Source organism: Ascaphus truei, chromosome 4, assembly GCF_040206685.1.
Source record: "Ascaphus truei isolate aAscTru1 chromosome 4, aAscTru1.hap1, whole genome shotgun sequence".
NCBI lineage: Eukaryota > Metazoa > Chordata > Amphibia > Anura > Ascaphidae > Ascaphus > Ascaphus truei.
In genome coordinates this window covers 37,231,581-37,303,669 of record NC_134486.1, presented here as the reverse complement: position 1 = coordinate 37,303,669, position 72,089 = coordinate 37,231,581, and the positions used below count along the sequence as shown (strand labels likewise).

The 72,089-nt window shown below is 41.3% G+C and overlaps 1 long non-coding RNA gene across 1 annotated transcript; it reads right to left on the bottom strand.

Moving 5' to 3' along the window:
- Positions 1 to 25,391: 25,391 nt before the first annotated feature.
- Positions 25,392 to 63,180, bottom strand: LOC142491927 (uncharacterized). The gene is made up of 6 exons (XR_012800592.1): positions 63,029 to 63,180; positions 58,882 to 58,999; positions 57,136 to 57,284; positions 32,585 to 32,694; positions 27,965 to 28,150; positions 25,392 to 26,017 (listed from the first exon to the last, which is right to left on the bottom strand). It is a non-coding gene; the product is annotated as an uncharacterized LOC142491927 (long non-coding RNA).
- Positions 63,181 to 72,089: the final 8,909 nt, after the last annotated feature.

Genomic DNA, 72,089 nt, shown 5'->3' with positions numbered 1-72,089 from the left:
AGTAATTCTTTGAAGTATTCCACCTTTTCCCCCCTTGCTTTAGTGCAGTGCCCCTTCCATTAATGGGCAGGGTTGTAATTCAATTTTAGTTCAGACTAAATGAATGCCTTTATTCCCAGTTAAAATATAGGGCTTGACAAAATAGCGTCAGGTAATTTTTTTCTGTAACATTCTGTATACATACTGTATGTGATAAAGTAAGATATGATATGTTGCAAAATAATCTGCAAACATTACTATAGTATATACAGTAGTTCTGTTTTTCATAATTGCATGAAAACAAAAAAACATTCTTAGATATCTAGATTGTAAGCTCTAAGGAAGACTTGCATAGACTGGAAATGTTGGCAGGTAAATGGCAGATGAGGATTAATACAGAAAAATGTAAGGTTATGCATTTGCGAAACAAGAATTAACTGGTGAAATTAAATGTGGGAAAAAATAGGTGAATCCTTGATGGAGAAGGATTTAGGAGTGTTTGCAGACAGCAGGATTAGCAAAGTGCCCAATGTCAGTCAGTCGCTGCAAAGGCAAACAAGATCGTATCTTGTATTAAACGGGGAATAGATGCAAGGGAAGTATGAATAACTATTCCCCTCTATAAAGCATTACCAAGACTACACCTTGAATATGGACTACAGTTTTGGACACCACTTGGCCCCTTGCAGATGCACGGTCCTCGGCCCCTTTCAGATGCACGGTCCTGGCCCCTTGCAGATGCACTTACCAGAACGCCCTCCTACTGTCTCTAAGTTCTCCACACTTACCACTTAGATTGTAAGATTTTCGGGCCACATTTTGCTTCAAAACCATATATGGTTTTGAAGCAAAAGGTGGCACTGTGTGCTCATTTGCATGTCACTTCCCAGAATCCCTTGCTGCAGTGGAAGCACTGTATGCTGGGTGATAATGGCGAAAGGCAGGGATGCAAACATGTCTAAGACATGCAAATGAGCATACAATAACATTTCCATTTGCTATATGCTTTAGTGTTGAGGGTTTTTGTCCCTTTTTTGACCCACCATAACGTACGTGTGTGTGTGTGTTGCTGTGTGTGTAAATATAGGGTTATACATATTGTTTTTTTTATATGTATTGGGTAGGTGTTTTTTTTTGGGGTGTGGGAGAGGTTGGATATATTTCGGGGGTGGGATTTCTTTTGAATGTACAGTATTTGGTGGGGGTGAGAAGATTTTTGCATTGGGGGTGGGAAGTTTTTTGGTATATAGCTTGTGGGGGTAATTGTGTGAGGGGGAGGGAATGACTGAGCGTGGGGTAATTACCAGAAGGAGAGAGGGGTGAGTGAGGAAAAGAGAGAGTAAGGCCTCGTCCAGGGTTATTGCTTGCTGGCGGAGGCGCGCTGAGGCTGAGGGAAAGCGGGTGCTTTCCCTGACCTTAGATAGCGCGCCGTCTGGGGGCATGTCGGCGGCGGGCCAGTGACATCGCGGAGCTGGTTCGCCCTCATTGGGCGAACCGCTCACGTGACCGGCCCTGCGCTCCGGCAAGCGCTTGAATTTAAAATGTACCTAAGAACTACACTTCCGCGCGCTTACGGAAGTGTAGGCGAGCTCTCATTGAGGCTGTAGGGGCTCACTGGTAAGTACCAGCGTGCCTCAGCGTAAGCGCTGACCATGCCTGAGGCCTAAGAGTGAGATGCAGGGGAGAGAAATACATGCGAGGCGGGAGAGTGAGAGGGGTGAGAGAAGGGAGAGAAATACATGGGAAGAGGGGGGGAAGAGGGGGGGGAAGAGGGGGCTCGTGAGATGTGAAATGGGGGGCGGCTCGCAATACCGCCGACACGGGGGGGGGCTGCTTAAAATGTTCATCCTGGGCCCCACGATTTCTGTTGGCGGCCCTGAATATTAGGTTGGGAAATAGCATTACCTGTTTCAATACCATTTCTCCTCCATATTTGTTTGTCACCTTTCCCGAAAGTGTGCTTAATACTTTTTACTATGTGATTGGGCCTTTCCATAATTTAGCCAATCCCTGTTACTCTCATACTTGAAACATGTAAACCAGTGTGTATAACTCTGTTCACGTGTTTCTACTTACCAGCCTCAACAGAACAGATTATTTAATATATCTTAGGAACCTATTCAAATACTGATATTTCTGCTTCGGTCAAAAATCTCAGAACTTTTCCTCTGAAAAAAAAAAGTCCCATAATTACCCGCAGCAGCTATAGCATAACAACACCCCTTTTAGATTTATTTATTTTTTTAATGTGCAAGTGATTTAAAATACATTATACTACATTATGGCGTATATGTCTAATCTTTTACATATTACCTTGAATCTTCATAACCTATCATGCTAAAAATTATTTCAGTTGCCTCTCCAAGCGGTATTTCAAAGGTCTTCTCCAGAAGTGACATCCGAACATGCCACAGAAGGAATAGAGGCATCGGCAGAATCAATCCAGGACAATTGGTCGCGGCTGTTTCAAATGTCCGCCGGTGCTTGGCCGCGACTCACTTCGCTATCGGGACACTCTGGCGCCGGCCATTTCACCACATAAGTAAGTCACTAACCTCAACCCTTACCCTAAAACAACTGATATTAACCCCTAATACGAATGCTACCCCCTAACCTGCAAAAGCAGCAGCAGCCAAATCCCAATGCCCAACAACGTGCAAACTGAGGATGGTGTGGCAAAAGAACCTCAAGACACAATACACAGGCATTTTCATCCCAGACAGGAGTCTTTTAGACGTGTTATACATCAGCTGGTAAATGGATTGTGACAATAAATCTGCTCCTTAGCACAGGAAATGCACACATTACTCTAAGAACAAAATGAACATTTTAAGACATTAATTTCTATACAGAGAGACCAACTATATGTAAAGAGAAAACAAAATTACTCCTTTTGCCAACTGGTAAGAAGCATACACCAGATGGTAATTGGAACATAGAGTTTGATGGCAGATTATGGCCATTTAGCCCAGCTAGTCTACCCATTTTTCTATCTGCAGTAAAATCTCTTATTTCTTTTCTATTTATGATAGCCTTGTATACAACAAAAGACAGTGGTGCCCAATGCTACATCCAATTGACAAAACATATATGGTAATAAGTATTAAGTTTAAATACTTCAATAATAATAATAATTACTTGGTTATTTAGTTAAACCCTTTGGCCAAAGCGTCGTAAGCCTGCATACCACATCAAAGTATAACCAATAATGCAGATCCTACACTACACTGTGAACCCTTCCCTTTACCTCTGTCTGAGGGTAGAGAACCATAGTAGGTCCTGATCTTGCAGCAAAGGGAAAAGACCTCCCAAATTACATAGTTACATAGTAGATGAGGTTGAAAAAAGACTTCCGTCCATCAAGTTCAACGTATGCTAAATTTAGACAACAGATACTTTATGCCATATCTATACTTATTGATCCAGAGGAATGCAAACAAAAAAACCCATTAAGGGGATAAATTAATTCCTTCCTGACTCCAAGAATTGGCAATCGGATTAATCCTTGGATCAACATCCTTCCCATGTATACTTATTTGGTATATCCCTGTATACCTTTCCCATCTAAAAAGATGTCCAACCTTTTTTAGAACAAATCTATTGTATCTGCCATCACAGTCTCCATGGGTAATGAATTCCACATTTTAACTGCCCTTACTGTAAATAACCCTTTCCTTTGTTGCTGGTGAAATTTCCTTTCCTCCAACCTTAAGGGATGGCCCCGAGTCCTTTGTACTGCCCGTGGGATGAATAGTTCTTTTGAAAGCTCCTTGTATTGTCCCTGAATATATTTTATATAGTTATCATATCCCCTCTTAGACGCCTCTTTTCTAATGTAAATAAATCTAATTTAGCTAGCTTCTCCTCATAAGTTAGAATGTCCATCCCCTTATTAATTTGGTGGCTCTTCTCTGCACTCTCTCTAGTTCCATAATGTCTTTTCTTAGGATTGGTGCCCAAAATTGTACTCCATATTCAAGGTGTGGTCTTACTAATGCTTTGTAAAGGGGCATAATTATGTTTACTTCCCTTCCATCCATTGCCCGTTTGATGCAAGATAAGATCTTGTTTGCCTTTGCAGCTACTGCATGACATTGGGCACTATTGCTAAGCCTGCTGTCTACAAACACTCCTAAATCCTTCTCCATCAAGGATTCCCCCAATATATCTCCATTTAATTTGTAAGTCGCCTTTTTATTCTTGTATCCCAAATGCATAACCTTACATTTATCTGTATTAAACCTCATCTGCCATTTACCTGCCCACGTTTCCAGTCTCTCCAAGTCCTTCTGAAGAGAAATTACATCCTGCTCTGATTCTATTACCTTACACAATTTAGTATCATCAGCAAAGATGGAGACTTTGCTCTCGATCCCAACCTCAAGGTCATTAATAAACAAGTTAAAAAGCAGGGGTCCCAGTACCGATCCCTGAGGTACTCCACTCACGACTTTAGCCCAACCTGAAAAAGTTCAATTTATGACAACCCTCTGTTGTCTGTCATTTAACCAGTTTTCAATCCAGGTGCATATATTATTACTGAGTCCAACTTTCTTTATTTTGTACACCAACCTCTTGTGTGAAACCGTATCAAAAGCCTTTGCAAAATCTAAGTAGACCACATCAACGGCATTACCCTGGTCTAGATTCCTACTTACCGCCTCAAAGAAACAAATAAGGTTAGTTTGGCAAGATCTATCCTTCATAAATCGATGCTGACTATTACTAATTATTTTATTTTCCATTAGGTATTCCTGAATATTATCCCGTATTAAACCTTCAAGTAGTTTCCCTACTATTGAAGTCAGGCTTACAGGTCTGTAATTTCCCGGTTGTGATCTAGCTCCCTTTTTAAATATAGGCACCACATCTGCTTTACGCCAATCTTGTGGTACTGAGCCTGTGGAAATGGAGTCCTTGAATATTAAATATAATGGTTTTGCTATTACTAAGCTTAACTCCTTGAGAACTCTTGGATGTATGCCATCGGGGCCAGGTGCCTTATTAACTTTAATTTTTTCAAGTCGCTTATGAACTTCTTCCTCAGTTAACCAATTGTTCATTAATATGGAGGTTGTGGCTTCCTCCTGTGGCACTACTATTGAACTTGATTCTTTCCTAGTAAACACAGAGGCAAAGAATTTGTTTAATACCTCAGCTTTTTCCTTATCTCCAATAATCTGCCTACCCATCTCACACTGAAAGGGTCCTATATTTTCTTTTCTCATTTTTTTGTTATTAAGGTACTTAAAGAATTTTTTAGGGTTGACCTTACTTTCTATTGCAATCCTTTTTTCATTATCCATTTTTGCTAATTTGATTGCCCTTTTGCAATTTTTGTTACATTCCTTATAATTCTGATACGATGTCTCTGTCCCTTCTGACTTAAAGAATCTAAAAGCCTTCCCCTTCTTGTCCATTTCCTCCCCTACCTGTTTATTTAGCCACATTGGTTTTGACTTATTTCTTTTATACTTATTACCCAAGGGTATACACTGATAAGTGTGCTTTTCTAACAATGTTTTAAAGACTGCCCATTTATCTTCTACATTTTTCCCTGCAAAAACATCATCCCATTGTATTACTACTAGATTATTAAAATCTGCCTTTCCAAAGTTGAAGGTCTTTGTTGAACCCAAGTAATCTGTTTTTTGATCATTTATTTCAAATGAGACCATGTTATGATCACTGTTACCCAACTGTTCCAGGACTTGAATATTTGTTATTACTTCAACATTGTTTGATATGACCAAATCCAGAACTGCCACTCTCCTGGTTGGTTCCTCAATAATTTGGGTCATATAATTGTCTTTAAGCACCCCCAAAAACCTGTTCCCTTTTGTTGTAACGCTAATCTCATTGCCCCAGTCTATGTCTGGATAATTAAAATCCCCCATTATGCAAACATGACCCAGTTTTGATGCCTTCTCCATTTGCAAAAGTATTTTAGCTTCCTCTATCTCACAGATATTTGGTGGTTTATAGCATATTCCCACAAACATTTTCTTTATACTTTTACCTCCACTGCTAATTTCTATCCACAAAGTCTCTACATTTTCATCATTCCCTTCATAGACATCATCCCTTAGGTTTTAGATCCGGTTTCACATATAAACATACTCCACCTCCCCTTCTATTTGTTCGATCCTTCCAAAAAAGAGAATAACCCTCTAAATTAACTGTCCAGTCATGAGTTTCATTCCACCATGTTTCAGTAATGCCTATGATATCATACTGCTCCCTTGCAGCTATTAATTCAAGCTCCCCCATTTTATCTGTCAGGCTTCTTGCATTAGCAAGCATGCATTTCAGTTTTTTTTCAGCTTGTACTATTATCTTATCTGCTAACTTCCTTTCTGCGCCCACTTTGTTTAGTCTTTAGAAGTTTTCTAGTATTATCTGTATTTACTATGGGTGTCTCACTGCTTGTCAAACTTGCACTTGCCCCCATTCTACCTCCATACTACCTTGTATCCTCCTCTATTCCATTTAGTTCATCATCTGTTTCATTCCCCTCCCCCCTCCATCCTAGTTTAAAATCTCCTCCAACCTTTTTAGCATTCTCCCCCCTAGCACAGAAGATCCCTCTTCATTGAGGTGCAATTTCTCCCTGTGCTCTAGGAGGCGATCGCTTTAAAATCCTCTGCAGACGGGAAACGTTCTGGATCCACCAGTTGGGTACCTTGACCCCTGGTGGATTGAACGAGTGTCTGGATGTAAGCACGCTGGTCTGAGTTCTTCCTGTGGACATCTCTCCCGGTTCCCTTGGTCTCCTCTGCATTCCTCTGTTATCCATCTATCTGAATCGTTCCCAGATCTTCTCCTGATCTTGGAAGCCGGTATTCTGTTATTGTTCACATTCCGATTATCAATACATCTATATATGTATACATGAGTGTTTATATGTATTTCTTATATCCCTGACTGGGGCCTATACCTCATTTATCACTATATTATATATGTAGTGTGCTATTACTATACTATATATTACTATTTATAAGCACATATCGTCTTGTCCCATGATTTTTGTCAGGCTAGCTATATACCCTATACTACATCTTATATCACATAGTTCCTTATATATATTATTCATAAAGTTTATTACACCATATATGTATCAATTATATTTTATTCTTCATCCACTTCCTTATGCATTTAATTTACTATACATTACTGCAGGGTTTTTAAGTACATATATTTATTTATTATTTATCATTTATTATTTTTTATCTAGATTGCTTATGTTTCTTATATCCTTTGTCATTTAATCATCAATTGGTATCTAGTTGGTGCCTATTTGTGATACTCTGACTGATATATTGTTTTAAGTATTGGATATATTCATTTATTAGACGTCACATACCCATTTTTATATGTTTTATTTATATGACGCGTGTATAGTTATATGTATTTTCATAATATTTTGAGTCTCTTTTCAGTTTTTTATTTAGTCAATTGATTGTAGCCATATTGTATAGTATTAGCCTTGCTGTTGTTTTTCTTATAGCTCTGCTTATTACTAGTGCGGTATCTATCAGTCTATTGAGTCTTTATCTATTCACTTACTTACTATCAGCGGGATTGAGGGTTGCTAAGATACCATTAGGGTATATATACACGTTCCTGCATCCCCTCTTCACTACCCTTTGAAAAAGTCGCCCGTGTGCGACGAAACGCGTCAGGGACCGTCATTACGCAATACGCACGGACATTGCGTCATCACGCATGCGCAGGAACAGGCCGGTTCGAGCGCCAAACAATACAGAGGCCATCCAGCAAGGAGACATTTTCTGGGATTCCTGGGACGTTTTGCTGTGCAATATCTGATGCACCCTGGACAACCTGACGGATTACTGCCCCTTCATCTCTGAGAGATTGATGGACTTCTGATTCGAGTACAGATACCGGATGGTGGTGATATTGTCACGAAATGCTTTTAATCCTTGTACCCTTGTGAGTTTATTTCTTCCCCCTCCCTCCCTTTCGCATCATTAAATATACATTTTTATACTATGGGGCGTGCGCTCTCTCCTCTCTCTTTTCTACAGATTCCATATGGATGTGGTTAATCCCCTTGAGAGCAGCCGGAGACCCCTTCACCAGCATTTCTATTGCACCATTTGTTGGACATTTTTGAAAGGACTGGTTTTTACTTCTTTTCCTTCTTTATTCACAGTTTGATATTAATATTTGGTTTTTATTTAACACCATTTATATAATTGATTCATTAGGCACTTACACTTTTATATTATGTTGGTTTATCCTTGGCATTAATATATTGATTTATTTTATTTATTTAATTGAATACCTATTTCTGGCGCTGCTTTATTGTTTTTTTCTTTTGTGTTTTTTTCTTTTGTCTTTGATATATATATATGTATATATATATTATATATATATACATATATATACATAAAACAAGCAGTCAGCACTCTGATGTAAGGCAAAAGGCAGTTGCTAGTCCCATAGGAATCCACATAACATATGAACCAGCCCAAAGACCAGTAAAGAGACAGCAACTAGCAAGGAGTAATCCAAAATAATCTGTATTAAAGTAAACAGATACACGAAAGCCAACGTTTCGGTCTCACAGGGAGACCTTCCTCAGGGCCGTGCAAACACCAAACTAACAGTGACCATACTTATATACCCACACCCCAAGTGCAAACAATTAAAACATAACCAATCACCAGCAACCTGTCATTAGTTACCTGTTTGGCAGCTGAGCACCACACATAAACAACCAATACCTGGACCGGAAAGGAGCCATCTGGATTCAACGGTGGTTCCTTGGTGCATGTGCCTATCCTCTCATCATTCTGTAAGATCCGCCAATTGCCCCGGATGCATCGCTTGATGTCATTAGAGGCGGTGCTGAAGGTGCTGACTACGTTGAGTCTGTTGGTCTCCGGCTTTTTAGACACTGATGTCAGCAATACACTCCTATCAATCTGTTCCAACATCAAGCGATGCATCCGGGGCAATTGGCGGATCTTACAGAATGATGAGAGGATAGGCACATGCACCAAGGAACCACCGTTGTTCTGCTTTCGTCGTGGTCCCAGTATCGGGGATATGGTGACAGGATCTGATCCCATAGAGAAATATGCCACCTCCAAAACCTGGTTGGCCAAGAAACCAGGTTCATATCGTTGTCATGGCTGCACAAACTGCCAGTTCATGCAATTGGGCCCCAGCTACAATCATCCCCACAGTGGCATTCCTATCAAACTCCAACAGGCACTTAATTGTGAGTCTAAATTCGTGGTATATTACATCAAATGCCCTTGTGGACTCCTGTATATTGTCAAAACTGTGAGGATGCTCAAAGAGCGGATGGCCATGCACCGCACTACGATTAGGAAAGCCCTAGTGAGTGGGGGCGATGACATGGATCTTAAATGTCTCCCCGTCGCGAGACACTTCAAAGAACATAGACATTCTTTGGCAACGCTTAGATGCATGCCTATCTTTCAGGTCCCTGTTCCTACGCGTGGTGGTGACAGGGGCAAGATCTTGCTACAACAGGAAGCCAGACTCATTTATGAACTACGGACCTTGGCACCAGGAGGACTGAACGAAGAATTAAAACTGGGCTGTTTTCTGTAAATTGTTTATGACACCTTGCATATTGATTATTACTTGCTTTGATGTTTGATCATGTTTATAAGTTCATTTTGGTGTGTGGACACTTTCCTTCCATAGCTTCACTTCCCTTGCACATTGTCACTCCCATGGCTTTCTTATTGTCTTTTTATTGTCATTACTCATTTTGTTTGGTGCAGCTGGGACTCCTGGTACCCTCATTACTGCCTCTTGTGGCTTTAACTTTAGCCACAGGCTTCTATATATGCATGTCTGCCTTGTGCTGATGCCGTGGGTGCAGCGTTGCCCTTTCTAACAGTGCTTGCTACTGCGCCTGCGCGGACTGTGTGCTGGCATCCTCGGTTGCCAGGGTTGCTCCATACGGGCACTGTGTGCTTTGTCAGTGCGCAGTGTTGCTTCCCATTGGCTCCCCGGCCCACCCTTTGCCCCATGACGCGCAGGCTAGTCAGGTGACGCGCTGCAGCTCCCGACACCGGGCGCAAGTTGTAGACATCAGAGCAGACAGCCCTGATCACGAGAGGGATCCCCCTGTTTGTGGATCTAGGACATCAGTCGCGGATGACTGAGCTGGCTGCCCTTGATCACAAGATTGATTTCCCCTGCTTGTGAATCCAGATGGCTCCTTTCCGGTCCAGGTATTGGTTGTTTATGTGTGGTGCTCAGCTGCCAAACAGGTAACTAATGACAGGTTGCTGGTGATTGGTTATGTTTTAATTGTTTGCCCTTGGGGTGTGGGTATATAAGTATGGTCACTGTTAGTTTGGTGTTTGCATGGCCCTGAGGAAGGTCTCCCTGTGAGACCGAAACATTGGCTTTCGTGTATCTGTTTACTTTAATACAGATTATTTTGGATTACTCCTTGCTGGTTGCTGTCTCTTTACTGGTCTTTGGGCTGGTTCATATGTTTTATATATATATATATATATATATATATATATATATATATATATATATATTTATATATATATATATATATATATATATATATATATATATATATATACAATTATCATCATAATCATATTCAGCACCTGTCAATACACTGTTGGAGAAGGCCTCACCTATCTTCTTGTCAGGAATCGGCGTCCTCCGCGCTCCCCACACAGAGCACTCTCTCCCCTCAGGGAGTCCCTGGACACACAAAACAATCCTGCCTTACCGACCTCTGCGGCTCCCCGCCCCTGCCGCCGTCGCGGGATCACTCCCCTCGGCAATTCCTCTGCTCAGCGCCAGGCGCGCCCACGCCCTCCAGCGCGCACACCTGCACCATCCACTGGCTTGGCCCACGCGCGTACACGTGTTACGGAGCACGCTCATTCTGCACACTTTTCTTCCCGTCCCCTGGACCTCAGGCTCCGCCCACCACACGAGCATACTCAGGTTACCAACAAGACTCACCTGGCCTGTTATGCCTGCACCAATCTGCAGTGTCTCCGTGTAGCTCTTCCTGTCTCGCCTCCGTTCCTAATTGGACCTTCCTGCTTTATCTAGCTCCTCTCTGCTCTCAGTCTTTGCTCGACATAGTCTCTGTATGGAAGTACTTCTGGATTCTCTCAGTGTTTTCACAGGTTCTGACGTGGCTTGTACGACTAGCCCCTCTGGCTCTCGATCTCGGCACTCCTTGGACAACGCTCACTCTGGCAACCCCTTGAACATGGCTTGGATTTCGACCTATCTCCGCTCTCCACTCCCTGACCTCGGCAAGGCATTCTTCACTCTATCTCTACAACCGGTACCGGCAAGTATTGTCTACCTTACTACACCTGGCCTGGCAACACTTTATACCACACTCCGGACACGCTCCCTTTGCTGCGGGTGCGTGTATTACCACTTCCCCCTTCAGCTCAAGGGACAGGTCTGGTCTGTGGGCAGCACCGGCGTAACACTTCTCCATGTTGGTCCAACACATTTCCTAATTGATATCCTGTAGAATCAATTCGAGAACCATCTTGGTCCAACTGTGGCCCACTACCATGTTAATTTCTTCATCCTTTGAATGAATAAAATTATTTTTCCTGGCTCTGTGTTTAATATATTACCCAGCGTACGTCTTTCCATACTTCTTTGAGTTGTCTGAAGCTACTGAATTTTCTTTGGGTCTAAGTTTCAATCGATATATGAGCACAAGCAGAAAACACTTAACTGTTGAGGCACAATGAAAAGTTCAGTTGTAGGATTGTCTTGTTATTTTTCCAAATGTGTTCCATTTCACCTTCATTCTTCTATTAATTTCATTCAAAATATTTCCACTCATTGATACTTACTGGCCATGGTAAACATACTGTAGTTTTCAACTTCTTCTAGTTTTATTCCATTATATTGTACAGTTGACATATTTGTTGAACTTCACTGTGGTCTTGCTGAGATTCATATTAACATTCGGATTGCACATTGATACCCTGAGAACAAAGACCTATGCCAAACTAGGGGTACGTTACAGGAAAAAATCCTCCCTAAGTCTCCTGGTCAGAAAGCGTATCGCACAGCAGATGCTAATGCCAATTATTGACTATGGAGACATAGTATATGGCACGACACCTCAAACCCACCTTAGCAAACTTGACACCCTCTACAATTCAATTTGTCGTTTTGTTCTCCAATGCAACTACAACACACATCACTGCGAAATGCTCAAAGAACTAGATTGGTCATCACTAGAGTCTAGGCGCAAAGTTCACCTTTCCTGTCTTGCCTTTAAATTCTTTATGGGCAAGCTACCCAGCTACCTGAACAAGCTCCTCACCTCTACCACATGCAGCACCTATAACCTGAGATCTGACTTCAAAAGACCCAAGGTCCCAAGGCTCAACAAAGTATGCGGCCATTCCTCCTTCTCTTACCGTGCACCCCAAAACTGGAACAACCTACCAGAGACTCTCACATCCACCACCAGTTTAAATTCTTTCAAATCTAAGGCTGTCTCACATTTTAATCTGGTCTGTAACTGTTACATACGCCCATAACATATATTTTCTTTAACTGTGCATGCAATGTCTTGTATATAATGTATACCCTGTTCATTTATGTAACTGTATTTGTAACCATGTATTATTTGTCTTAACTCTGTGCCCAGGACATACTTGAAAACGAGAGGTAACTCTCAATGTATTACTTCCTGATAAAATATTTTATAAATAAATAAATAAATATGGAGGCCCACCTTCTTATTTGCTTTGGTGAGTTCTCTCATTCCTTGCACGAGCTTATCTCGACTTGTGGCAATAATAACAATGTCGCCTGCAAATCATAGGTGACTCAAGTATTCACCATTTATTTTTATTCCTTTTTCTTCCCAATTAAATGTCTTAACAATTATTCAGGTGTTGGTGTGAAAAGCTTTGGAAACACATTGTCACTCTTTTGCACATCCTTGCCGATCTACTTGAAATCTAATAGTTGATGTGGCATTATTGTAAACGTTTCTTACAACCGCCCACCTAAAGCCCCACTACAATCCCTGACTTATATCACCCAGTTTCTTGGCTCAATTACAGCTGCGGCCGCCTTTATCCTAATGCGGCCAGATCCGCGGTGCTCTGCAAAACCGCGGCCAAATGCGGTATATTTTCAGTTTTTCCGTAGCGCTTTCCGGTATGTTAGCGCTCGGATTTTTAGTGCTGTCCGCTATACTGCAATACCGTCTAAAAACACAGTGGGCGTTCGCGAGCTGTTGTCTTAAAAGTCTAATAAGTCTAATGCATGTCTAATGCATTATGTCTGTGTGCACGCGCAGTATTTGTAAAATGGAGGATTTACAGTATACAGTATTACAAAAATATAGCGTTGCATCTTCTTCGAATATAAAATTATCACATTTCTATACAGTACTGTATGTACTGCTGCGGCACAGTTTATTCGAGCATTTGCCCGTTCTGTGCCGCAGCAGTAGCCTGGCGCGCGCCCGAGTGTGACGGGCGCGCGCCGAAGCAGCGGAAGAGCGCCCTCCGATCGGGGCGCTCTCCCTACCGCTGCCGGGTCCGCCGGGTCCCCCGGAACCCCCTGCCGCTGTCCCGCGATCGCGGGACACCAGGGCTCCCTCGGGGAGCCCCTGGACACGCGTGCAGGGGGCGCACGCTCCCGATGACGCGTGACCGCGCGTCTATGACGCGCGGCACGCCGAGGGGCGGCCACTAGCAAGCCGGGAAATCTCCCGGCTTGCGGTACCGGCCACACTCGAATAAAGTGTGTCGGTAGTGTACTGTATTACAGTATTTTGTAATCAGTACTTTTACTTGTTTTCATACTCTTTTTCTATTATGTGTGAACCGTACAGTACTGTACAGTATTGTATGTCTCATTTGAACATTGTTGAAACGCATAGGCGTGTTACAGTATCACATTTCGGCGCATACAGTGCTCTCCCTCTCACCCCCGCACACACACGGCTAAAGCACTATTTCAACTTCTTATCTACAGTTCAGTACACCTCTCCCAGCCAGATGGCTTTCTGGCTTCAATCATCCCGAACCTGTCATCACATTCCTGCGTGTATAACGTACAGAGCCTGGTGTCACATTTCAGCACCTGCGTGTAATCCTCTTTGGAAAGGGACCTAGTTGATGATTAATGCGCATGCGTGTATAACTTCACAATCATGTGGAAGTTCAAGTCTGGAAAAAAAAATATTTTTTTTTTTTTTTGTTTTGTTTCCAGACATGTGTGCCTGCATAAAAATTATTGTTATTCTGATATTCTATCGGTATTGTAGCTTTTTAATGTGACACTGGTCATTCACATGTTTTATGTAATTTTTATTTATTTGGGGGTCTGGGGATCAAAACATTATGATGACCTGTTGAAAATATGTCTTTGAACTACAGTACAGTACTTCTAATCCTTCATGCAGCTTTACCCCCCTCCCCCCCCCCCCGCAGACACACACAAGGCTCAAGGATTTCAACTTCTTATCGACACCTCTCGAAAACCATTCATTTTCAAAAGCTTGGCTTTGTGCTTTTAATCGTCCCGAGCCGAGCGTCACATCTCTACGCCTGCGTGTAATCCTCTTTGGGAAGGGACCTAGTTGATGATTAATGCGCATGCGTATATAACTTCACATTCATTTTCAAATGCTTGGCTAATCCCTTATGCTAATCCATTATGATGACCCCGCCCCCCCAACCCTTTGAGGCTTTGTTTACGGTAACGCATGCGCACGTGTGATAAACCCTTCTCGAATTGAATATGTTAATCTGATTATGTAACCAATGTATAAAAATGTAAGACTTCTTGAAGAATCCCTTTCCTCACACATTCACAGTGAATTTAAATTTCAAAGAAAAAAAATGTGAATGTAATGAAATATTTATTTTATTTTATCAGGAATAAAAAATACAAATAATCATTTTCAGTGTTTATCTTCTTTGTACATGTACAGTAGTGTACAGTAGTGTACTGTAGTTCTTCTGTCAGTTGAAATTTGAGGGCCGTGCATAATCATGGAAGAATGAAAAATACAAATAATCATGAATAATGCCCATTTATAATAATAAAAACAGTAATACAAATTTTTAGTCTTTATCTTGTTCGTCATGGCCACATTGCATTCTGTAGTTCATTGAGAGAGGGGGGGTTTGTGTAAATCATGACTGTAGATACACTATACAAACAGTTCACACAATTTACACATGATACACACCTCCCCCACCCGTCCTTTTGTAGTGCAGCCAGCTGTCTCTGAAAAGGAAAGAAAAAATTAGTGCAGTTATGTGCATATAATTGCATTGTGTACAATAAAACTACTCCATATTGGACTATTGTATGCAGTTACTACTGTCAAACTACTGTATACTGGAACTACTATACTGTAAAATACTTTGTAATAAGATTGGTAGTGCTGCTCTCTCTAAATTTTCAAAACTAGTGCAGTTACAGTAAGTGCATATAATTGCATTGTGTACAATACAGTATAACTATTGTACTCCATATTGGACTATGCAGTTACTACTGTCAAACTACTGTATACTGGAACTACTGTACTGTAAAATACTTTGTAACAAGATTGGTAGTGCAGCCAGCTCTCTCTAAAAATTAAAAATGGATGCAGTAAAGTGCATGCTGTATACTGTAAAACAATCTGTCCCATACTTACCTGTATCATGCTGTACTTGGTGTGTCTGTACTTACCATACTACAGTACAGTACTATACTACCTTCCTGATGCTTGCCCATTACGCTATATCACAATGGGCAACACAGTCGCAATATGGTCGATATATTTATTACATCGTTCCACGGTGAGCACATTGTTCCAAAAACTCATTATGCCATTCGCCAACTCATCCTTTTTTGAGGGTTTCACCACTTTTCGGATATGGTCCTTCAGCTGATGCCAGACCATTTCGATAGGATTGAAGTCTGGCAATCTGTCATTGGAGGGGGAAAAAGGAGAATTAGTTAAAGAGATACACAGTAAACATTGTGAAAAAACGAGACACGGTTACCGTACTTGCTCCGCTGGCGTCTTTACCCAGTTGATACCGCAGGCAAGAATATGCGCAGTTGACGCGGTGTGCTTCAGATCGTTGTCCTGGTAGAAATGGTGACCATCTGGGAATTCACGTGTGATGTATTCCACAATCTCAGGCACTATTTGCTCTTGGAAAAAAGCTTTATTCATGATTCCTGTAACAAGAAAAGAAAAGTGCTCAAAATAATGCACACTACAGTAGTACAGTACAGTGCTTAAGGCTACAGCATGTGACTTTGTGCATTATTATACTGTACCATCAAAAATGACGATGCATCCTGGTCCACGCCTAGAGATGGCACCCCACACATGCATCTTCACTGGGTGTTTTGGATGCGGCTTCATAGATATGCGTCCTTTTTTGTGGAATGCAATGGTGGCAAATCTCTCCAGAGATACAGTAGACTTGTCAGTAAAGATGCAATCCTGAAAAGTTTCGCCACTGTCGATCCATGCCTGTGCCTTGACCACTCTCTTTATCTTGTTGACGTCCCTTATCATAGGGTACGCTCTGTAATGACAAGGAATAATTTTATAGGTACAGTACAGTTTATTAAACCACACTTTTCACCTCCTGTAGTGTCCAGTACTAACCTCACACGTCCATATTTGCATCTAATTCTGCGTCTCATCTTCTTAATGCTGGTCTCTGATACGGTTAGATTGTGATTTTTCTGCAGAGTGTCTTTGACCCTTAAGGCACTCTTTTCATCATTCTCTTCCCTTATTCTGTCAACCAGAACAGTTGTCTCCCTACAGTTTAAAGGAAAAACAACAATACGTTACAGTAGGCCACAAGTACAGGTACATTTATGCTCAGTGAAAAAACAAACTTATCAATCGTGGCGCTCAAGATATATCAAATACAACCTATTAAACACAAAATATATATAAAACATGTGATACCAATACAAACATATATGGATGCTGCTTTAACCCAGTGTGGGGTCGTTCTCTCGATCCCGTGAAGAGTGAAGAATTGAAGATCATCGGGAAGCGCAAACCATGTAAAACAGAAGAAATACTCTGATGGTGCAATAAATGTGATAAACGTGTGAATAAATAATTATTCAAGGCGCAGTGTGCTAAATACTCACAAGTGTAGAGTGAGTGTTGTTCCCATAAAGGTATCTTGGAATGGCAGCCCATCAAATAGGTTAATCTCAATGGAAAGGTAAATGCTGGAGACCTTAAGTGAATAACATAAGAACGGACATAGTGCAGACTGTATGGAGAATTTTATAAAAAGGTAAGTGTAACAAGATGCACTCACATGGTACTAAAGAATAAAAGCATTTAGATCACACAAATCGGATCTCAGTAGTGCAACGGGTGATCGCTCTGTCCCCCCTCCGTCTCACCGTGCGTGTCACTGGTGCTTCCTCACCCAAACCGGAAACCGGAAGTGATGTCATCCGCTCTAGGGGGCTCCGATCGTGTGTGAATCTTTTCTGGTCAGCGTCACTCTACGCATTTCACCGCATTCGGTTTCTTCAGGTTTCTTCGGTGAAACGCGTAGAGGGACGCTGACCAGTAAAGATTCACACACAATCGGAGCCCCCTAGAGCAGATGACATCACTTCCGGTTTCCGGTTTGGGTGAGACGCACCAGTGACACGCACGCTGAGGCGGAGGGGGGACAGAGCGATCACCCGTTGCACTACTGAGATCCGATTTGTGTGATCTAAATGCTTTTATTCTTTTAGTACCATGTGAGTGCATCTTGTTACACTTACCTTTTTATAAAATTCTCCATACAGTCTGCACTATGTCCGTTCTTATGTTATTCACTTAAGGTCTCCAGCATTTACCTTTCCATTGAGATTAACCTATTTGATGGGCTGCCATTCCAAAATACCTTTATGGGAACAACACTCACTCTACATTTGTGAGTATTTAGCACACTGCGCCTTGAATAATTATTTATTCACACGTTTATCACATTTATTGCACCATCAGAGTATTTCTTCTGTTTTACATGGTTTGCGCTTCCCGATGATCTTCAATTCTTCACATTTATGCTTAGGCCTACATTATGGCCAAATATAGATATTACTTTAATAGAATAGTTATACTGTATAAATATACAGCGATAACAATAATAATAGATAGATACTGTATAGAATAGAGTTATATAAATATACAGCGATAACAATAAAAATAGATATATACTGTATAGAATAGAGTTATATAAATATACAGCGATAACAATAAAAAAGATAGATACTGTATAGAATAGAGTTATATAAATATACAGCGATAACAATAAAAATAGATAGATACTGTATAGAATAGAGTTATATAAATATACAGCGATAACATTAAAAATAGATAGATACTGTATAGAATAGAGTTATATAAATATACAGCGATAACATTAAAAATAGATAGATACTGTATAGAATAGAGTTATATAAATATACAGCGATAACAATAATAATAGATAGATACAGTACAGTACAGTACTTACCTGTATGTTTTTAATTGCAGTACACATTACTGTTTTTTTACTTACAGTACTCCACCAATAAAAATAATGTTGATTGTTGTAGATTGTATTCATACTGTTAATGTTTTTACTGTATTGGACACCATTAATGTATTTGTACTTACTGCACCCACCAATAAAATAAATTGCTGTTTTTTTTAAATACTGTATACCTGTATGTTTTTAATTACCATTAATGTTTTTTTACTTACTGCGCATTACAGTACATCAAAACAGTATTAAAATGCATTATCTGTATTTGTATTATTATTACAGTAGAACACACATACTGCACTGTAATACATGTACAGAATAAATGCATACTTTTTATTTTTGGGGTTTATTATACAGTACAGTATGTAAAAAAGCTCAGTTATTCTATCCTAATCAATAAAAATGGCACTGATTCAGATTCAGCAGTGTGCAAGCATCGTTACAAAAAGCGATATTATCCATCGAAATCCCTCCATTTGTCGTTCTCAGCCCGATGACAAAGTTTATTTTCTGAGGAAGAAAAATAAAAGTATTACTGTAATGGTTAGTTCAAACTAGTCAGTCCCCTAAAGAAGTTCCCACAGTCAGTCCCCGCAGTCCCCTCGGTCAGTCCCAACAATTATTTTCGTCGGGGGGCGTCTCTTGTTCACATATAGTACACGCATGCGCCTAGATGTGGTGAGACGCATACTGTATGCAGTCAGTGGGGGAAAGGGAAGGGGAAGGGGTGGGGAGGGGAAAATCCTGCTCAGCTCAAAATGGACTTTCTAGGGAGGTGCTATCAGGGTGAAACTTAGCGTGTAGGAGGAGAGAGGAAAGAACCCTATGTGATGCACTCAACCCTACTAATGAAAATAATAAACTTTTATTTATTGATAATTGAAAAATGCAAACATAACAAATGTATTTAAAACCTAAAAAGTGTACTGTGCAGTTCTGATGTGCATTCACTCTAGATGACCAGGTAGTGTCGTAGTTCGTGTGAAGCACAGTAGATTAGAGAAACTGTGGATTCTCACAATACTAGTGTGAGAATGATTTAGTGGATGCACAATGTATATAACCCTGTCAGGGAAACAACTAGTGTGCACTCTACATAGGTATAGTGATACACAGGCACTGGGAGCATTAATAGTGCAGCACTGTGTTACAAGGCTGCAGTAAGGTACATAGCACTGCTGCATACACAGGAGGCCAAATGCAAACCCAGATAGGGAGGGACCCCCCTGATGACAGATCAATGGGAGCGCTGCTGGGAGGTGGGTGCAGGTAAGTATACCCCGTGGTTAACCTCATGAGGGGACTCCAGACTAATAGCCAGAACTCACACTTTTTGCAGCTCCTTCCAGGGGGGGGGGGGGAGGTTTTATTACAACCCTGCTGTGTATATATACTTAGGGCTAGCCAGTGCTAGCAGAAGGTCTGATATACCTAGTTTCTAGCTAGTGGGATCCACATCTGTGGCCCACATCAAGGTATTAAGCTAATCTACAGGACGTAAGCAAACTCCTATGAGTTTGACACTGCAGCAGTACAGCCGGCGTCGCTATGACGTCAGCCTTGTAACACAGTGCTGCACTATTAATGCTCCCAGTGCCTGTGTATCACTATACCTATGTAGAGTGCACACTAGTTGTTTCCCTGACAGGGTTATATACATTGTGCATCCACTAAATCATTCTCACACTAGTATTGTGAGAATCCACAGTTTCTCTAATCTACTGTGCTTCACACGAACTACGACACTACCTGGTCATCTAGAGTGAATGCACATCAGAACTGCACAGTACACTTTTTAGGTTTTAAATACATTTGTTATGTTTGCATTTTTCAATTATCAATAAATAAAAGTTTATTATTTTCATTAGTAGGGTTGAGTGCATCACATAGGGTTCTTTCCTCTCTCCTCCTACACGCATACTGTATGCGTTTCAACAAGGTTTCAATGCGCATGCGCCTAACTGGAGAAGCTGCGCAGCCAATGATATTGCTGGACTACATTTTGGCGAATTGTGACTACAAGAACTAAATAACCATAAGCAAAGCGATTGATTACAGGAGAATCGCTTTACTGTGCATTGATATTGATATGGTAAAAAAATAATTACATACGGCAGCTGTACCCACCATAGACTTTGCCATTCGGTTGGCGCCGAGCCACTGCCAGTCCCATAGTCTTGATTATACACGTAGTTGACAGGTGACACCGGGCCTGCTACACTTGTAGTTGACAGCTGATGAAGCTGGAAATCGCTTTGGTACATGCAAGCTTGCTGGTATCTGTACGTGAAAACCTGCTCCGGCTGCAGGTATCCAGGCGGGGACTGATAGCAGGGGTTGCCGGTCAGCAGGTTTTCATAGACGGTCGGACCGTTATTGGAAGCCGGTGCTGGTGCATTGCTTGCCTAGGACTGACGATTCTTAGTTGGTTTTACCATGATCTTTCGCCTTTTGAACTCTCCATGATCAAAGATACTGGAAAATTCAGGGGCAACAACCCAATACCCTCCTCCTGTAACTCCGGGTGCAGGAGCAATATGAAAAAAACGTGGATCGATACATAACTTTTTCCTTATCGTACGCTTACACCCCAGAGCATCTGGTGAAAATTTGTAAAAGTCATAATTTTCGATAAAATATTGATAAATGTGACCAACTGTGGCCATCTTATCATCTGCTGAACTAATTGCTGACCATATTAAATAAGCGTACGTTACGTTGGGCTTTTGGAACACGGACTGCAGTGTACTCATCTCTGGACCTCTCTCGACAATGGAATAGAACACCAGACACTTTGCATTTAGTTTTTAATATGAAACATCTAAATAGATAGAATGTTGTACAACTTCTTCAGTACCAAGGTCAATTCACAAAGGACCACTGTGGTATTTTTTAAGCACCTGCAAGTCGACACATTACTGAAGCGCATGCGCATTACAATTCATGAATATCTGCCACCTGGTGGATACGCGAAGAATTGCAACCAATTACATCCGAAACATTCTCATTAAACAGATCAAGCGCGGGTGACGCCGGCATGATTGCGACATGAATATGGCACGAATGCGGCGAACTGAGTGGCATTCGGAAAAAGTCACCGGAAAATATCGGTGAAGTGTTAGATTAAAAGGGGCAGCGGCTGTACCTATCAGAATGAGAAGAGTGAGCTGCTAGTTCTTGGGTATTTCAACTAGAATTGGCTCAACTGTAAAAACAAGAAAATCCAGACACAACTCAAGTCACTTAATAATGCGATTACTAACGCAACTCATTTTCCAACCCACATGGACAAACCTGAAATCTCACAACCATTCCTTGCTACACTGGATTCTCTCCCCTAGTCCCAGTAGAATCCTATCCTCTGGCATCCTACCTGTCATTTTACGTTACCATGCAATAGTGTACTGTGTAAGGAAAATCAGAACACCCCAATTAAGCCCTAAAGTTCTCCTCACTAGAACATTTAGAAACTTTAACCCACAAAAGTTTCTGGCTGATCTTACCAGCTGCCTTTGGTACAGAATCGACTTAATTCCTGACCCTGATTCCGCACTCTACTATTTCCAATCCGAGATCTTAAAAATCTGTGATACCCATGCTCCACTACTTAGAATAAGAGTTCCCAAAAGTGGGAACAAAAACACGGTCTCAAACTACAGGCCAATCTCTCTTCTCCCAATACTATCCAAAGTCATGGAAAAATGTGTTCACTTCCAGTTATGCGATTACTATACCAAGACAAATTTCCCTAGTCTATTCCAATCTGGCTTTCACCTCAAACACTTCACTGTAACTACCCTGCTAAGGCCCCGCTGCGGTCGGCGGCATGCGCGGCCATGTGCGGGCGGGCCACCAGCCACTTACCACAAGTGTGCTGGTCCCCGCTGCCTCCTTCCGACAGGGCTGACTGCGCGCTGTGGCCCGTCAGCCCGCCTGAGCTGCAAGCTCCTGGTGATTTGCAGCTCTGATGCGTCACGTGGTGCGGCAGTCAGCCAATGAGGAGGGGAGCTGTCGAGCTATGGGAGGGAGGCGGCTACGGGAGAGAGGCTGGGCTGAAACAGTGCTGGGCTGAAACAGACTTATAAAAGGCTCCATACGGCCCCATATCCTGCGCTTCCCTCTCCCCGTGTTTGCTGATGGGAGAGGGGGTGACGGGGCACAGATCCGCTCCCTGTCTCTCCCCGGCTATGGTTTTTGGGGAGCTGCAGAAACCAGGGGGGGGCTGTGACATCCACGGGACTGCACAGCCTGGAGAGGGACATTACCTCCTGTCATGGGCATGCCCCCCTACCCGTCTTGGCCACGCCCTCCGCGCTGAAAAAAGTCAGCTGCATACCGCAGATTGCGCTGCAGTGACTTGCACGCGCCGCCGGAAAGCAAGGCGGCCATCTGGACGTGTGCAGCGGGTCTCAGCCTAAAAGTCTGCAATGAGGCTTTTGATACTGTTGATCATGTTATCTTGCTAAACAAACTCCAGTGCTCTGGAATGGGGAAGCATGATTTAAACTGGTGTAGCCCAGTGCCCCAGGCTCTATATTTCCTGGACCTAAGATTATAAGTCCTGGTAAGGAGCAGGCAGTGTTAAGTTTAAACTCCTCTCACATGGGCCAGAATGTGAGTCTCCCCACTGGGATGTTAATTTGTGCAGTTTCCAGGTGCTAGTCTGGAAACCGTTAGACGAAGTGCCAGGGGTGGGGGGTGGGGGGGCTCACTGGAGTAGTGCTGCCCAGTTACCAGAGCTTGACAACCTAAGCAAGGTGTAGCAACATGGCCTCCGCTACCTTTGAGCCTACTGCGCATGCACGAGTGCATCTGCACATGTGCTGCTGATTCCAAAATGGCAGCGCCCTTACCGGTGTCCCACCGAGGATCTCCGGTGACACAGTCGCCCCTCACACTCACTGCAACCCCCGGCACTCACCGGGTGCACCCGCGCACCTCCCCAGCCATACCAGACGTATGGGGACTAAAGGGGACCATGGGGAACCTGATTACATACATATCAGGTAGATCACAACGTGTCTATCTCGGGCACTAACTCCAACCCTTTGTATATCACCTGTGGTCTCCCGCATGGCTCTGTTCTGTGGCCCCTTCTCTTCTCAGTGTTAATTAATGATTTTTCTACAGCTTCTAAGGGAGCTTCAATACACATGTATGCAGATGACACAATCTTATATGCACACAGCCCTAACCTCTCTGACTTTGGACATGTACTTCAATCTGACTTTTTGAGACTTGAAAATTGGATTTCCCAAAACAAACTGTTTTTAAACAATGACAAGACTGTAACAATGGTATTTGGGAAAAGGCTACATTTATAAAGGTTCCTATGAATGAGCTCCAGATCAGAACCAAATCTAATACTATCCTAGCCCCTGTTACTAGCTTAAAATATTATTATATTATGGTTTGACTCCCATTTAACATTTGTGTTGCACATTGATACCCTGATATCAAAACCTATGCCAAACTAGGTGTACTATATACAGTAGGAACAAATCCTCCCTAAGTCTGCTGGTCAGAAAGCACATCGCACAGCAGATGCTGGTGCCAATTATAGACTATGGGGACATAGTATATGGCACGGCAACCAAAACGCACCTTGACAAACTTGAAACCCCCTACAATTCACTATGATGCTTTGTTCTCCAATGCAACTACAACACATCACTGCAAAATGCTCAAAGAACTACATTGGTCATAACTTGAGTCTAGGCGCAAAGTTCATCTTCCTGTCTTGCCTTCAAATACCCGTCTATCTGAACAAGCTCCTCACCCCTACCACATGCAGCACTTATCATCTGAGATCTGACTCCAAAAGACTGTTCACATCCCGAGGTTCAACAAAATATCCAGGCCGCTCCTCCTCTTACCATGCACCCCACAACTGGAACAATCTACCGGAGACCCTCACAGCCTCCACCAGTCTACGTTCTTTCAAAACTAAAGCTGTCTCACATTTTAACACCTGGTCTGTAACTGTTACATACGTCTATAACATGTATTATCTTTAACTGTTCATGCAATGTCTTGTATATAATGTATACACTGTTCACTTAATGTAACTATGTATTTGTAACCGTGTATTCGTCACCATAACTCTATGCCGAGGACATACTTGAAAACGAGAGGTAACTCACAAGGTATTACTTCCTGGTAAAACATTGTATAAATAAATAAATACTGTATAATATCAGTGTAGACGTCTTCAACATTTTAGTCTAACCTTTTTGACTTTTAACACTTACAGTTCCGGCGGACTGGCACTTTGGGGCAAGTGATTGCTCCAAAAACATGACTGGTGCCCGGATACCAGAAAGGGAAGAGGAGGGGGTTATTTTCTGTTTAATCAGACTGGCTGCTCCATTGGATCAGGCAGACAGATCACCACATAGCAAACATGTGTACCTATAAAGTACCTGGTATGTCACAAGGGCTTCTGGCATGTCAGGGCCCATGATGGATCAGGTCCATCATAAGGGTACTGGAAGGATAATGCTTGGTTAATTTTTTTTAAATTATTTTGGAAGGGGGAAGGGGGAAGGGGGAGGGGGGAGGAGAGTACATTTTGCCTGATTCATTTACGTCAGTGAAAATGTTACACAAATCTAATACTAACAAACATGCAGTATCTTGTACAATGTGTACTGCTTTGACGAGATCTAGTTAGAAGTTCATAGAGTATTTAATTTAAGCAAAGAGATAAGATGATTACAAATCTGTAGTATTAATGCAGCATTTATATTTTTTTAACCAAATTAAGAAAGTATTTAATTAATTTACAAAAAGCATATATAGCTTACTTATACAGATTACTATGAGACTTGGGGCATATTTACTAAGCAGTGCTACTCCATAAGACACCTTGGCCCCTATTTTCTAAGTGGTTCTGTTCTAGAACATACTTTACGGTGGCATAAGACACCGTATAGACCATTCAAGTGAATATCAAATTCATCAAATATCTTCTGGCACCAGGAGTTGTCTTATGGACTAGAACTGCCTCGTAAATATGTGCCCAAAATACGAGAACAGTAAAGTGTCTTATGGCAAATTACTGCTTAATAAATATGGCCTGTGGTCCTTTCCATGAAATTGCTCCCCGGAAATGGGCTTACAAATGTCTTCGTAGCCTGATGCTTGAAAACAATATGGATGAAATATATAAAGCCATGTTTACAAAACCCCAGTGTTATAAACTTCTTTCTATCATCAACCCAGGCTTTGACTTGGTCCATCTTTTCCTGTAGATTAATGTCTCTGCCATAGTTGTACTCTGCGGAGGAGCATAAACTGTAGTTTAAACATGTGGCAGACAGTGAGACGTGAAACTGTACTTCACATCCGCAGCTCCAGATAAGTTTCATGTTGCTTTTTATGCTTCTTTTCTAGGAATCTAGGTCCTGAGTGCATTGCTACATTTTTTCTGACATCAGCCTCAGAATGTCCTTCATTTTCCTTGCAATGGTTTTGCCTTTCTGTCAACACAATAATGTTAACATTGAGTATTATCACTACTACTATTACTGCTAAATTGTAAATATCATACCAACCACCTTACCCATATATTAGGCAAATAATGTAAGCTTTTAACAGTGCAATGCATTTTCTTATACTCTAGTGCAGTACGGGTGTAGCAAGACGTTCTGACTTCGGAGACGTGGCTTTAAAACAAATCTTAAAGCCGAGGCTCTAGATATAGTGCTGCTGCGGTCACGCTGCAGGGGGATTGTGGTCCGGATCGGACCCCCCCCCCACAGCAATAATCCTCCAGCACCGAGGCAGCCATGGTTGTGGTCCCGCAGCTTGCCCAGATGCTGAAAACAGTAAGTCTTGCTACATGTGTACTTACTATTCTGTCAGAGGACCTGCAACACATTACATATGTACTACAGTACATGTTACATACCTGTCCATCTGCCAGTTTGAAATTAGTGTCCAATCTAATTCTGTAGTCAAGTCACATTCTATCTTCCTTGGTCTGAGTACCAAATTAATTAAACTTCTACCATTATATGTTTCATTATAATGCTATATAGTGTATCTATATAGAGTCTATTTGACTGAATTACCAGATAGTTAGTGAGATCAGGGTTGCTTGAGTCGAGGTGACCAAATAATGTACTACAGGTGCACCGACGAGTATTCTAAAACTTGCCTTAAACTTGCCTTGGAAAATCTGGAGCAATCACCAACAAGATCCAGGTACATGCTGGGTACATGCTGCAAACATTTCAGTGACATTTCTGCAGACAGACTAATGGCCCATCGGATTAACACAGCAGATGTCCCTGGCAGTCTCATTCAGTTTGAATGGGACTGCCAGGGACCCCTGCTGTTAATCCGATGGGCCATTAGTCTGTCTGCAGAAATGTTGCAACATGTACCCAGCATGTACCCAGCATGTACCTGGGTCTTGTTGGTGATTGCCCCAGATTTGTTTTAGAATACTCGTCGGCACTACAGTACATTCAGTAGTACTGCACATACTAATAGACAAACTCAGCAACTTCATTTGGAATTGTTGTACAAACAGCATTGCAGCTTTTAAACTGGCCGCATTGAAACACTGTGTAGGTAAAATCTCCAAAATGTATTAAAAAGCCTTTGTGTAAAAACTGAGGTAAAAATGTGGCTTTAAGTAAAGAAAGCATATTGATGTAGTGGGAATATTGCCTTGACAAGAATTGGGCTGGCCTCTGTTTACAGTACATTTTGCTTGCTATTTTGACAAACTGATGATGTCTGATGTCAAGAATTGTAGAAGCATTTTGCAAAATTAGTCTCATGGGAGTTGGTTGCCAAAAAGCTGACATACCTTTAACAAGGAACACGAGGCCAGAAAACCTTAACATACTCTGGGGTGAAAATTAGATTTAGCATTTTAGAGGCTTAAAGGATTTTCTTTGTTGCTGAACTCTGAGCAATTAGAGATGCATTGTGCAGAAGGATTTGGTGTGCTTCATCAGACTTGACAGAACACAGGAAAGCTGCTCAGACCATATGGATAATTGTACATGAAAAGGCTGTGTCATCATTTTTAATTCATTACTAAAGGACAATTCACCTAACATGCTGTTTAATTTAAACTTCTCAATAAACAAAAAGTTCACATAAGCATTACTCCTTTTTCCTTAGATCGATCAGAACTGCATATAATTCCTCATATTGTACATAGTTTGCCCACTAAATTATAGACGTACTGTAGTTGACCTTCTCCTTATATTACCTTGCCTGCTGTACCTTATCAGTACAACTGACATGTTCCTGTAAAAGGAAACCATTCGCTTTTGTGGAGCAGCTTGAATGAACTTTAAAATACATAAATACAAGCAGAATAAAAAAAGTTATATATATATATATACAGGTTTTTCCCTCACCCTCTGGGAGATTTCACTGTTTCTTGGTGTTGTTGTGCTGCTCACCTGCTAGGCTTACAGGATACTGAGTGTCCGCCGGTGGTAGTTGGGGACGATCACGACAGGCTTTAGGTTCTTCTCAGTTCTTTCCTTGGTGCAGTACCTCCATTCCCCGCAGACACAAGCAGAACTGGGTGCTGTCCCTGCAGGAAAACCCTCCGGTCTATCGGTGACTGCTAGGGATTGGGGACTCTAAACAGCAGAGAGGCAAGCAAAGAAGAAACTTTACTAAGAACAAAAAATCCCTTGCCACTAGTGGTACTTGTAACACCAGTTATACAGACCAATCAGACAGTCAGGAACACATTCCCACAGGGTCTTCTTTTTTAGGTCAAGGGAAACCCCCCTCTCCAAACCCACAATACAAGGCACAAAACCAGGCGGGGTGGACGGAAGCGCAAGATAACCACTAAGACAAACAGCATCCAGGGGCACGAACAAAAATAAGGTCTAGGTCAGGGTAGCGTAGTTTACAACATGTCTAGGTACACTTTGCAACCTGCTGAATTAAGCCTATTAAGCAAGGGTCTCTCCTTTGTCCACACTTTCAAACAAAATCCGTTTGAGTGGGAAGCTGACCTATACTGATTAAATCGCCAACTTAAGTTGATAGACTTTTTCAGCAGGACACCAGTTGCTGTGACCGACACTGAATCACAAGACAAAATGAACATGTTTAAACCGCGCAGCACTTTTGACCCCCAGACTCATAATCGCAGCATTCAAACACTCAAGCATTTAATTGAAACTGATACTAGAGAGAAATTGCGAGGCTATAAAACCAGCTATTCCAACCTCAGTAGAGAGGAACATAATGCACTTAAAACTCTCAGTGCCAACACCGAAATAATCATCAGATCAGCTGATAAGGGGGGTGTAGTAGTAATGCCCTATACCTATTATAAACAAGAAATTGAAAAACAGCTTTGAGTTATTACTCAATACAAACTTCTCTCCACAGACCCCACGATTGGCTACAAAAGAGAGATAGACAGCATAATTGACCATGGCTTAAGCAATAGATGGATCTCTGAAGAGACAAGTAAGTTTCTGAAATAATCTCATCCTATCATAAATCTACTACATCACCCCCTGGACCAGTTTCACTGAAGCACCAGGAACCGGAAGTGACATAGAACGCCGACCAGTTCAGCAAGTGACTGTCGCAGACACCAGAGGTTGCGGAATATCATGAACTGGTCTGTGCCCTTATTTTAATATTGTTTTGTGAAAACACATTCCTGATATTTTATATAAAACAGAACCTTGGAAAAAAGAAGTCCTTTGAATATTGTGATGACTTCACGGTGGTGAGGACGCTTAAAAGATTCCTTTACATGCCTGAGACAGGCACTGAAATGCATATCTCACCATCTACAGACACAAGCATTGTGTTGTGAACTTGCTTCACTATTGTGCTCTTTATCTTCTTTCTCTTTTCTTCCTATGAAACAGGGTGCGCTGATTACCTTGGACATCTATTGCTGCTGGGAATTGGGAACAATTCGACTCTTCACGCTGCACCACATCTACCTTATTCAAGTTTGGACTTTGATTTAGGAGAGCGCTTCTTTTTTTTGTTATATATATATATATATAGCAAATGGAAATATTACTGTATGCTCATTTGCATGTCCTAGACAGGTCTGCAACCCCGCATTTCACCATTATCACCCAGCATACAGCACTTCTACTGAAGCAAGGGATTCTGGGAAATGACATGCAAATGAGCCCACAGTGCCACCTTTTGCTTCAAAACTAGAATCCCTTGCTGCAGTGGAAGTGCTGGGTGCTGGGTGATAATGGTGAAAGGCGGTGTTGCAGACCTGTAAGACATGCAAATGAGTATACAGTAATATTTCCATTTGCTTTAACTAAATATATATATATATATATATATATATATATATATATATATATGTACAGACCTGCCTAAGACATGCAGATGAGCATACAGTTGTATTTGCATATATATATATATATATATATATATATATATATATATATATATATATATATATATATATATATATATATATATATATATAAATAAATATATATATATATATATATATATATGAGCAGGGAACTGGTTGAGTACCAGGACATGAGCTTTCCAATGCTCAGGTTGTGTTAACTGTAAGCATCTAATATCTGGCCCAGGATTTAATCAGATCAAACACAAGAGATGATACCAGCACTCCTAAATAGTGCAGGTGTGGTAGGTGCACTAGGAAAAGAGTATCTAGAGAGAAAGACTGAGAACCACTGCATCCAGATGGAGGCAGAGTGTCAGTAAGTCCCAAAATAAAATAGCACGCACTCTGAGACCAGCACAATAATGTTAGAATGTAGCTACAGCTACACTGATGTAATAGTTATAAAGTGATGAGCCAGATAATAGCTAATTATAACAAAAGGTACCCCAAAGAACATTGGTCAAGAAGTTAGTGGAATTAAAATAGAAATCTTTATTTGAAGCAAATCATATGAAATGAAGGGGGTAATAATAACACTAAGAATCAGCATCACTGCTGTAAGGTAGCACACGCGAGTAATCACTCTGATAGGTGTGCTAGAAACGGGACTGTGTGTGATGCATGGTCCTGCATTGACTCAGTTTAATGTGTACACTATGTATTGTAGACGGCTGCCTCAAAATGTGGGTTAATCTATAATGCCTGGTAAGATACTCTTGGTATTGGATGTAGTACGTGTGATGGCTACAATGTATCCTACAAAGATTTAAAGATACATGTAATAGACGGGAATCTGTGAGTTGGAGCAAAATGTAGCTTCACAGTTCTGCACAAGATATTCTTGAGCCTCAGTAGTGGAGTGAGTCTCGCAGTGTATATGGATGGACATTTCTGATATGCCGATATATGTCTGGGTACCGTGATAATAATGGTTTAGATAAATAGAAATTGGTAGTGTGATGCAGGGTAACTGAAAGCAGCAGTTGAGTGGTTCCCACAGTGTTATGCTGTACTATTGGCTACCATTAAGCTCATCCTGAATGCACGAAGTTCTAACTAATAACTAAAGCATGATATGTTTCCCACGGTGACTAAGAGACTAATGAGACCTCCTTGCTATGGATACTATGAAGTAGCTCTCTTATAGATGCTGTATTTCTATGGATTTCACTTGATAATGTGCCTACAAGCACAAAACGCGTAGGAGGGCTGTGCTCTTGCCGTTTTTTAATGCAGTTTCAATAAATTGATTTTTTTTATTTGCCACATGGCCTGGTTTTTGTTGCTGTGCACCATACAATATATTTTTTCAATTCTTGGACCTTGAACATGGTTGCATGCGTGAGGACCACAGGGGACTAAACAGTGAGTACACATGTATTAAGGAAAGCCCTAAGGAGAGGTGAATGGGTCAAATCTTCACCAAGGGATCAATATGTTCTTCATGTGCTATTGAATTTGAGTAACTATATCTCAATCATATTGGGTCCCCTGTGTGATCACCTCTGTATGGATTATTGACACTAAGGGTCACAGCTTTTGAGCTCCCAGAAAACCCTATTCATACCTATTTACCTATGAGACCTTGAACTATGAATCCCAATTTGGCTGTGTTCTTCAGTGACATATACTGTGTGTTACTTCTGCCTGTCACTATGTCTAATATTTCAGTGAAGCCAACAGCATGATGTGGCATAGTTCGTGATTTTTCATTTGCTTTATGGTCCTGTTATTGCATTTAACTCTATGTTCTCCCTGCGCTGTGTGCCCCTGTTTGCTTCTTGCTTATAAATATCTACAGCTCTTGCATATGAGCAATTCTCTGCTCTTTATCCCAGGTCCTGCTATTTAGGAGTCATCCCTCTGAATTAACATGTGAATCTGTATATGAACACCCTAGTTTATCACCTGAACCTACCTATACGATAGTATATTTCTTCTGCTTGAAATTCCTAAAAAGTAGGGATATTGTGTTATGAGTGAATAAAGAAAACACAGCGCCAACTTCTAAATGCAAACAGTAACTGAATATCCCACTGCTGGATTGTGGGGGGGGGGGGGTGATTCAAATCCTCCCAAAAAGTAATATATAAAGGAAAAAGGAATACCAGCGCGTGCGTTAAATATGTGCCTGTGACAGGGTGAATGAACGTCACCAGCCATATACCTGGCAAAGCTATGTTTAGGCTTGCAGTGCAGCAGTGACGAGGTTAAGTTTCAGTTGAGAAGGGCTGCTTAATTAGTCTGACCCCAACTGCATAATCAAGGTGTTTTAAAACTCCCAGGCTGTACACACATGCAGGCTAGCTGGTCAGGAGACAGGAATTAAATACTGAAGAGATTACTGCTATATGTGTGATAACTGTCTGTGTCCTGCATGCTGAAGAGAAGCTGCCTTGTTTTCTATGCTGAAGAGAAGCTATTTTGTTTTTTGCTGCTGATGAGAAGCTATTTTGTTTTGTGTGCTGTATGTTTTAAGGCTCAATAAATAAGCCTTATCAAGAGACCCCGCGTGTGTGGTTGCATGTACTCTGCAACAGTGCCCTAATGTGAAAAAAAACAAAAAACTGTGTTTAAACCTATAAAACACACAATTATCCTATATACAGTGCAACATATATCCAATCTCTGTGAAAAGTGCACTTACATAAACAAATGTCCAAGTGAAAATGTCCCGCAAAGTAAGTCCACTTTGGAGAAAGTATCCACAGGTTAACTTGATCCAGATGATAGGTGTGTCTCTTCACACTTGTTCCACTTTAAGAAAAGAAAAGAGAGAGGGACATGGCATAATAACGTTTATTTCTGGTAGGGCTACACGTTCTGCGGAATGATAACATTCTACATAATTGTGGGCTGCAGAGGTTTGAATGTGGCAATATTATTTTTGATGCGGGTTTTACATATAGTGTACATAAATGATAGAAAACACAAAAACAGGCGAAGAAGGCGTGCACTGCAACCCGGTAATAATAGCTGGGCAAATATCCATTAAAATATTCTTTATTATTATTATTATTTATTGTAGTAGAAACAAAAATCACATCACTCCAGGTAAAGTCTGACGCGCTTTGTACCGCGACGGTACTTTATCAAAGAGTGACTGAAGGTATACAGGGGGGATCCTTTTGTTGCGGCTTCCGAAGATTAATTAAATCTAAATGATTCCAGGTGAGTGAAAAACACACCTAAGGGCTCGTTCAGGGTGCCTGCTTTGGGATATGGAGGGCGCGCGTCCGCGAGAGCGCGCGTTACTTTGTAGGAGACGTCCGATCATCCCCTGCGGACAGCCCCAGCGTTCTGTCGTTCAGTGGGCATGTCTTTGACGTCACATGCTAATCCTCCCGGTCACAGACAGAGAGCAGGGATCAGTGTTGCAGTCTTGAAATCATTCTGTAGAATGATTTCATTGGCTGCCTGGGTCCCTGTGACGCTGCTGCAGTTCCAAAAAACGAAATTTTCGTTTACTGAAACTGTCGTCAGCGTCAACGCCTGGCTTCGGAGGCAGGGCAGTTGCTACCCTGACAACAAGTATTCAAATTGAATACTTTGTTTCTCACTGCAGCAAGCACGTCAGCACACCCTCCCTCCGAAGCCAGCACCCTGAACGAGGCCTTAAGCATAATGATTAGCCAGAAATATGGGAGGGAAGCCGCCGCTCCGTGATACCCCCTGATGCCTAATGTATACATACAAAAATAAACAGACATTTCTATAATGACATTGTAGCAGAGAAGGAGCGTGTATGTAGCAAAAAAAAAAAAGTAGGAGCAGACTTATTTGTGGAAGATATAATGATGTTAATTAATGCAGTGTATCTCTATAATAAATAATAACATCTAAGCAAAAACCTGAACCAAATATTAATGGCAAAAAAGACAAAATAAAGTGACATCGCGGTACAAAACGCGTCAGAGTTTACCTGGAGTTATGTGATTTTTGTCTCTACTAAAATAAATTGCTTTTAACAATATTTGTCCAGCTATTATTACTGGGTTGCAGTGCATGCCTTCTTTGCCTTTTTTATTCATTGGCTGGAGCACGCACTGAACAGCACTGGCTTTTGCTGCACCGCGGATGGACAAGGACACTTCTATCTGTCAGTTATTCTGCTTATCTTCCGTGCCTTGCAGGGCCAGTGTGTGACAGAAACGGTGAGTTTTCAGAGAGTATTTGAATGACTGAAAGCTGGGGGGGAATGGGGGTCTGGCAGGATGGGAGAAGTCTTGTAAGTGGGAGTGAGACGAGATAATAAGGCAGACAAAGAGGCAGATTTCATGAGCATAATGGTGGGGGTGTCTATGGATATATTTGGGGATGAAGGCTGAGAAGTAAGTGAGGGCAGCATTGTTGAGAGATTTGTAAGTCAGAACTAGGGTTTAAATTGAACTCTAGAGGATATGGGAAGACAGTGCAGGGATTTGTGTAGGTGCAGCAGAAGTGAAATGGTGGATGAGGTACAGTAGATGAGTTTGGCGGCAGCATTTTGGATGGATGGAAGTTGAGACAGGCAGACAAGGGGAATGCCAACAAGGAGAAGTTGCAGTAGTCAAGACAAGACGGGATAAGTGAGTGAATTAGAATTTTAGTTGCATCATGAGTTAGAAAAGGGGTATCCTAGCAATATTTAAGAGGTGGAGGCAGGAACTAGTGAGGGTTTGAATGTGAGGAATCAAAGAGAGGGCAGAGTCAAAGATAATCCATTGACAGAGGGTTTGGTGTTTCAATGAGAGTTCGGTATTATTGACAGTGAAGGAAAGCTTGGGTGTAGGGGTGAAAATGGAAGGGGAAAGATTATTAATTCTGTTTTGGACATGTTAAACTTCAGGTAATGGTGGGACATCCAGGAGGAGATTTTCAAGAGACAGTTGGTGACACGGGACAGAAGAGAAGGGAAGAGGTCTGGGGAGGAGAGGTAGCATAGTGATTAAACTGAAAGCGAAATGTTGGTGAACTAATACAAAGAGAAGAGCTATACAGTGATAAGAGCAGATGGCCAAGGACAGAGCTTTGTGGATCCCCGACAGAAAGAGGGAGTGAAGAGGAGGAGTCGCCATAAAAAGAAACAGTTACAGAGCGGTTGGATAGGTAGAATTTAAGCAAGAGAGGGTTGCGTCACAGAGGTCAATGGAGTGCAGGGTGTGCAAAAGAAGGGTGGTGATCAACAGTGCCAAAGGCAGCAGAGAAATAAAGGAGAATTCTTAAGAAGAAATTATCTTTAGACTTAACTATGGTGGTTAAAAACTTTTGTTAGTGGAGATTAGATAAAGATAAAAAATATTGAGATACTGTACAATAATTGAAAAATTAGATACATAATGTAACAGATGTTATGGGTCCCATTTATTTATGCAGTACATTGTCTTAGTCCTACTCTACATTGCGTAAGACACGTGGGTTATTTTGTAGGAACAGTTACCGCACATACATGGTTTATAGGAACGTGTGTGCTCACCAATTGTTGTTAATGCACTTGCCTGCTAATCTTTTTTAATTTGCATTATCTTTGTTAGCTTGTGTAACACCCTCCTCCTAGCGGTAGAATTTCTGATATTTAATAACCAGCTCCAGGGGCTGTTGGCACTGAAGCTTGTGAGTTAATGGTCAACATGGGTTCAAGATGAGCTGCAATAGTAAAGCACTACTCTAGGTACCAGGAACAATATAAAAGCAACAGACCTTATTAATAACAGTCCAAACAAAACATCTTCTCCAGTTAGGAAGACCTTGGGATCCCGCATAACAAGGACACAAATCTTGAGTTGTTAGGGTGGTGGTCCGAAAACGTCTTTACCAGAGGCTGGCTAAGCAACTCTTTCAGGGAGTAATAGGGATGGGTTATCTCTTCTTAACACAGATTCACAGCTCTGTCCATATTGTACTGTATATCCATTCACTCCTTGTCTCAGTACTCTCCTCCATTAGCTGAACTGGACTTCAAGGCAGGTAACTAGTTGCTCTATCCTTAATTCACATCAACATTATTTTTAATTAAATACAGAGGAATTTGATATTTATAGTCTCTTCAAAGATCCCTCCCCTCTTAAACTCATAATGGGCAGTTATGCCGAAGAAGTTAACCCCTTTATTACTAGAAGAGCTGCTACACACTCTTCCCAGTCTAATAAATGTTGTTCCACCAACAGGACACAATAATGAAATTGTTGATTGTAATAAATGTAAATGTCTCAACTTAGACATACAGTAGAAACACATTCAACAATATAAAGAGTTATCTACTGTGTTTAACTCTACTACTACTATACTAAATAGAACTCTCTCTTATCTTTTACTTTTACTCGCAAAAGTCCTATTTCAGGTTCTGGATTTTTTTTGCATTTTGGTGGAAATAAAAATCTTTGCAAAATCTCCCCCACCCCAAAAAAATGGGCCAATTTTGCATGATTCCAAACCTGGGCCATCACTACTCACATATTCTACATAGAAACACTTGGCCACCCTAACCTGCCCATTTTCCTATCTGCAGTAAAACCTCAGAACTTATTTGATCCCAGGCTTTGTCTCATATTTAGGATTTAGCCTTATGGCCAGGCTTCGACAAATGCACTCACCCACTTGCCTGGGGCGAGTGCATTATACCCGTTGTCGAGTGCTGCTGCTAGCGGCTCATTTCACGATGCCGGGACATGATCGAGCTGGTTACCTAGCAACATTGGACGCCGGAAGAGTAACTCAGCCGCAGACCAACAATCCATTGGAAAGAACTGCAATGACACGCTACGCCACGCACCGAACTGCTGTCACCGCAACACAGGCACAAACAGGCATGCCCAAGCACACTGAGGATGCCGGGATCAGAGGCATGCGAGAGATAGCCCTGGAGCTCGTGGTTGTGTCTGGGATGCCGGGAAGAAGCAGCAGCTGAGGAGCAGCGCTGTGTGGTCCAGTTGCCGTGACTGGAGGAAGTGCTGCACTTGTGCGGGTGTTTGCCTGGCGCTGCTGCTCGTCATGTTGATGCTGCTCCCCCCCGGCCTCCGTGCGCACCGTGGGCGAGGCAGATGGAGGGAGCCCCCCGGAGGAGGCAGAATTCCCTGGCACTTATGGCAGGTAAGAGCACCGGTCCACTTTCCCTCCATGCTGGTAATTCGAATAAGCATGCCAAACCAAAACGGCTTTGCATCGGCCTGGGCTCCGTACTTTATCGTTCTGCTGGGCACCTACTATGTAGCCTATTGACCCTATGGTGGTCCCGGTCATATGCTGCATAGTAAAGGTGCACAAATTGGCTTCTATACGCATTAAAAGTGAAGAATGCGCGACGCACCACCGGAACAAATAATAAATGAACTGGAGAGAGGGTAACTACAAAATTAGCTTTTAATAATTTTTCTGATCAACAGACCGGCAAAAAAACAGAGCCAACATGCTTTGTGCGTGTGCACTTTATCAAAGCTCTCCTTACTATACACATTAGACACCTACCCTAGCCAGCTCTGATTGCCAGCAAACAGCAGACACCAGTGGATACTGCTCCCTCATCAGTGCCACTATTTCTGAAGAAACTTTACTCGAGTTATGCTTTCTGGTCTGACTGCCCAGGGAGAGCTATTACCACATGGTACGCTGATTTTCTCCGCGGCTGAGCCGCTCTGATTGCCATCAAATGGCAGCTAATAGGAGGCATTTGGTTCCCCGATCTAACGACTGTTCCCTCTTAAAAATATTCTAGGGGCATGTTTCTGCTCAAGAATGTAGGGTAGCCGTGCATCAGCGCAGCATCTGCATATCAGCCGGTAACTGAGCGCAATACAGCAATTGTCGCTTCAGCTCTGCACCAATTTAGATAGCATTGACACTGCACTTCAGCACAGGATCCAAAACTCTGGTAACAATACATAATGAGATCACTCTATATAGCCAGCATACAAATTGGCACGGTGGTCACTATACAAAACTACTAGCACTAATACAGTGCTTTGCGTAATTATTTCATATTCCATGAATCCGCGCCAATTCAAGTCCTTTTCTCTAGCAGCCTGCGACGGATTATATATATCTTCCGCATGCAAGTGACCCACGCATATTCTTGCTACAACACTAAAAAAAAATCAGGAGAAGCTCTGGTTAAAATAAACAATTGAACTTCAGCTATTTATTTTTGCCTCAATTACGCTGAACCATGCAGTAGATCCTTGGTCTTTTTGTACTAGTACTTAAGTGTGTCAGTTAGCAACCTTAACCACCAAGACCAAACTAGCTACAGTACTACAGCATATTATTTATTTATTTATTTATAGAATGTTTTACCAGGAAGTAATACATTGAGAGTTACCTCTCGCTTTCAAGTGTGTCCTGGTGTATGTACTTAGTATTTTAAAGCACTTTGAAGCAAGTCTCTGGACACTTTTTTCTACTTACTCAACCTTAGTATCATCTATCACAATATATATAGCCCTACCAGTCTGTGTGGTTTCATACTACCCAGGCAAGCAGCCTTTTTAGGAACATATAATAACCGCATTATATTTTTATTTATTTATATTTTAAATTATGTATTTTGTCTCTGTTTTTTCCTGTGCACACTTTTTTTAATACAAACCAATAAAATTAAATTTTATATTATTTCATATTAATTCATCTCGAGTGCATCCGCAGGGCTTGCCCTTTTGTGCTTCAACTACTACTGGACGCTCCTGCGTGCACCTTGCTTGACCTTTTATCTTATTAAATTTAAGCTGAGCGGGTGCTCTCTTTTTGGTTTCCAATTCACTTACAGCTCTGAACAGGCATTGGCAACCTGGTTGCTTATTAGTACAATACCAGCAGGGAGCAAGTTAAAATTGCTACAGTTGTTACCTCCTTAAACCACAGATGAGAAGGTGGGAGTGAAAACCCTCAAGCAATGCTAAACCACAGCTAATGGCATTCTTGCACAGGGGACATAAAAACACTTAGACTTGGCCTCTTGTAATGGAGGCATGAGCTGGTGAAGTGCTGCACACGCGCCGCCTGGACGCAGTGCATGCGCGCCGGCCCATGCAGCGGGACCTTGGCCTTAGACTTGGCCTCTTGTAATGGAGGCATGAGCTGGTGACGTTTCTTTCATCCATGACTTAAAATACATGATATGTAAATAAAAAAAATGAATGTTGCTATTTGTTCTTCTTAGGAATTTATTCCATTTAAAAAAAAAAAATTGGGGGCGAGGCCAGGGGACGAGTAGCTTTTTTGCTCGGACGAGAAGTTTTTTTTGTCATTTATCAAGCCCTGCTTATGTCTATCCCAACATGTTTGAATTCCCTTACTGTATTTGCCCCTACCATGTCTGCTGGGTGGCTATTCCACAAATCTACCACCCTTTCTGTGAAGAAGTACTTCCCCATTTCCCCTTAGCCTGCCACCCTCAAGCTTCAGCGAGTAACCTCTTGTTCTAGCACTCCTGTTCTTTGGAATATGCTTCCCTCCTGTACTTTGTTGAATTCCTTTTTGTATTTGGTAGTTTCCATCCTATCCCCTCTCTCCCTTCTTTCCTCTAGGCTGTACATACAGTATTAAGGTCCTGTAGTCTTTCCTGCTAAGTCATATGCTGTAGATCATGAAAGCTTGAACCCATTTCTGACCATTAACTCAGCAGCTTCAGTGTCAAAATCTCCCTGTAGCTGGTTATTAAATATCAGAAATCCGGTTACATTTTAAGTCTTGAGCTAAGAGATTCCATAATTAATTTACATTGTAAGATATGGAGAGTTTGTTGGAGAAAGCGGTCAGGGGCACTGCTCAAGTGACTAGTTTAAAGCAATACTCAAATGTGAGGTTCTAAAATAGAACACAAGGATAAAGCATGGAATTCCAAAGTACAAGAAGTTATAAGTATGGGAGACTTGCTCTCAAATGCTCCATCATACACTGTACTTTGAGTCTATGTTTAAGTAAATTTGATGACTATGTGAAATATGTTTTTCTTTTCTAGTGTCCAACAACAAAGTGTACCACATGCCCAGTTGAATACCTGTGTATACCTGTGTAGGGCTGAAGGAGTGGCTCAGTGAGTAAATCAGCCTGGAGTCTGGTTCAAATCCTGGTGTTCAGCTCTTTGTCAAGTCAACTTGTCTCAAACATCAAAAACATAGATGGTAAATTCATCTGGGCAGGTACCGTGTCTGTAAAAGAAATCCTATGTTCTATGCACTGTATTATAATTGTGAAGCACTTTGAGTACCACTTTGAGTACCATTGGGAGAACAGTGCTATATGAAATAAAGTTACTAAAGTTATTTTATACCAGGTCTTTTTTTGACACAGTAAGAGCTCTTCACACAAATTCAATAAAAAGTGAAAGGAAAAAATATAAATAAAACAGAGGAACAAAGCATATGCTTAACATTACTTCCTATAGTAAAGGAATAAAGAGGAAAAAAGTACTCGGAAGGGGGAACTGTAAGAAGGGGGAACTGTAGGAAGAGGGCGCTGTGAGAAGGGGGACCTATGAGAAGGGGACGCTGTGAGAAGGGGGAGCTGTGAGAAGGGGGCGCTGTGAGGAGAAGGGGGAGCTGTGAGAAGGGGGCGCTGTGAGGAAGAGGGTGCTGTGAGGGCGCTTATTATCCATTTGACTTGAATTCTGCCTTTCATTGATAATGCTGTCAATGGTCTCTTTAGAGTTGATTTGCTTTGGTTCTGTGATTCCAGGTTCTGAAACAATGTTTTCATAATAGATGCCCTATTCCTTCAGAATTAAAGTTTCAGTCTTTGTAAGGAATATCACGGGGGAGGTGGACAGGTTGACATCTTCAGGGGCATCAAATAATTCTTCTGTGTCGCTGTCTGATGCTAGGAGCCGTGTTACAGTGACCCGAGGCCAGTTCCGGGGGGAGGTGTAAGAGTAAAAGAAAAATGTGTTGGCCAGGAGGTGAGTGGAGACAGACCCGAGGAGGGGATTCTGGGCAGAGAGGCCTCACAGGGTGCTCCTTCTTATTCTGGGCTGTGTTCAGGCCAGCAAGAAGGCTGTGGTCTCCAGCTGACAGGCCAAACTAAATTTACATAATTTGCTACAAAGAAAATGGAGTGTATCTTTGGCTCAATAGCCAACTTTGCCCTTGCGCAAGACTTCAGCATACCACTAGGCTACTAAAAACTAGCCTAGAAATTTACACTAGAGAGGTAGAATAATTCTCTTCATCAGATGCATTCCATACCTAATGGATACCTCTAATTTTTTAGAAGGGGGTACAAAAGCACAAGACAAACCCAGAGGGGCATCCATCCCACTATACCCACAACCAGGGCAAATTAGTAGTATTCAAGCTTTCATCCAGAGAATTGATGCCTGAGACTTTTGCAGCACTTAGCAAAGGTCTATACAAAAGTTTTGCTATTGGTCAAGTTTGATCAATTTAAATTTGAGGTGGAATACTTCAAAATGGAAAGAGTACTTAATTTAAAATATTTATTTTCCACACAAACACCTGCAGTATCCATGGACTCTCGAAACTCAGGGGGGTGGCCATTATGTCTTTGTTCCCACTTTGTTCCTCTGGTGAGAAAAAGCAGTAGCACTAGGAGGGTTGTTTTTCAAGTCAGTGGAAATGATTACCCATTCAGTTGCAAAACCCATAACAGAGCATGGTTAATATGGTGGTTAGACAGAAGTTCAGGTAAAGAGGTATTTGGTCCTTTGGCATTGGAACTTTCATCTACACATACCCATAATATGTTATGTCTACCAATAGACAGCAAAAGTCTTGTATTTTCACTGTCTGAATGCCAGTAGAAATCTTGTAAATGGTACAGTAGTTGGGCCATGGAAAGTGGCATTTAAAGTCTGCTTGTCTACCGTTACATTTTTCACCCCCATGTATTTGGAGGGCTAAAACATTCATACTGTTTATCAGATCAATCAAATGAACTACATTACTACTCTGCCAGGTAACTCATTTACTTCTGGACATGGCTACAAAGACTTTGTACTTAGGATCTGACATAGTCAATGCACCAAAAGTAGGTTAATGCTTCCCCCCCCTCCAAAAAAAAACAGGACAGGACAGAAATAAAGAAAATAATTACATATCAATATAGGCAAAATTAGATTAACAGATGTGAACTTTCAAAAATATTTTTACATTATTATATTTGTTCAGGACAGTACTTCAGATAGATTTTTTATTGTTTTCAAGTACAAGCATTTTTATTTCCTGAACTGCGCTATACAACAATCATGGTGGCCCAAGCAGTGAGATCACCTTTGGAACTGAAAGCATCACTTCTGAAACAAATTATCTGAGAGGCTGTAATAAGATAAATTCACAGTCTGACCAAGTGCAAATGATTAAAGATCAGATATCAACTAGAATGGTTCATCATCCCCAGATGAATACAAGCTAAGCGCAATTTCTTTTTATGTCTTAAACAGCCTACAGTATGCATGGGTAAAATATTTTTATATATGTCACGGGAGACCAGGTACTTTTTACACCACTTATATATTACCGGGATCATTCAGTAAAACAAAAAAACAAATTGCGTTTATTTTTGGTAAACCCACGTACAACAAGAAGAAATACACAAGGAGCAGTTAAAATTACACTTACTGGGGGTCTGGGGAAAAAAATCTAGGCTTTCCTAGGTGCAGGGCGCCCGCTTGGATGAGCTTACCCTGACTGGGATATACCCCCGATTCTCCTGGTCCTCTTTTCTGCTTCAATTCCTTGCCGCGACCGCTCCGTTAGAATCTGAGAACTTGGGCGCAAAACACGGGACTTGGTCTCTGCGAGGCAGACTTTCCAGGCTTCAAAACAAAGCCGGTTGCTCTGTTATTTCAAACAGAGCAACTTTGAAAAGTCCGCCCTAGCTTCATCGACTCAGATCATTGGTTGGCTTGGATGGACTGGCTCCCTCTCTTGGTCAGCACCTTACATACACTCCACAGGGCTATCCCCAGAACGGAGGGGGAAGGAGCAGCCAATAGGAGCATGAGAATTCCTCCCCGTCAGCCAATAGAAAGAGGGGCTCATCCCCGGCTGCTGTCAGAGGAGTAGGTACCCAGCAGGCTCGAAAAGCCGGGTGAGCGGGAAATAGGATTTTAGCCAAAGGGAGAGCAGACTCTATGGCTGCATCCTCCCTGGCTAACTGATTGCCACCTGCGGGGCTGTCTCCACCAAGTCTGGAAACTACAAAAGGTGTCCCCATGGGGTGCCCATTGTAGTCTGGACCTGGCCATTCGCCCTTCCCTCACCCACCAAATTTTTTCACACCTTTGGACATCCTCTCCCCTTTGAACTATGGACTCTATGCAGACTTGCTGGCACCTTAACTGGATGCCCGGGCAACCTGCATAGAGCCTTATAAGAAATGTATCAAACATAATAAAACATACTTTAATACATAGGGGACATTGGGGAGACTCGTGACTGTAAGGGACATAGGACTGGGATATCGGGGCTCGAAAAGCAGGAGTTTGGGGAACGCAGCACAGCCCCGGTATAATTCTACTCGCTTACCGGCAAATAGTGCCTGCACGCCGGGTAGAATGAAGGTACTACCGGTAGCTCCGAACCTCCTCCAAACAAAATAGTTACATTCTTACCGAAATATCCCACCTAAAACTTACACACAGCAAGTTTCATGAGTCTGGGGTAAAAGAAACATGGAAAGTGGAAAAGCAGGGACACTTTAAACTTTTACATGTACAGACGAGGCAACGAGTATTCTTAAACTTGCCTTAAACTAGCCAGTTTACATGCTGGGTACATGCTGCAACATTTCACACATTTTTGCAGAGGCTAATGGCCCATCGGATTAACACAGCAGGGGTTCCTGGCAGTCCCATTCAGTTTGAATGGGACTGCCAGGGACCACCGCTGTGAATCTACAGAAATGTGTGAAATATTGCAGCATGTACCCAGCATGTACCCAGAATGTACCTGGGTCTTTTTGAAGATTGCCCCAGGTTTGTGTTAGAATAATCGTCGCCACTACAGTACATATACCTGGCCCCTGGCTTATAGTGCTAGTTAGCTGCCAGGGAGCCAAGGTCAACCAGAGGGCTTAACCTGTATTATGAGGCCTTGTTACCCTTGCCCATCACATACATTCATTTACAGAATTAACCTCAAGAGCTGACACTTCAGCCCTTGACATATGGTTACAGGGGCAGCCAGCCGCATCTTGTCTTTATTCATGGAGGCTGGCTACATCCCTCTGTCACAATGTATATTTAAAATTATAAATGTAAGTTGATAGTGGGTAAGATATTGCATTTACGGATTATGCATAGAAATGTTATTTAAACATAACTAGATGTTATGTCAGCATACCACAGTCGAATCATAGAAAATAAAAGTTCATATCAGGGTAACGTGTCAGCAAAAACATGTACAGTACTGCTCTCTTGTGACTTCCACCCACATATGTTGTAAAAAAAAAAAAAACAGGTATCAAAACAGCCTGTTTATCTCAATTTAAGTAATCTGAGTAATATAATTAAATACATACATGACTGCCTTGGCCAATATATAAAAGCAGCCTGGTTTTGTGCTCTTGGAAAAAAATGCCGGCTTTGAATTTTTTTCAGTTTATAGGAAAACATCTTGAGCAGATATGCAGCGTAATCGTTAAATACCACACTGTAGATTTTTATATACTGACATGACTTTTCTGTAAAATCATATCTGTTCTAAAGACCCTGCTCTGTTAGTAACTAAAACATCTTTGAAGCATACCGAATTACAAACGCCTGCTTTGACTTTATTACCCTTCAGAATTTCAACTTCTTAAAGTGTACTGGGATTGAACCCATCCTGTTCTACAGCAAAGACAAGAAAATAGGATTTAAAGAGTATGAACAACTTCGTTTTTTGTCCCTTTATGTAAATTTTTGATGACTGAAGTTACATACTGTAGTTACATAGTAGATGAGGTTGAAAAAGACGTACTGTACAGTATGTACATCGAGTTTAACCTATGTTAAATTTAGACGACATATACATATCCTATATCCGAACCTAGAGTATTCTGATCCAGAGGAAGGCAAACATAAAAAACCGAGTGAAACATCATCCAATATTGTCTCATAAGGGGAAAAAAACAATTTCCTTCCTGACTCCAATAATGGTAATCAGATTACTCCCTTTGTCAACAGCCTTCCTTAATCAGTATATCCCTGTATACCTTTCCTTTCTAAAAAGATGTTCAACCTTTAAAAAAAACATATGTATTGTATCTACCATCACAGTCTCCATGGGTAATTAATACCTCATTTTACTGTTTTAAAGTGTATGCAGCACCTGGAGATATGGCAGCTACATTGGTGTACTCTGGTGCTGTTAGCTCACCTGCAGTCTTAAAGGAGGTCTGAGGGCTCTGCGGGTGGTGTATGGGAGCAGCAACAGGACAGGGTTTTCTTAGGGTGATGCAGCGCCTCCATCCCATGAGGATCCTGGCAGAGGCAGGATTGGTCCCCACAGGCACAAAACTCTCTCCATCAACACACAGAGACTCATGATGGTACAACTGGTCTTTATTCTGCCTCAATTTCCCTGGAGCATACCCCAGAAGCTTGATGCCCCAAGCATCCCTCCTCAGCTCCTTCACCCCCTGACAGGGCAAAGGGAATAACTCCCACTCAACTGAGGGAGGGAAGACACACACACAATTTATTTATTTATAAAATGTTTTACCAGGAAGTAATACATTGAGAGTTACCTCTCGTTTTCAAGTATGTCCTGGACATAGTTAGTATGACAAATAATACATGGTTAAAAATACAGTTACATAAATAAACAGGGTATACATTATATACAATACATTGCATGCACAGAGAGAAGATGTATATTATAGGCTTATGTAACAGCTACAGACCAGATTAAAATGTGAGACAGCCTTAGTTTTGAAAGAACTTAAACTGGTGGTGGATGTGAATCTCCGGTAGGTTGTTCCAGTTTTGGGGTGCATGGTAAGAGAAGAAGGAGCGGCCAGATACTTTGTTGAGCCTTGGGACCATGAACAGTCTTTTGGAGTCAGATCTCAGATGATAAGTGCTGCATGTGGTAGGGGTGAGGAGCTTGTTCAGATAGATGGGTAGCTTGCCCAGAAAGTATTTGAAGGCAAGACAGGAAAGGTGAACTTTGCACCTAGACTCGAGTGATGACCAATCTAGTTCTTTGAGCATTTCGCAGTGCAATTTGGTGGAGTGCCAGCTTTTATATCAAGGGGAGGGGCTTGTAACCCTGCCCCATAACAGGGCAGGTCCAGGTACTAACAGACATAACACCATCTGCATGTGACCCAATCAGTACCCTCCCCAGGTATGACACTCCAATCTGCCGGTAGACCTGTCTCTGGATTTGGCAACATTGTAACCATCCAGTAATAAGAAAAAAAAAAAAAGAGAGGCGCTAACATAAACTAATTATCTAACCTGAAAAAAATGTGTGTGGTGCTCTCAAGACAATACTTGAGCCAGATGAGTATATAACAGGAAGACAACCCTTGAATGAGTATATATATAATGTCTCTAGGAATGTAGCCCGGTAATGACAAACCCACAAACCATGTAGTAAGGAAATGTCAGTGACACCAGCAGGTGACCGGTAGATGAAACATCCTATGACTGTAATATAATAAGGGCAATATGGAACGAACTCACTTGGGAATCTTAATCCACCATCAGCAGCAAGTCCAGTTAGGTTCCAGTGTCCAGAGTTGAATGTGCATCCGTAGAAAGTACTCAGAATGTAGAACAGTGAAGAAAAACGAAGCACCAAGTCCAGCTGTAGAGTAGCAATAACACCAACAGGGATACGTACCAAAAATAAGCTGTTTAATAGGATCCAAACAAAGTAACAAACACACCTACGCGTTTCGGACCTCTACAGTCCTTGATAAAGGCCCGAAACGCGTAGGTGTGTTTGTTACAGCTTATTTTTTGTACGTATCCCTGTTGGTGTTATTGCTACTCTACAGCTGGACTTGGTGCTTCGTTTTTCTTTACTGTTCTACATTCTAATTATCTAACCTAGCTACATATAATATAAGTGATGCTGCATGGAAAAAGAACTATTCCCAGTTCAAGAATAGATCAAGTCTATAGATAAAGTTCTAAGAATAGATAAAGTAGTGTTTCTCACTACCCCTGACGAAAAAGGAACCGCATTCGAAACGCGTAGGGTTGCAGGAGGACCATTTTCAGTGTAACTCTCCAAACCGTAAATGACGTAGGACGCCGTCGGGAACGGCGGAGCAACATCGCGGTCACCGGGGAGCAGGAGAAACTTGCGGAGTGGCCTGAAACCTGTAGGTACTCTGTTTTATATGAGTGTTACTCCTTATTTATTTATTTATTTATAAAATATTTTACCAGGAAGTAATACATTGAGAGTTACCTCTCGTTTTCAAGTATGTCCTGGGCACAGAGTTAAGACAAATAATACATGGTTATAAATACAGTTACATAAATGAACAGGGTATACATAATATACAAGACATTGCATGCACAGTTAAAGAAAATATATATTATGGGCGAATGAAACAGTTACAGACCAGATTAAAATGTGAGAAAGCCTTAGATTTGAAAGAACTTAAACTGGTGGTGGATGTGAGAGTCTCTGGTAGGTTGTTCCAGTTTTGGGGTGCACGGTAAGAGAAGGAGGAACGGACGGATACTTTGTTGAGCCTTGGGACCTTGGATAAATATCTGAACTTTTACAAAGAGGCTCTGATTCTTTTTATCCATTGCTTGTGTGAGCGAAGGACAAAGAAACCATTTAGTGCCTGGTCTCAAGCACTTTCAGTTAAGTGCATATCTCACCATTTTTCCTGTTCTGAACATGTTATGAACGTGCTTCACTATATAATTTTTTTTCAGTTTTATCTTCACTTCACTTTTAAGGTGTGCTGATCAAGCTGGACTTTATTGTATCCATCCAGGCTGCAACTGCAGTCTAGGCCCTGTGCAGGAGTTTAACCCCAACACAGCCTGTTCGTATCAGGACTTATAGTGTTGAGGCCAGTGGAAAGGCTAAAGCCAGGGGCACTAGTCTACATCCTCCCTCTGGTGAAAAACATCCTCACAATCCCGCATGAGGAGCATCATTTATGCACCACCAATAAATTGTGCAGGCCCACAGAATTACAAGACCAACAAAGTAATAACAATACAATACACTACAATACATTAACAATGTTGGCATAACTGGTTCCTCCGGTCCAGGAGAAAATTTTGCCCGGTTGCAGTACAGTTCCTGCTCTATGTTACCTCCCGTCTCAATATGCAGCACCTCTCCTGCTGTAATCAATAGTAATGATCAGGGTCTGGCTTCGGTACAAGCTTACCCTCCTTATCTGGCACTGTCACCGAGTAGCATCTCTTCTTGCCATACTCACTGACATACTCTACTCGGTGCAGATGAATATTGCCTCCCACCTGCCAGATCTTAACCAAATACTCAGCGTGACCTTCCCTAAATACAGCTGTAGTGTTATAACCCACCGAGGTAGTCAGTCAAGGCAGTCAGTCACCCACCCAGGCAGTCACCCACAAACTCAGGCTGTCGAGGTCGAGGTTGGAGAGATGCGGATTGTTGAAGGTACTAGCCGTGGTCAGGATTGGAGAGGTGCGGATCATCATGGTACTTTGCCGGGTCAGGAGTTTAGAATAGCAGAGTCCAGAAGAAAAGCCGAGGTCAGAATCAGAGGAATTAGGTACCGGAAAGCAAGACAAGACTGTGGAGGCAACGGTATCAGTGAACACTTCGCACATAGGAAGGTTTATGCTCAGCCGATTTGCCAGTGGGCATAAATAGGAGACAAGAACCAATGAGGAACAGGCTGGAGGAGGCGCGTCAGTAAGACTGACCGTAATAGGCTGATAGGGTGCAGGAGACAGGTATGAGGAGCATCCCAGAAGCAGAACGATGACGTGGCCTATGTGTGCTGCGCACCAATGATGTTGTCATGTGGGCGGAGTCTGGAGGCAGGACCGGAGAGAGTGGTATTATCCTCCGCGTGGGATGCACGCACGTGCCTAGCATGGCGGCTGTTCCCAGGAGAAGCAAGAGAAGAGTCGTGGCTGATGGAAGGAGTGGAGGGCCATATCACGGGTTGGGGTAGGTTACGAGTGCGCCAAGCGCGTCGCGGATCACGGATCCTGACAGAATCGTAGTTATAATATTTATTCGTTTATGAATTGCAAGAGTAAAGAGGTTATATATTATCTGACCTGTCCCAGTAAATCGATCTACATGGGAATGACTACAAGGGAAGTGAGGTTCAGAGTTTTAGATCATGGCAGGAATATACATAATGCACAGAAGGATCTAGATGCCTTCAAAACGATCACATCAGTGGCCCGACATTTCTTATTAAAGCATGACTCTAACCCAAGTCTGTTGTCAGCCCTTGCAATAGACAAGGAATCTTTGGGGATTAGAGGAGGTGACTTAGAGAATGCACTTTTACAGAGAGAGACTAGATGGATCGTTCAGCTGGAATCAATGATACCTAAGGGGCTGAACGACTACTGTATCTAGGGTTTGCCATGTTTCTGTGAATTAGTGTCATCTGAGGTGGCATTACTATAGCTTCAGTGTTTACTTTTTGCTTAGGATTGCTGTTTGGCTTAGCTGCATGCCTATACTGTATGTCCTAAAATGTGATTTGTGTAGAAGTTTATATGATGTTTTGATTATGTACTCTCCTATCTTCTATTTTTTCATTTGAGGTAATGGTTAATTTGGAAAAATGATGTATGTTGATCTAGACTAGGAAAAGCAGCACTACTGCATAATGAGATGATAAATTCTTGGTTGGAATAGTTCACCCCTCCAATAGGTAATATCTGTGCTGAGAAAGTGACTGTCCCAAATAGATGTATGACTGGTATACTATAATCCCACGTAGCAATGTAGTAAGGATATGATAATAGACACCTGCCGGTGACCAGTACAAATGAAACCTCCAATTCCACAAAACAGTGTAATAACATCAATTTAGCATCCAAATGAAGATATAGACCAAAATGGAATAAACTCACATGGGGTGAATGTCCTTAATCTGTAGTGAGTCCGTTGTATCCAGTGGTCAAGGGGTAAAGTGTGCCTCAGTCAGTAGATTGAAATGATCAGAAAAAGGAGAAAAAACAGAGCACAACATCCAGTGCTGGTGAGCCAGCAAATAACAACAAGACTGCGTTCCCACAATAAAAATGAAAGCTTATTTAATGGATCACAGGAACAAACAAATACACCAATGCGTTTCGGACTATAAATAGCCCTTTATCAAGGTGAATACATGCTTACCTTCTGGGGTGCTTTATGTACATGATCGCGGTGCAGCCGGCGTCAATCGCCACCACTTCCGGGTGCGTCAAGTGACGCGGGCGTATGACGTCAATGCGCCAATACTCGAACATTTACGTTTGATTACAAAAAAAGATATTAACCATCCGGTGTCCCAACATTTCACTAATTGCAGTTTGGGCAATATGGACAATTTCTCATTTTTAGGTATAGAACATGTACCGTGTCCAATTAGAGGATGCAATAGATTAAATATCCTAAATAAAAGAGAACTATATTGGATTTTTACTCTTCAAACACATATCCCATACGGTCTTAATTCAGACTGGGATATAGGGGCCCTCGTTTTTGACACATGAGAATAGGTCCATGCTTATCCACAAGGTCTCATGTGTTGTTTTCTCTTCTGAGTTAGTTATTAGATGGACTTTAACAAGGTTATCAGATGGCCTTTAACGATCTTATAAATAATATGTTTATTATCGTTACTATTTTTCTAATATATATTATATATTGATTTATGTTGTACATATATAAGGATCGATGTTATAGACCATCATTGCAATTGATAGTGTAAAGGATGTTTAACATTCAATATTGAACATATACATGAATATCTTGCTACTGTTGCATTACTTAGTAATGTATTCATGTCTTAGAGGTATTCTATTTTTCAAGTTCAGTCTCAATTTATTCCTTTTATGTATTGGTTTCTAAAAAAATAAGAATAGAATTTTTTACAGAGTTAGTTATTTTCAAACCCCTCTTCAAACACATTACTTCACGTTAGTAGGGTATATGTATACCCAATATCTAAGGATTTCACTTGTTACTCTGTTTGATTAATTGTTTTTTAGTTTTCTCTTTTTAATATTATATGTTTTCTCAAATTGTCTATGTCCTTAGCTATAATAATACCGGAGTGCTAGTGTTCAGTATTAATAAAGTTCAGTATTAATAAAGTTGTTGTTGTTTCTGTACAATGATCGTGACGCGCTGACGTCATACGCCCCGCGTCACTTGGCGCATTGACGTCATACGCCCGCATCACTTGACGCACCCGGAAGTGGTGGCGATTGCGCCAGCTGCACCGCGATCATGTACATAAAGCACTCCAGAAGGTAAGCATGTATTCACCTTGATCAAGGGCTATTTATTGTCTGAAACGCTTTGGTGTATTTGTTTGTTCCTGTGATCCATTAAATAAGCTTTCATTTTTATTGTGGGAACGCACTCTTGTTGTTATTTGCTGGCTCACCAGCACTGGATGTAGTGCTCCGTTTTTTCTCTTTTTTCTGAGGTAATGGTTAAGGCAGTATCTCTGTATGGACCACCCATGAAGATATCCCAGATGAAATCGTGCTGCATCTCCAGTGTAACAGCTTGGGGATTTCAGCTCCATCCCTTACTTTTGCATAGTGTGCCAATGTTGGTGTGCAGACGGATTCAATCGCTATTGGTTTAGCTCCAGTGACGCGATGCAGAAGTGAATTTACATTTGAGTAACGATGTGAGGCGTCATTGGATACTGAACACACCTCCACTCTGTATAGATCTATTCCCTCTATTCACTACTCCCGCATGACGCAGATGTAGCTGTATGCTTGGGCGGTGCTACGAGGTGTCCATGAAGACTGCTCTGAGTCTCGTCCTGCACGTACATACTCACTTGCGGTAATCAATCATCCCGCAATGATGTTTCAACCAATGATAATTGAGAAATTTGTCGGAACGCCCTGACCATCATCTCCACTTTCTTTTAAATTGCACCTTGTTCTCAGCTGTCTCTACACTCCTTGAAGAAGCTGTTATGGCGAAACACGTGTAGAGTGTGAGCTGCTGCGGACCCCAAGACATTATGATGTGCACTATCCATTACTGCTGACCATAGGAACTGAACTACAGTACCTCAGGCACTGCTCTTTTTTGGTTTGGGACCACAGGAAGATGCCAGATTTCCAATTGCACATATTACCTTACATGGGGGATACATTTTTTTTTTAAAGTTGTCCCTCTTGTACTTTGAAGGACTTTGTATGCTACTCTTAGACAAGACCCTTTCTAAGGAACCTACAGGACATTATTTAACCTTAACTAAGCGGATCCTTTGATAACTTATTGTTGTTATACATTGAGTATGGCCAATTATAACTCAGCTCTTTTTTCACACATTCCAGTTCTCATACTATTTCTGGGGGTGACTTCATGCTTGTGACTTATATCTTCTGGTGTGTGTGTGTTTTGCTTGTGATATCTAGTCATCAGCTATAAATTGTGTGTCCTTTAGGTCATATTCATATTGATGACTGGCCGGTCTTGATGACTCAGGGTACTTGTTTCCCTGAGTTTCATCTCATACCTCTAGCTGTATTATTGTAATATTTGCGTGTAGGTTTAGACCCATGTCCTTGCAGTATATGGTTTGCACTTACTTTGTCTCTTTTGGGGTACCGCCTTATTGGTTTTATATGTATTATGCTGTTATAATTTAATATATTAACGTGAATATTTTTCAGGGATATTTTGAGTGCTCAATTTGAGACTTCATGTTCCATTTTTGTGTGTATTTTATCAATGTTATGGAGCAAGAAGTGGCAACATTAGCAATAGCATTAAGGTGAGGGGCGAATCAACCCTAAAAATGCAAATGGAGACTGTTTTAGGGTGAAATTCTATCTTGGCTTTATGGAGCCTGTTCCTTTATCCAGGCAAAACATACAAAAAACAACAAAATAGCAAACCTCTATCTCTTTGAAAGGGCTAACTTATTTCCCCAGACCCTATCTGCAGGATTGGAGGAATATTCCCATTACCAGCCTATCACCCCAAAGTCTCAGGAAGTACCTTAAGCAGGTGACCCTCAATGTCAGTCTCTGGCAGGTTCCTGGGTCCTCTGTGTCCAGGAAATATAGGTCTCTGGGTGTCTGGATATCTTGATCTTATCACAGCCTTTTTACTCAAGACAGTGTCTGTGTGCAGGCTTCTCTGCTCTCCTTATGTCAGCCCAAATGTGAGCTAAGGAATCTCTTTCCTGTTTCTCACACCAGGCTTTTCTCAGAGTCCTAATCAGCCAGATTGAGTCTGGTTGAATGCTTGCTTCTAACTTTTCATATTCAAATAGTTTCATAATTTTTTCTAGCTCGTGAAGCTTTTCATTCTTTTTATTGACATGGTCAGTCAAATCAGAATTTTCTTCTTTCAGCCTTGTATTTTCTCTTTTTACAGACTCTGTAATATTCAGGGCCTCTTTGTAGTCCTTCTTCCATTTATGCACTTCTGAGTTGAGACTCCCGGTCTTCTGGCGTGAGACTTCTATCTCTAGGTTGAGGTGTGAAGCTCCTTCTGAGAGTCTTTAAGATCCATATTAAGATTGTAGATAGCATTTTCAGAGATGATCAGCTCCTCAGCAAGACTATGAAGTTCCTTTTTAGAAACTTCCAGTTCTGTACGGTGATTGCTGATCTCTTGGTGTGAGGCATTCAGTTCTATGCGGAGAGTGTGAACCTCATTCTGAGAGACTTACACTTCTCTATGGCAATTGCGAACCTCTTGCCGAAAGATTGTAATCTCTTTCAGTGCCTCACTGGTTCTGGCTCTGCTTCCCTGGTATGGTTGGTTGAGGGTTCCTCACTGTTGGCACTGAACAGACACTTCTTTGTGTTACAAGACTTCTGCCTTGGGCCCTCTGGATATTCTGTCATCTGCGTGATGAATCCTCCATTTTCTTTAGGCTGCAGGGCATCTCGGACCCCCTTTTTCTCCGCAGGATCTGTGGACGTGTCTGTTCCTTCCACGGTAAGTGAAGAACCGCTTTTCTTTTTCCGCCTTTTTAATTTTGGACGACTGTCCCATCAGGGATACTGGGGTCTTTGTCTTTATTTGTAACTTCAGCAGCTTCACTGTATCCGCCAGGCTTTTCTTGCAGTTGCATTAGCTGGCAGGAATATTCGGGGTCATAGAGACCTGTTAATTTGGTTCGTACCGAATTTAGGCACCTGCACCATACTTGGGGTGTTTTGTGGGTGTGACTCGGTTTGGGTTCCCCATAAGAGATATATTCATCCTTATCCATATCCTGATAGGACCGGAAGGGCCACTCTTCCGTGGGGTAGGGTTCATTACAGGAATGCCACATCTCGTCTTCCATTTTGGTACTATCAGGTGTATTTTTCTTCCCAACCTAAGGAGGCACTATTACAGCTGGTTTCTCTGTATTCAATAGAATCCCAGCTGGTAGTCCTACAGGTTGGCATACTTTGCTTGCAGAGTTCGTAGCTCTCACAGGCGTCTCTGTAGACGTTTTATTTTCTTCTTCTTTACTTTTGCAGATTCTGAGACATCAATAGTACTGTGCACACATTCTTTCTCATCAGTGATACTTGCTAAGAAAAACTTCTGCATTTTCCTTGTTACCACAGAGCCTTGCTTGCTGCTGCAGTTCCTTGGCACGTTGAAAAAAATATTCCTCTGGCTGCTGCCTTTTTTCTGGGGCCACATAGGGATCATCCTCATCATCCGAATAAGGCCTGAAGGGACACTGCTCCATGTGGCTGGGCTCATTATATCAAGAACACATTTTCTTCCCCATTCTTGCAGAGTCTGTATTTGACTTCAGCTGGGCGGCCATTTTAAAATCCCATGGTTTTTTTTCTTTTCTTTCACCAGTGGTGGGGTAGACTCTGGTAATAGCATCAGTCCCTTGTGTGGGTCACCGTCTGTCGCAGTCTTCCCAGTCAAACTGTGGCGTTGTGGCTTTCTCCAGTGCAGTTGTAGCTTTCCTGCCTGGATGTGTAGCCCTTTAAATCTGGTCACTTCTGCACGTGATTCTTTGTTTTGTTGCTCCGGCTGTTTGCAGGAACTGTATGCAGGCAAAAGCCCTCACATTTTCACAGGCAGTCTCCAGGGCCCCTTTGAAATTCACGGGCCACCTCTCATCCCAACTTCTGACACCATATGTAAGAGATGTGTACAGAGGTATGCAAATGTTTTAGGGTGAAATTATATCTTATCTTTGTTGAGCCTGTTCCTTTATACAGGCAAAACATACAAAAAAACAACAAAATAACAAACCTCTATCCCTTTCTAAGGGATAACTTATTTCCCCAGGCCCTAGCTGAAGGACTGGAGGGATATTCCCATTACCAGCCTATCACCCCAAAGTCTCAGGAAGTACCTTAAGCAGGTGGCCCTCCATGTCAGTCTCTGGCAGGTTCCTGTGTCCAGGAAATATAGATCTTTGGGTTTCTGGGTGTCTTGATCTCAGCACAGCCTTTGTGCTCAAGACAGTGTCTGTGTGCAGGCTTCTCTGCTCTCCTTCTGCCAGCTAAAATGTGAGCAAAGGAATATCTTTCCGGTTTCTCACATCGCTTTTCTCAGAGTCCTAATCAGCCAGGTGGAGTCTGGTTAATTGTATGTATGCAATTAACCAGCTTGCTGCTGGATTTAGAGGCAGTTTCTCTCAAACAGTGATAAGTCCCTGTTACAGGGAACTATATGGATATTAGTGTTGCTGGCTGTATTGAAAAGAGCAAAATAGGGCTTGATTAAATTGGGATTATGAGCTGCTCAGTCTTTCATGTATTGGGTTTCAGGCATTTAGCTGCACTCTGGGATGAGATTACCATGAGACAGTTGAAGACCTATGATTGTACTGCGAGATGAGATAAAGTTGTATGTCATCTGCATACAGGTAATACTTCAAGCCAAATGAATTCAGAAGATCACCAAGGGAGAGTGTCTAGAGAGAAAAGAGAAGAAGTCCCGGAACCGAGCTTGAATTACACCAACAGATAGATCAGCAGAGGACAAAGAGGATTTAGCAATAGACATACTAACTATAGTAAAGACAAATTTTCCCCCATTGCGTCCTTAATGTCTTTTTTTCCCCCCAAACCAGATTTGTGCACATGAGTTCGGCCCTATTATACCACTTGTCAAGGCAGATGTAATCCAGTGCTCTGTATTGTAAAGTTCTTTGTTTTCCTCTTAAGGCAATATGTGTTGTGCAGTCCTGAAGACTTTCAAGAGGGACTGTACAGAGGTAGCAATTTGTGGAGAGGTAGCAGTGTGGACCTGACAAACAGCATACTGTAGGTGTGTGGTAGATGCAAGTAGATATTCCATCTCACACTTGAAGTCAGTTAGAGACCTTTCCCCAGGCACTAAACACGGTAGGTGTGTCTGTATGCGATCTTCTTGTGTTCAGTAGTATACAGTAGAATTAGAAAAACAGTTACTTTAAACACCATAATTATTGTGACAAACAAATGGCACACACACACAACATTTCTTGTATGACCATATAATAACCATTCCCCGCTGCTACAGACTATGCTAAACAATCTTCTGAAAAGGATTAGGAATAGTACCTTTTGATTTTTTCAACAAGATGTAGAAAGATATTTATGACATATAGGAATGTCTCCAAATGTACAGTCCTGAATACTTTCAACATTTTACCAGAGTTTGTGTGATCTGATTGGCAGCAAAATAAATAAGAAGGGTGGTCTGTTTAAGGCACCTGTCCAAGTCCAATCACATTACATTTTCATAGTATCAACATTTGAAAATACTCTGGTTGTTGCATTAACAAAACTGAATGGGAATATCTCCAACGCAGATGGCATAGCACATGACAGAAGCATGCAGATCAATGAGCAAGTTTATGCATATGAATGAACAGCTAGTGAAAGAATAATTAGCACACTAAAAACGTTTGTAGCAGTAACACAAACAATTACATCATTTTGAAGATATATAATTCGTCGTGCAATATTTATTTTTTCATTCTGATTTAAATCCAAAACCAGAAGGAAACACTGCAACTAAGTAATTATTATTATTATTTTTTTTTTTAAAAGCCTATTTCTTAGCATACGTTAAATATGTTAAACACTTTTTAATAATGGGTGATTTTAACAAGCTTAGCAGTATAACTAAAGGAAATTACCTTGAGATTGGCATGGAGAGCAAAGGCTCCATATTTAATGATAATAGAATCAAAGCAGAATGTCATTTCTCTCCAGGACTTGGATAAACTGGAGACTTGGCAGTTAAATGGCAGATGAGTTTTAACAAATTCCTGAAAATGCAGGTCTCCTGTAGGACAGAGGTACAAATTAGAGCTCTACTCACAAGTTCACAATGCAATTCTTCATTTGTTGTAACAGCCAAGAACAGAGGAGAAACATGTAGATGAGTTTTAATACAGATAAATGTAAGGTTATGCATTTGGGAAACAAGAATAAATAGGCGACTTACGAATGAAATGGGGCAAAAGTAGGTAAATCCTTGGTGGATTGCTGCATACAGCACTCACAGGACAGAGTCAGGCTACCTAACAAGAAGGCAGTCTGCTCTATTACCAGAGTGCAACTTGCGGTACATGTCTAGTACATTAATTCTTTACAATAAGAGCCACTGCACTATACAGCTAGTATCAATGTACTATATTACTAATGCAATACTCCTCTGATACGAAGGACTCTAACATGGTGTGCTACTGTATGAGTCCTACTAATTACAGACTCTAAATATCCACACATTGATGGGTCTTTTTTGGGTCTTGTGCATTGTATATACCACATTACTGTGGATATCCACAGATGTGCAATACCTGTGATTTGGCCTGTTTATTATATCAGCTGAATCTCTAACAGGTAATACCAATATACCCTTAAGATTATATATTAAGTGCTTATTTACACCTGTATTTCTTTTTAGATATTTGCTGTTGAGATATTTGAATAGAGTACATCTCTACCTGTAATCTACTTTTGATTTGTTCAACTTGTGGATATTTTATACCACCGGTCCAGCTACCTAGCTAACCTTTGATCTGATTACCTACAGTAACAAACCAAATAACAGTATACGGAACAAAAATAGATCAAGGTGACTGTTGTTCCATGAACAAAAAATGAGAAACTCACCAGCAAAAGGTAACTAAAAACACTTTATTGGAACTACATTAAAAAAAAGTATGAACAGAAAAAACTCTCCTCCACGCATTTTACACCCCCTAATGGCGCTTTTTCAAGGAGAACTCCTTGGAAAAGTGCCATTAGGGGCGTGAAACGCGTAGGAGGAGAGTTTTTTCCGTTCATACTTTTTTTTTATGTAGTTCCAATTTGCTGGTGAGTTTTCCCATTTTTTTTTCATGGAGCAGCAGTCACCTTGATCTATTTTTGTTCCGTTTACCTACCATCCGTAGGATCCGTTTCGTTCCGTTTACCTAACCATCGGGGTTATAGTAAAAGATGCTTGCAGTCGAGCAGCGTTTGTACAGCCAGTGCCAGGCTCAAGGAGTTGCAAGACGGTGAACACTAGTGAGTACAGGCTACTCTATACCGGCATATCAGGAGACATGGGTAAGGGCATTTGCTTAACATATTCCCTCTAGATGTCTCCCCCTGCCCTCCACTTATCTACATGAATTGTCTAGCTGCAGCAATCATCTTCCAGAACCCGAGTTTATAGGCTCTGTATAGATACTATATCCATATATATACCTACTTGGTAGCTTAACCCCCTAGAGCCTGAAATCGGTTTGGTTTTCAACAGTTAACAGTATACCCACCACCCCTCCCACCACCCTCCTAGTTTTAATTTGTTAGTTTCATTGTTGCCTTATTTTTTATTTTACACATTAAATGTTCAATCCTAATTACCTTCATTTATCGTAACACATACTTACCTTTGGTGTGAGCACAATATACTTGGGTTTCTTTTCACTTTTGTGTGCGCTCTTGATGGACGATTTAGGAGTGCTGTAGAAAGCCGGCTTGGCAATAGTGCCCAATTAATGGCAGTATCTGCAAATGCAAATAAGATGTTATCTTGCATTAAATGGGGTATGGATGGAAGGGAAGCAAGTATAAGTATGCCACAATATAAAGCATTAGTAAGACTACACATTGAATATGGAGCACAGTTTTGGCCACAACGCCATAAAAAATACATTACGACCTTCAAAAAGTGCAGAGAAGAGTAACCAAAATAATAAAGGGGATGAACAATCTGATTTATGAGGAGAGGCTAGCGAAATTAAATTTGCTTACATTAGAAAAGATGCATCTAAGATGGGATGGTATAACTATTTACAAATATATTCAGGGTCAGTACAAGGAGCTTTCAAAATAACTATTCATCACAGGGATGATACAAATGACAATGGGTCATGCTTTAAGGTTAAAGGAAAGAAGATTCAGCAGCAACAAAGGAAAGGGTTCTTTACAGTAAGGCCAGTTATAATGTGGAATTCATTACCCATGGAGACTGTGATGGCAGATACAATAGATATATTAAAAAAAAAAGCTGGACATCTTTTTAGAAAGGAAAGGTGTACAGGGTATACAAGTGTATACCAAATAAGTGAAAATGCAAAAGATGTTGACCCGGGGAGTAATCTGATTGCCGTTATTGGAGTGAGGAATTTATTTCTCCCCTAAAGAGACTTATGACTTAATGTTTCACAGGGTTTTTTGTTTTCTTTCCTCTGGATTAATAAACTGTAGTAAATACAAATATAGGATTTCTGTCGTCTAAATTTAACATAGGTTGCCTCGGTGGACAAATATCTTTTTTTCAAACTCACGTACTATGTAACTACTGTCCGTAAAAACAAAAGTCAAGGATACAGATAAGGTGTATTTTATTACATTGTACATATTGTCATCCATTTACTTAACATTTTGCAATACAAAAAAGAAAACATAGTGAATGGGAAGTCCCTTCCCTAAGAAGCATACATTTCATTTGCCATAGTGTGAGATATACAGTACATTGACAGTAATAAATCTAATTGCATTAGGGACTTTAATTCATACTTGAGAGGATACGTGATACTTGAGAGTATGAATTTAAGTTCAATATTTGTGTACCAGGTTTCTTTGAAACAGTAGGATTTCAACTGTGCCTTGGAGATAAAGACAGAAGGAGTGTGGTAAACAGTGATATTGTGAAATAAAGAACAGATGCTAAACAAGTGCCTCGGAAGTTAAAACAATGACACTGCCTTAGTGCAGTGGAGGCTGATTCAAACCCAGTGTCAACTTCGTGACCTTGGGCAATTCACTCTTATTTACCTGTGCTGCAGGCACCACAATATAGATTGTAAACTCGTCGAGGCAACAACTATGCCTGTAACATGTTATGAACGGAGCAGCGTACCGCACGTTATATTGTGAAGAGCTTTGAGTAGCAATGAGAGAAAAGCACTAATTAAAATAAAGTTATTTTTTTTTCTTCATTTTTTCATTATTATTTGGACATAGTGGTGCATTAAAAGTGTACCTTTGTTTCTTTATTAATGAAAAGAAACATGTCTGTTCCATTTTATTTAGAAGTTATTATGAATGTACCAATGGAGGTTGCACTGGCAGCACATACAGTACTGTACATTATGGTGACATTTCCAGTACTGTGTCAGAGGTCATACTAGATATTTCATTTTGCTACTCTCTCTCTCTCTGAGTGGTCAGTTCAGAACTCCTACTATAGACAGTCACTGCAAAGAATGTTCTGAATTAAATCAATGTGGAGATCTATGAAGCCATCAGCCGTTAACAATACGACCCTTTCTTTTCTGGTTCCAAGGAATCATTGGGGTTCATGTTTATATTGGTTGTATTCAAACTAAACTTATTGGAGACCAGAGGTAGTACAAAATTAAGGTAAAACATCAGAACAGAGAGCGCTGTTTATCAAGGCACAACTGGTGCTATTTTGGGGCAAAAAACCTCCGCTAGATGTATAAGACTAAAAAAAAATAAATAAATAACTGCACGGCCATGTGCACTGAAATGAAAGTATGTACATCTTTTCCTGCTTATTATTTCCCTAACAGTAACAAACTGTGGTCTCCATTTATTAGTGTGACATGGACACTACTAGAAATGCATGAACTTCCACTTAAGTGAATAGAAACATCAGAAATAGCTAGCTTCATTGTTCCCCCAGGTATGATATGTTGGTGTATTGTTTATATACTGCCCAAACATTGCCAGTGAACCCTATGAAAATTCTGTGATATTCTGAGTTATACTGGGATATATCTGTGACAACAATTTTTACATGCTACATCAGCACATCTTCATAGATTGATACTCTGTCCATAAAAGCAAAGCTTTACAATGCACTAGGCTCTCAACCACACAATTTATTTGTACAAATTATACAGAACCCTCCCCACCCCTCTTATATACATATTTTAGTCATTCTCGCAAGGTCAAAAGTCAGTAAACGCAAAGTTATGGGTCATTCATTTTCATTTCATCTCCCTTCTGCTTCTGTATAACATTACTTTATTTATTCCACATGGTAGAAAACTAGTGATGTAATTTGTGATTTATTGGTAATGTAAACATTAATAAACTGTAATTATACTCAACTCGACTGTGATTGCAACACAAACCACTACCTTGAAATAGTTGAAAGTAATTAATTCAACACGCCAACAGTGTTATGGATCTCTAGAGTCTTCACTCGCGGATCTGAATTATAATGAACAAACATAAACACACAATGCAAAAGCATGTTTTTAATAGACGTTACTATTTCTAGGAAAAAATGTCAGTCACTATTTATGCCGCGAACTTATACATCTTTCTTTAGATTTATAAGATCAAAGTTCTAGTCGGTGTATTGGTCCTGGAGAAATGTACATTTGTTGCAACTTGTCATATCTTTTAGGGGTCCAACATTAGGATTTTTCATGGCTAAAACTATAGTGTATATAGAGCTTTTGAAATTATATGTTTCTTCTTCAAGGGAAGGCTTGAAGAAGAAACTAACAGTACTGTATGAAGCTTCAAAAGCTCTGTACACTTTATACCCTAATATTTGTCCCATAAAAGAAAACCACACCAACAATGAATCTATATATTCGTGTTTATAAAAAAATCAAATGAAAAAAAATATTGCGAGTTTATTTCGTTTTTAAAGAAAACATTGTTTACCTGAATATCACTTGCGTGTGTATATAAACCTTCACAAATAAGTCACAGCATGTTTTGTTTGAAATGAAAGCAACAGTATGATTCCAATCAGTTACAGCATGGTGCATTAGCACAATGTGCTCGTAATATGGGTTTACACAATTTGAACAATCATTTACTGCAGTAAAACTGTGTCAAGTATTTTTATGGGTTTTTTTTTTTTTACATTTTAGTGAAGTTTTTATGGAATACGGTTGTACAGAAAATAGGAAAAAGGAAGGGTAGGGAGTACAATAGTACAAACACGCATCTTAAGTAAACGTTTCTATTAAGTAATATTAATAGCACTGTATTGGTATAGTGGATTTGAATTCCAAAATGTTCCACATACTGTAAATATACCCTAAAAATAGATGCAGCTACCTCTGGAGATTATTCATGGCAGAAAATGACTGGTCCTTTAGTCATATTGGCTTCCAAAAGAGAGCGCAGCAAAGGGAAAAATGATAGCATTATTACACAATTAAAACTAGTCAAGCTCAGGCACAGTAAGAAAGAAGTAATTTGCTCAACATCATACAGTCCGTGTAATTTGCAGAGGATAGAATCAAATCCACATGGTCAACAACTGCACCAAGCCTCGTCCAATTAAATCTCTCTCTTCAAAGGCAACTCTGTTTTAAGCGATTTTCCTACATACTTAACTGAGTTTTGAAATGTATAGGGCAAGAGGACATTTAAAAACAATAATTATTCAGTTACTTTTATGTTACATAAACATACAAACATGTCTGAATACAGATGTCAAATTGCATATTCAATATCTACATGACATGAAAGGGAAATGTTTGCATACAAGATCCAGACAACATACTGTACAGTACTGTAAAAAACACTTTAACTCACATGATTTGCCATGATTCAGTATCCATAAACCTCAGGGTTTTTTCTCTCGAAAGTCCTCCGCAATCTCTGGTAATTTTCCGAGTGAGTGAACAACCGAGATAGTAGTGTCTCACGTCAATTATTGTCACAGTAACTCATCTGAACCATCCATGAAGTGAGTCATTTTGGAACTAAGGGAGTGATGACATACATAAAATTTCCTTTTGTCTCCTTAAAATAATGCTAATTGCAACAATATGTTTCAAAAGTATGGGCAGCAAATCCGTTTAACCTACTTTATGTTATGAGAGGAAATAACATATTTGGACATCCTGTTTAGTAAATATTTAATTATCAAAATCTCTTACACCTACAGTAATTTCTTTAGTGTTGACACAATTTGTCCTCACTAGGAACCACCAAATATCGACCGAATACAACATAATATGATCTTTAATTTGCATTTAGAAGCATATGAAAACAAGACTTTAACATTAAAAAAAAGACGTTCAACGCAACTATAATTATGACTTCTCACCCAAACAATGCACCCTATCAAATCCCATGTAAATTAATGTGATGTAGACATATAGAGCTAAATGTAACTAATGGTCAGCATGAACAAGTATTTATCGAATTGTTTATATAATGTCTTACCACAGGTTTAAGCAGTAGGGCTTTACTTTTGTTACTTTCTGAGTTTTTTATGTCGTTGCGTTTTTCTTCATTGTGACAGTATAATATTTTGCACCGAATGCCACATTTTCCTGTCTCTTGTTCCCATTGTTTAAATAATGGAAACTTCAGCTAATTAGTGTAGTGTAGAGAAGGATTAGAGCAGCTGGGGAGAAGGGTAAAGAGTTGATTGCCTCATAATTCCAGATACTCTTGGTAAATACAGAAACCACTGAGACAAAATGAGTAGCTGTTATGTTGAAGATGACTGTTTTAAACGCTTTTGTCTGTATGTTTCTTGAAGTTTAAGTGTGTGTGTGTGTGTGTGTACACATATTTGAAGATATTTTGTTGTTAAACCTAAAGGGTTAGAAAGATTTAAGAGCTTGAAATCATGCTCTCAGCGTTACTAAAAGGGATTTATTAAGGCACACGTTAGTCCGCTGTAAAATGTAAAATCAGATGGAATGTACGTACTCTACATAAAAAGAGTATTTTTTCTGTGTTATAGTTTCTGCAATTTTATTTAGTAAGTCTCACATCCGCAAAATTCAAGGAAATGTTAAAGGTTATTCTGATGTCCCAATAATTCAAATGCAATAGAATGCAATTTAATGAAACTTAGAAACTGAGTAACAAAACCAACTATTTTTCGACAGAAATGCAGCTCAATTAAATGTTTTCTTTACAACAGAAACTTATGGATTTTCTTCATATTTTGTGTTTATATTTTTACAGGCCATGGTGAACAGTAATTTGTTCTGTGATCTTCATTTTTCTCCAAACAGACTGCACCTGGGCAGTAAAATCTTGATGTGTTTTATGTTGAATACAGCTCATGCATGTTATATACAATAAACTTGTTCAGAGTATAATTTAAGAAACTAAAAATCCCCAGAATAAAAATATAAACCAATGCCTGAATATATATATATATATATATATATTTTTTTAACTTCTGCATAGTATACTCTTCTTTGTGCTCAAACTTCACTCCAGGCTCTGAATCAAAGGAGCTGTGCCACCAAGGACTGTAGTGCAATAATCATACTGATATGCTTAATGGGGTATATATATATATATATATATATATATATATATATGTATATATATATATTTATATTTAGCTACACACAAAGGGAACTCCCGCCGCAATATAAACCACGTTGAGGTGCTTACTAGGTAGAGAATTGATGTGTACAGAAGAAAAGGAAACCTAGTATATCAGCACTCTATCAAGCTAAATGTATAATTGTTTTATTAAAATACTTTATTGGTGAACAATGAATAAAAAAATGGGCTTTAAAATAAGAAAATGTGTCAAACAGCACATGACTGTGGTCATTCGTAACTTAACTAAAGGTAGTTAAGTAGTATATACATATGGAGATCCTTGATAGATATTTAGGATCTGGTGCTATGTATATAGCCTCCTATATATATGGAGATACGTCCGTGATGTACTTCACTCAAGGCTCTGAATCAAAGGAGCTGTGTCACCAAGGATTGTAGTGCAATAATCATACTGATATGCTTAATGGGGTACATATATATATATATATATATATATATATAGATATATATATATATATCTATATATATGGAAAAAAGAACAAAAAAGAAACAGGCGCACACCTAGTGCATTACCACAATAAAAATGTATTGAATGAACATAAAATCTAACAAATGGCCACTCACAAGGATACAGCAAATAAAAGCGTTTATGAGATAGGCTCTCATGTGCCTTGCAGCTCAATCACCAGCATCCGTCCGCAGTCAGTGGCGTCGTCATGTGGATCACCTTCGTGAACCGGAACCGGAAGAGGGATCTTTCACCTTCAGTGCTCCATACCATTAGTCCCTCCGGGAAACAGGCACCTCAGATATAATATGTATAAGGTAGCAGGCCGGGAGAGCAGCACACGGGAGCCAAAAGTTCTCAGTCAATCTGCATCAATGTTTGTGGGCAAATGGCGGCCGGATTCTAGCCATCTATATATATATATATATACATATACAACCTCTGATGAAGTTGCCGTCCTATTTGCGACAAAACGCGTAAGGGCACTATTGGCAACACTAAGCATCCAGCTCACTGAGCTTCTGTTGAATCGGAGGGGAACTGTTTTGCTGTGGAACCAAGTAATCATGTGCCGTTCAGCCGGGGGGCCATTGAGTGAACGCACATCATGGAGGTACCTGGCTGTAGGAAGATTTACACGCATGCAGCCAGGAAACTTCAGTTCCTGACCGACGGAGATACCACGAATGACAGGTGTTTTTGTTCGATGCGCATGGTAAAAGACCCCCACTACCCCAATACATATAAAAAGATGCCCACTCCCCCCCAATACATATTTTAAAAAAAGTAGACATACCTTGGGGATGGTCGGGGCGGTGGGGGGGGGGAGGAGCATGTCTGAGGAGTCGGGGAGAGTACGGGTTAAAGCACGGCCGCCCGGGCCCCTACTGCAGGCGTAGTATAATCGGGTAAACAGAGTTAACCCACCAGGTGCGTCTGAAACAACGTAGTGGTTGATGCACGCAAATAATCAATTTCATGAGGTAAGTCATGGCAAAATATCATAAGCACATATATGTGGTCTCTCTCAGCAACTGGCTCAGCTCTGAGCACCAATCGTGTTGCGTTCGGTATGACTCACAGTTCTGTAGTAGGTGCTGCCGTGTCTCAATCCTCCGAATGTTCAAGGTTGCACCGCCAACCCTCCCGCAACTGCACCGTCGCGTAGGGCGGTCACATGACCGGCCGTGATGTCATCAAGGAAGGCAGCAACCACCCGGCGTGCTGTCCGGCAGGTAAAGGTAGAAAGCTCCTCCAACAGGAGGCTAGAACAGAGCACAGCCGTGAAGCAGGCAAGGGTAACGGTGGTGGTGACTAAAAAACTTTATAAGACAAAAGTGTACAGCTGATGGATCCTCTGACGCGTTTCAGCCCTCAGGCTCTTTGACAAAGGCCTGAGGGCTGAAACGCGTCAGAGGATCCATCAGCTGTACACTTTTGTCTAATAAAGTTTTTTAGTCACCACCACCGTTACCCTTGCCTGCTTCATGGCTGTGCTCTGTTCTAGCCTCCTGTTGGAGGAGCTTTCTACCCTACTGCAGGCGGAGTGGCGGAGCCTGGAGGATGGCGGTAGGGGGGGAAGGGGAGAGGATCCTATTGGGCCTGAGACTGATGGGTGGGGATGGATGCCAGGCGGTAGGGTCTGGCTGGGGGAGCCAAGGGGATGCCAGTAGGAGCCTGGGGATGGTGGGGGGGGGGCTGGGGATGGTGGGAGGGGCTGAGGAGCATAGCTGGGGACTCGGGGAGAATGCGGGTTAGGGCCCGGCCGCCTGGGCCCCTAGAGCAGGCGCAGCGGGCATTTTTTTTTTTAAATGCTTTTTTTTTCCTGACATGGGCCCGGCGGCAGGCGTGGGCAGCCAGGCCCCCTGAGTCACCGGGCCCGGGACGCCAAGCGTGGCAGACCCACCATGTTGGCAGCCCTGGTTAGAAGACTCAAACAATATTCCTTCTTTAAATTATAGCATTTTGTTTGTTTGTAGAGCAAAACCAGGATAACTTACAATGAAATGTGACAAATATGCTATTGGATTATTTCTTGCAAATTGAGTTGGATGGTTTAACTATAGCTCTGCTATTTAGTTAGTATTGGATGCCAGATAAATAGTTATTTAAGGCACAATTTATTTTACTTTTCATTGTTGATTGGATATGCTCATGAATATTATGATTAGTGCATAACACAAAAGTCAGATTTCTGATCTAAAAGGGCATGTTTATTACAATAGGGGCACCAAGCAGGATAAAGTCTGCATTGCTTATTCATATTGCACATATAAAAATGTTAGAATATTACAGATACCTTAATGCAGGGGAACTCATGATATTGTTGTCAAGGTCCAGATTACTTTGTCAAGGTATAGTAAACATGTTTCACAATGCAAGTTCCATGCTGTTCCATGCCTTCCCCTCAACACCATAGGTCCCACCTCCTCTCCCCTGCTTCCCGCTGATGGCTGGTCGATGACAGGCCAGGGTCTCTGAACCACCCCTTTCCGGCATGTAAGGTGGTGCCAGAGCACACACCGGCCTTTCTTCAGTTCCTTACTGGCACTGATAACCCAACCAACCCCCATTCAGACAGGGACCACCGTAAGAGGGAGAGAGGAGAAGATGCTGGAACAAAAAATCAATTGCCAAGCCTCCATTGGGGGCAGTGCGTTAATAGTTCAGACTCAGAATGTTCCCTCCAATAAACATAGGTTCTCAATTGCTGATCTGAAACACAACCCTCACACACAGAGCACCATACCCTAAGCCCAGCCTTCCCCTCCCCAAACCCCACCTGAAGCAGGTGGCCAGCGGCACTGAGGAATTTTTCTGTTACTTACATGTCAGGGATGTGGGACAGATCCTGAAGACAGTGGAAGAGAGGAAGTAGAAAGAAGAAAGATATAAACTTTAATCTTTGCTCAACCCTAATATATGGGTACACTCTGACAACCAAACACAGTGACGCATGTTTCGTCACCACAATCCCGATGTTTGGCGGTCATTTAAATGCATCTAACAGTTTGCATTTAATCCATGATCCTCGTATGGAATATGCCCACCCTAATGTAATACCACCTGTGGCAGTGATGGGATTAATAAATATGGTTGCTGGGCTGCTAGCAAAGTACACCCAGGTGAACTGCAACAAGAAGAGCACAATGTGCTGAAGCCTGGAGAAAGAATGCCTTGGAAACGCTGTTGGACTGATTCTACATCTAGATAGGGCTGAAAGCTACTAATACTGTATGAGTAAGGCTCAGACAGAAAAGGTGGCTAAATGCAAGGTACCTGTCAGGATTATCCCTGGTGGGCCTTGAACGCTGATCTTTTACTTTCTGAGTCTGGAGTTCTCCCAGTCTGCCACCAGGACTGCTGTTCCACTGCTGCTGTTCTGCAGAGAACTTTCTAGTGGTGGCTGCAGAGAACTTTCTAGTGGTGGCTGATTACCTTATCGGCCACACCTGTTTCTTGGCCTCAGCCAGGCCTTTATAAGACACCCCCTTCCTGCTGCTTATTTATTGTATTTCTCTCAGTAAGCAAGCTTGTTTACCGTTCCTGTATACAGGACCCTATTTGGACCTTACTACATTGCTCCTCTGTTGTCCTGACCTCTGCCTGTTTCCTGACCATTGCTACCTACTTCTGACCACTCCCTGTCCACTGACCATCACTATCTGCCTGCTAGCCTGTCCCAGCCCCACAGTTGCTCCCCATGACAGAATAAACTAGACCTTATGGCGCGCACTAAAACAGGATCCGCTCTAGATCAGCAAGTGACGGCTATGACACGTTATTACAAGCTTACTGGACCAAATGGGGCATGTACTTTCTCAGCTTGTTAATGCAGAAATTCAGCTGCAGGAAGTACGTGCTAACCCTGCTACTCCCTCGATTTTGCAAAAACGCATAGGGCGTATATATATTTGGATTGTTTGGCATGAGGCTCAGTTGCAGGACATACGTGCTTCCCAGACAGTCTTACCCACCCAGTCAGAGTGCCGCCTGCCTCGCCCAGAGAAATTCTGTGGTGACCAGGACCAGTTCAGAAGATTTCAAGTCAGTGCAGACGCCATTTCCAGATGAAGCCCTCTTTCTATACTACGGACACTGCTAATATAGAACTGATCGTCTCCTTATTAAAGGATGAGACCCTGTCTTGGGTATCCCCTCTTGTGGAGCATAATAGTCCTTTGTTAAGGAATCCGCAAGATTCTATGGATGCTATGAGCCTTGTTTTTGATGATCCTAATCGATGCACTACGGCAAAGCAATTCTGAAAAACCTCCGTGAGGGTAGGCTTACAGCTGATGAATATGCTGCAGAATTCCAGCCGACACCTGGAATGAATCTGCACAGAAGTTACATTTTGGCAGAGGCCTGTCCGATCAGTTAAAGGATGAACTTGCTCGAATTGTTGCTCCAACAGTATTGGAAGACTCAGTATCCAGATAGACCTAAGAATTTCAGAGAGGAGACTAGAGAAACAGAATTACCCTTCAGGTATGCAACTACAACAATATCAAGAATTTCAGAATGTGTGTGACAAAAGAAATAGAGACAAACGTCTGCCACATCAACCATATGACTGTCCAATTGAATTATTACCAGGAGCTGCCATTCTATTTGGGAGAATTTATTCCTTTTCCGAACCGGAGTTACAAGTTCTGCGAGAATATATACAAGATAACCTTTCTAAAGGTTTCATCCTACCTTCTACTGTCCCTGCTGGGGCCGCTCTCTTCTTTATCGGAAAAAAAGACTGTTCTTTATACCCTTGCATTTATTTCCGGAAACTGAACATTATCACAATTAAAAATAGATACCCACTACCTTTGATCGCAGAACTTCTGGAGAGGGTAAGATCTGCCAAGATCTTTACAAAGCTTGACCTTCGAGGAGTTTACAATCTAATTTGTATCCGTCCATGAATGAGTAGAAAACTGCTTCCCGAACCTGCTATGGACATTATGAATACCTGGTCATGCCTTTCGATCTCTGCAATGCTCCAGACAATTTTCAGCATTTTATCAGTGATACTCTTTGCGATCTCCTCGACCAGTTTGTGGTTGCTTATCTAGATGATATCCTGATTTTCTCAGATAATCTTCAGGATTATCAAAAACATGTCTGAATTTGTCCTGGAACGTCTCCTCAGACATCAACTATATATAAAACTAGAGAAATATGAGTTTGAAAAAGACCTGTATGCAATTTCTTGGGTATATCACCTCACTTCACAGTCTGAGTATGAATCCAAGCAGGATTCAGGCTGTGGTGGAATAGCTTATTCTAAAAAAATGAGAAAGACATTCAGAGGTTCATTAAAAATTTCTCTGGTCTAATTGCTTCTGTTACCATACTCACCCCAAAAGATGTGCCTTTTGAGTGGTCACCGGATGCTAACTCAGCCTTTCAGCGACTCAAGTTTATCTTTACTTCTGCTCCTGACCTTATTCATTCGAGCCCTGAACTTCCATTGATAGTGGAGGTTTATGCTTCCGACTCCACCATCAGAACTATCCTTCCCCAAAGGGTTGGACCATAGATGCTCCTTCACCCTTGCACATTTTATCCTTATTAAATGTCACCCACGGAGAAGAACTTTGACATTTGGAATAAAGAACTCTGGGCCAATAAGTCTGCCTTTTCTGCGTGGAGACACTTCTTAGAAGGAGCCCCTCACGAAGTTGATCATTGGAACTTGGAATGTATTCGATCAGCCAAAAGACTGTCTCCCGATAAAGTCAGTGGGCTCTATTCTTTTCCCAGTTAAATTTCCTGATTTCGTGCATGCCCTGGTTCTAAGAATGGGAAAGCAAATGCTCTATCCAGGTTATCACCTAACTCCGCTTCAAGTTTTGAATGTGAAGAGACCATTCTGCCCAAGAAACATTTCCTTGTTGTCAACTTTTCTTCTGACCTTCTCTCACGTTTAAGGTAACCTTTTCCCATGAACCATGCCTATGCAATCCACCACAGGACATCAATTTAGTCCTACAGAATGTCTTCTGGACCTTCCAATGCCACCTGTTTGACGCATAAGATTAGTCACAAAAAACTGTATGGTGCTCCAACATGAACCACTGGCTAAATAGCCCAAGACTATAAGCATATAAATTGTATCCCTGGAGGTCCCAGACAGTCCAGACCAAAATACTCCAACCCTTGCAATAAACCACTTCCACTAGATACCGATTAGCTGGAAAAGATCCCACTGCAATAATGTGGGACCTTCACTGGCTAGTGACCAGACATAAACATTGGTTGGGTAAGTATAGGTGTATACAAATAAACAGGTTGGAGTGACTCACATTTGTAGGGTCTTTTGTGGGAATTCCTCCATGAGTGCGTGCTGCCGTTACTCCACGAGACCAGACATCCAAACGAAGGAGAGATGGAGCACAGCTGGAAACAAAATGAACTACTAGGAGAGTGGGACCCAGATAAAAAAAGTTAGTTTATTGGATCAGTGCAAAAATACAAAAAACGGAGCCCTCAGGCCCCCACCAACGCGTTTCGAGCCGGTGGCTCTTTCTCAAGGTGCTCCATCTCTCCTTCGTTTGGATGACGCATAAGATTAGAAGTTTTGCCATTTACAGTATACATGACTCTAAACCTGCCGGACATCTGGGTGTTCACAAAACACAGGAACTATTGGCCCGCTCTTTTTGGTGGCCCAAATTCCAGAAAGATGTACACACATTTGTTCTTTATTCTGAAACCTGTGCCAGGAACAAGCCCCTCATGCTTCCCTTCTGGTGTTACTACCACCCCTCTCTGTACCTACACGTCTTTGGGGGTCCATCTCAATGGATTTAATTGTTGAATTACCTA